The sequence below is a fragment of the Ascaphus truei genome, chromosome 1 (genome assembly GCF_040206685.1).
Source record: "Ascaphus truei isolate aAscTru1 chromosome 1, aAscTru1.hap1, whole genome shotgun sequence".
NCBI classification, from domain to species: domain Eukaryota; kingdom Metazoa; phylum Chordata; class Amphibia; order Anura; family Ascaphidae; genus Ascaphus; species Ascaphus truei.
This window is the reverse complement of record NC_134483.1, coordinates 329,504,727-329,576,815: the sequence shown is the minus strand read 5'-3', so window position 1 is coordinate 329,576,815 and position 72,089 is coordinate 329,504,727. Positions and strand designations below refer to the sequence as shown.

The window sequence follows — 72,089 nt, the reverse complement described above, 5'->3', positions numbered from 1 at the left end:
AAAGCGCACAACCCATAGCGTAAAAACGTACAGAATATTTAATAAAATAATGAAGAGGGAAACAGGCTCACTCACAAACAAAAAAGAATATCAGGCATGTAAGTAATGTATATCACCACCACGGGATCAGCACGGCAAGATCTCCTGCAGCATGAGATGTAACAGACACTGCCAGCTCGTGTCCCAATGTATCAGACCTCATGGATGGTGTTGAAACTCGTATTAGCAGGAGTCCTGAGTAGTCAGTCTCTCCAAACCAGACCGGCTAACAACCGCGCCAACTCTGGGGCTGTGTGCAGCACAACTTGCCACTCCAGCACTTGCCACTCCTTCCGACCCTTGTTGATGACGTAATGTCGGCGCTACTTCCTGACGCGTTTCGTCAGACACTCTGACTTTCTCAAAGGATCTTTTATCCATATCTGGATAATAGTTATTTTGCACATTACTGCACTGTATGTGTTTGGTAGTGATGGTGGGTGGTGTTGATTTATTTAAATGTAGGACATGTTTTATTTTTTTTACATACAGGGTTGGTATCTTAGGTCTGCGGGGACCTATGGAGACCACCTGAGGACCCCCTGACCCCCGGACGCCTATGGGTAGCACCTGCGGACCCACCCACGGGGGACACCTGTGGGGAAGAACCGGGTGCCCCACAGCTGTGGGAGCCCCACGGACCCACAGGGACCACCCGAGGTGCCCCAGACCCCTGTGGGAACCACCCAAGGGCCTCAGACACCTGTGGAGATGACCCATGGACCCCCAGACACCCGCCGGCCCACCCGTGGATCCCATTGTGGCCCATGGTGACCCGCGGGGACCACCCGGAGACTCCCAGACCCTTTGGGCACCCCCCTCTGGTGCATTGTGGGGCTTGCAGACACCCGTCTGGACTACCGGGGACTACCGTTGACCTGGGGTATTAACCCTGTATGTAAAATAATAAATCATGTTTTTATGGGGGGGCACAGAGGGTGGTTGGGTTATGTATTAATGTTTATTAAATATGGTAATGTTTATTGTGGGGCCTAGGAGGTGGGTAGTGGGGCTGTTCTGTGTAGTGTTTTTATTGTTGGTAGTTGAGGGGTGAGGGGGGTATTGTCCCCAAGTGTGGGTTGGTTGGCCTCCCTGGTGGGTAGTGGGTGAGGGTGGTTAGGCCTCACGCGTGGGTAGTGGGGGAGGGTGGTTAGGCCTCCTGGGTGAGTAGTGGGTGAGGGTGGGTTAGCCCCTTAATTACTCTAGCGGTTACTAACCGATAAGGTGATTAAGGGTTTAGGGGACATTATATTGTCTCTTTTTATTCTTCTGTATTTTTTCAGCAATGGAGAGCAGGGATGGGGTGAGGATGGGGATGGTCTTCATCGTGGGTGCCTGGCAGGGGTGAGTGCAAGATGTATTTATTTTATTTCTGCTGCTTCTTGTATTTGAAATGGGCAAATGCATTATTATCCATATGTGGATAATAGTAATTTTGCCCATTACTGTACTGTATGTGTTAGGGTGTGGGGGGTGGGGTGTATTTATTTTAAAGTATTTATGTATTTTTAATTTATTTTTTGGGGCACAGAATTTGTACTGCAGGCAAGTGGGGACCCCCGGACACCAGCTAGGACCACCCGAGGGCCAACACCGGCCTGTAGTATAATTCCTGTGCAGAAAAAAAACCTGTATGTTAAGGGGGTTTAGGGGTTGTTGGGGGCACAGGGGGTGGGTGGTGTATTTGATATAGTAATGTTTATTGAGGGCCTAGGAGGTGGGTAGTGGGGCGGTAGAGTGTATTGTTTTTATTGTGGGTAGCGGGTGTGGGTGAAGGGGGTATTTGTCCCTTGGTGGGTGTTTAGACCATGCGGGTGAGTAGTTGGAGGGGCTAACCCCTTCATTACCTTAGCGGTATTAACCGCTAAGGTAATGAAGGGGTTAACTCCACCCGCAGTCCCCTCGCAAGGCCTAAACACCCACCAAGGGACAAATACCCCCTTCACCCACCCCTGCTACCCACAATAAGCCTGGCACCAGTGGTTAACCCCTTCATTGCCTTAGCGGTTAGCTGCTAAGGTAATGAAGTGGCTGTAAATGCATTTTTTCTGCATCGGATGCATGCCGGGGGGGCTCCGGTGCTGGTATTAATGGTTATCAGCTCCAGAGACCCCCGGCATCAATCCGATGCAGGAAAGGGGCCTGTATGCTAGGCAATAATGGTGAAAAGCAGGGTTGCAGACCTGTCTAAGACATGTGAGTGTGCTCACAAGTGATATTTTAATTTGCTTTATGCTATACGGTGGAGGGTTTTTTGTCACTTTTTTTACCCACCATAACTTATCTAATGTGTGGGGGAAACCTACCCAAGCTTCAAATTGCAAAGCCAGTATAACTAGCCTCACACTGAAGAGACACAAAAGGTCAAAACAGCTGTCTGGAGAGCACTAGGGTGGGACAAGTGGGACAGCTCCATCCCTTACAACTGGCACATGCCTTGGTACTACAAGGACGTAAGGAAGTTTGGGAGGCAGAATCAACTGGCGGGAGTAAAACCAGATCTGTGGAAGCCGAAGGTCATTTACAAGATGACCAGGGCAAAGGACATCATAGAGTCGGTCCCAGGACTCCACTCCAACACTTTTAAAATGGTGTGGAGGAATTTGGCATCGAAAAGACTTCAGTCAAGCATAACGGCATTGCATGGCGGGCCATACACGGAGGACTCCCCGTGAGGGCCAACAAATTCGCCAGCAGACTTAGCCTCGTGAGGCACTGCCCAGGTGCAATCCAGTGGAGGAAACTGTTTTAAACCTCTTCTGGGACTGCCCCTTTGCGTGGGCCTTGATGCGAGCTCTGGTCGCTGAACTAAGGGACTGTATACCGAGGAAGTACATTACGTACTATTCGGTGTTCCATGGACTTTTCTCGGGAACACACACAGAGGACATAATCGAAACCGGTTGGCATCTAATGTGTTGTTTCAAGAACGTTTGACCAAGGGGAAGAAGAGGATGTCGGTACAGGACTGTCACAGCCTGCCAAAAGACTATTCCCTCATTGTAGGCCCTGAAGAGGAGTGTGGCGGTGACCGAGTTAACCAGGCTGATAATAAAGGTCAAGCCTGCTTGGTTACCCGACCCATGTTTTGGGGTCCTAGAGTGTCAGCTCTGAGGCCCGGGCATTGTGTATGCATTACTGTGACTGTGTGCAAAATATGAGACAAATGCCATTTTTGTGTTTTTACCTTTTCCAGAGGTGCGGGGACCGGGAGATTTTCAGGAGGTAAATTTCAGGGTGGGTTTGCCGGAGAAAGTTATTACAGATTGTGGCTAGTTATCGGGGTTCTCAAGTTATGAGTTACCCCAGAAATGTATCTGGGAATCAAGTGAGGTTCTCAGATACATGGAAGCCCAGAGCTCCAGGCAGACCCCCATCCTGAAACCGTTCTTGTGACTCAGCACTAGGACGTCCTGCTTCAGCACAGAGCAGGAAAAGGTAAAAATGAGGCACAGTTTCCTAATATGAGGCACAGAGTTTACTAATATAGAGGAAGTTTGTTTTATTAACATGGGGACACAAGTGGTTAATGTATATTCCCACACTCCAGGCAGGCATAAGACTGAGGGTGGTTTTATTAAAATAAGAGGTTTAGGTCTGTAGTGGTTTGAAATATGTAAAGTTGCTGTGTGTAAGAGATGAAGGTGAGTGTAAGGGGAGCCATTTAGGTTACACTCTATTTCCTGCATCAAAAAACTGTAACACATGGTACTAGCAGAATGTGTATATTTTACCATACATAAGACAGGCCACAATATATTATATTACATGGGTATAGTTTAATGTGTATATATGTTGATGCTCTGTGGATGAACTGTGGGATTTAGAAGTCATGGCTAGCAGGCTCGGTGCCTATGCGGCTGAAAGTTTATTGAAGGGGTAAGGAAAATGTTTAATTCATGCTAGAATAAAACGGTGTAAGTTAGATAAACAACCCATTTGCATAGGAAGCTTTAAAGAGACATTTGTCCAAGAGGTGTTAAAACCTTTTGTTGACACGTAGGGTGTGTAAGCTTGGGCTTTGAAATGCTTAGCAGGATTCGAAGGTGTTAACCTCTTGTTAGCAGGACAGACCAAATAATTTCTTAGCCCATCCATGATAATAAAGCCCCAATATCCTTAGATCAAAGGGTCCATGTGGTCAAGGCCAGACATAGTGGCATTTGAGCCATGGGGAGGGGGGGTTTCGAATAGTGAGTGGGCCAAATGGTGGTTCAGACACATGTTCTCTCACTACTCTGAAGACAAGTGACAGGTGGGGGAAGATGACAGTTTTGTTGCACATGGTCAGTCACTGTTCTGAAGCTTCTGCAAGGCTACCTGTGTTACTGGCGGAGCATGCCCATTGGCCAGGGAGAAAATTCCCACGCAGCGATTCGCTGCAGACTGAAAAGCTAGACTTTTGGAGTTTTTAAAGGTTGGAGTAGTCAGTCAGAAAGTTAGTTTCATCTAAGATTAATCAGATCCATCTAAGTGTTTCATGAGTCCATCAGTTCCATCTTGTGTGATTCACCTGAAATTCAGTCCCATTTGAGAAGTTCCAGCTCTGAGTAAATCGTCTACAGTTCTCAGAGGATAAGTGACCAAAATTCAACAGCAAGAGGCCACAGGAAGGAGAAGTAGCCTGGAATATTTTGCTGTGTGTTTGCAATTAGGAAAGATTAGTTTTGTTATCCCAGTTTCCAAAGTAAGTGTGTCTTTTTTCTGTATTTTTGTGTAACATAGTTGTGTACGTTCGTTAGGTGAATAAACTCAATTTATTTTTATCTCTCTGCTTGCTCAATCAATGATCCCGGTAATTAAAAGTCTTAATAAGCTTGATCTACCGTGACAAGGAGGACTAAAAATGACACACCTCTCTGTCTCCCCGGGAACACCAACTACGTCACTGTCGCCTGAAACCGGGAAACGAGAACGCCCAGTAAAGGTAGAGGGGCTTCTACTGGGTACCATTTCTCCCTGCCCCTCTTCCCCCAAAGAGCTACTGAAGAGAATCTTTCTCCCCATAACTCTTGTGTCCTAATGTCAAGGTAGAGGTTGAAGCCTTCATCGACTCCGGGTCTGGTGGCAACTTTTTGGATCACGACTATGCTTGCAATAATCAAATCCCGTTAGTCAAGAAGAAGTCGCCCATCGGCCTGGAGGCCATCAACGGCCGACCGCTCCAACCAGCCTTCATTATTTGGGAATCTATTCCCCTCACCATGACCACCGCGGATGGTCACACTGAAGTCATCATCTTCGATGTCTTCCACTCCCCTACTGTCCATGTCATTTTGGGACTGCCGTGGCTCCAGCTTCACAACGCGACGAAACGTGTTGGTGCGTTTGTGTTTTTCATCACCTTGTGAAAATTTCATAATAAATACCTTTAATTTTATTTTTGGAGTTGCCCCATATTATTCCTTTTCAAGGATTTCCATTGGATAAAGGCTGTGCTTCTTTGCTTCCTCTACGACTATTAGCCTGGGTTAAAGAAGTGCATAGCCAGTAATCCTACTCACAGGCAGCTGTTTCAACCTTTTGGATGTGAGTTTGCTTGCTGGCTATGCAAAGTGAAGCTGCTTCCTTTAGATTAGAATTATTGTTAGCACTTGCCTTAGAAAATAAACTAACTTTTTCCAATATGAAGCAAGTTTGCTTTTTATTCTTATGTGCTTGAGAAACGGCTGAATCAGTCTGCATTAAAAGTTCAAACCCTACCCAGAATCCTTCAGAGTGAATCTAGTCATCGCCAAACTATGCCAGGAATGCTAGGGAAATATCCAAACATTTACAAACTGCAGCAGGCTGCAAATGAGACATGAAATTGGGCAGATTCAGGGAACAGAATAAGAAAGAAATGTAACCACACATTTTACACACTTTCTTTCATTTCCGAATCATAAAAAAAGGTGGATGGGAGATACTTCACCTATCTATAATTTTCTCTATGTAAACAAAATATTTATTCCTAACATTTCTATTTAAAATCAATTCCACAATAAAATAGTAAAAGCAACAGTCCACGTTAATCGGCATATTATTTTATTTGTTTTGCATTTCATTCACTAACTTTAAGATCTCTTTGTATCTTTTCCAACACTGTTTTTATTTTTTAAATCAAATGGTTTGCTCAGGAGATGTAAGCATTTGAAATATTTAAGCGGTGGAGAATAAGGCCGCGCTTATAGTGACGGCAACGGCGTCGCGACGTCGGGCGAAATCGAATGCATTGCCGCCGCCGCCGCGTGCGCTTATAGTGCGAGCGACAATGCGACGGAGCCGGCAAAATTTGATTTTTCAAGGGCTGTCGCCTCGTGACGGCCCTTGAACCAATCATATGGCCGAAAACCCGCGACGCCGCCGCTCGGCGAAATATAACTTTCGCCAGTGGCGACGGCCACGGGTGACGTCACCCGTCGTGTCGCCGTTGCCATCACTATAGGCGCGGCCTAAAATGGAGTTCTCCCCTTAGACATTTACAGATTACAATGGTAACATCAGAAACTAGAGGTTAAAAAAAAATATTATTATTTTCTTTAAAGTGCAGGGGGCAAGACACAAAGATTATATGAGTCAAACGTATACATACTGGCTTCTGGGGGGGGATTACTGCTTTAAGTTAGCAATATTTGTAATTCTTTTTAAAACAATTTAATGTGTTTTTTTTTACTATCTGGTGCCCCTATACGACATGCTGCAGAGTTTCTTCCTGGTGCTCTAAAAGAGATCAGCTTTAATCAAACAAATGGGATCAAAATATTCACCAGCATGGTGAAGTGGCTTCACAGCATATTGGTGAAGGTAAGCCCCATTCATATAAATGGAGCTGAGCATTTTAACACGAAGAATACAGCTTCTCAGCATAATGTATAGGGGGCCTTGGTATCTAGTTGCCATGTAACGTCCCTGAGATACCGATTTCCCAAAACACTGTCCCAGGAATGGATTACATTAGCCGGCAAGGACTGACATAGAAACCACAGAAGAGAAATACATAAATCACCCATAATAAAACCATGACCTTGTTTGTCTGTCTTCTCCATTTGCCAAAGTAGTTTGGCTTCCTCCATCTCACAGATCTTGTGGTTTATAGAAAATCAATTTCTTTTGTACTTCTATCTCCATTGCAGATTTCAATCCACAGTCTCCACATTTTTACCAATTACTTGGTAAACATCTTCTAGTATAATAGGTTTTAAATGTGATGCTACATATTGTACATACTGTACTCCACCACTCTTCTATTTGCCCAATCAATCTGTAAAAAAAGGGAATAACCCTCTAAATTAACTGTCCAGTCATCAGTTTCATCCCCCCATGTTTCAGTGAAACCTTTACCATTGGATTCATTCATCACCTTCCCAAAAACCGTCCCATCCAATACCAAATACTACACTGACACCAATTTGGATAAAAACGGCCACAGCATTTATTAACATTTTCCAACCCTTTAACACATTAACATATTTAAGCCAATCATAAACCATATGCCCGCCACTGACATGACTGCAAAGTGGGCACGTTCACCAAATTAAACCAAAGGTTAGAGCAACACATGCCATAAGCTAATGTGTTGCTATTCCCTTCCCAGACCCCACCAGGGCCAAACCACATGTCCATTCCTTAACATTCCATTCCAGCTGGCAAGATAAACCGCCTTGTGACATAATCCTTTATAGAAATAAAAATACATAATAATAAAAAATACATAATATAAACGTACATTCATATTTATTCATACTTTTTTTATTATATAAACATATAATATATATAATTTTATATATGTAACAGTGTTTCCCCCACCCAATCGCAGATGCGGGCCATTACAGGGTGTATGGTGCATATACCTGCTGGCAACAGCAGGGCGGAATCGTCCGCCGATGGTAGTGGGGACATAGGAACAGGCTTCAGGGGTTCATACCACACATATCTCTTTCGCAGTGCAGCGCCTCCATCTGCCTTGGACTCCAGGAACTGAAGGTGATCTCCCACGGAGAACTATTTCCTCTCCCCCCAGTAAGGTCACGCACCAGGTAGGAGGTATATTGCAGACAGGAACAGGTTTATTATTACTCTCTGCAGTAACAGTTACTCAGCAGTCTTCTGCTGGATACAGTCTGTCAGTATTCACTGGATGATGGTCCCTGGACCGTCACTACAGGCCAAGGGCACCCGCAGCCGTCCTAGCTCTTCTCCACCTCCCTAGCGGAGGCAGAGGTATGGTACACACACCCTCTCCCTGGAGGGAAGAGCACATAGGAAGGCCCAAATCTCAGGCTCCCAGACGTGAGACCTGCCTTCCTCAGAGGGAAGGAACAACCTTCAACTTTAGGGCGGTCCTGCTCTTAAGTACAGCCAGAAGGCGGGCAACCGTTGTCCCAGCTACAACAGGGTGTACCACCCCCTGCTGTCACTCAAGTGCAGTACCAAAAGTGAAGGGGAAATCCTCATACCAACTACTGGAAACCTGATATTACCAGGGTTTACTGCCAGCCCATTGGGTAGAATAGTAGCCAGTGGGTACCCCGCTACATATATAATGTAATAATAATAATATCTATATAATATATATGTAGCCTGGTCCCCTATTACCACCTGGCCGAAGAGGGGGACAGCTATGGAGGGGCCCGGGTGCCACCAGAGCTGTGGGCGGACCCGGATTGTTTCCGGGAGATGCTCCGGGGCTCCGGTGCTCAGGAGCTCCGCGGCGTACCCGGCAAGCGAGGGCCGCCATGTTAGAAGTCACGCATGCACGATAGAAGCCTCACGCATGCGCAGTGGATGTTTGGATGCGGCGGCCATGTTAGGTGGCTCCGCAAAAGCGGCAGGGGACTACAAGTCCCAGGCTCCTCAAGGGCTAGCAGCAGATGATGCAGGAGAGCCAATAGGGCTTATGGAGCCACACAATGCAGGAGAAAGATACATTTGGCGCACTTAGGAGAGCACGCCAGTCGGGAGCAGGACAGCAAGGGGTGAGGTAAGGTCCAGGGAGAAGTGAGATTCAAAAAAACAAATTGGTAGAACAGCAGGAACCAAAAAAGCACCGATCAACTCACCAGAAATAGCAAAAATAAAAAAAGTTTATTAGATCACATACAGTAGTAAAAAAACAAAAAACAAAGTAACATAAAAACGAAACCTCCTACGCGTTTCAGGCTCTCCAGCCCTTTCTCAAGGTTAGTTGATCGGTGCTTTTTTGGTTCCTGCTGTTCTACCAATTTGTTTTTTTGAATCTTGCTATTTTGCGATTTGAGTGACACACTTCCGCAGCGTAGGTTCCGGCAATTCGCTACACATCACGGGAGAACGCCGAGAGGAGACGGGCACCTCCACGTGATTAGCCTGGAGCTTTCCCGGACGGTCTGAGGCTCTGGTCATTGCTACAGCTTCAGCACGCGGGATCTCAAAGGCTATACCAACAAGGACTCAGGTATTTACTTTGATATCTCTGGAAATCAAGAGATGCAGAAGCTAGTACTGAGAAATATATGCTACATGAGTTACTAGGGGCACGGTTTAAGGCTGGCTCCAGTTTCTCTAGCTATTCTCCCTTTGGTCCATCTTTCCCTTCCAGTTTAGTTCCTTACGTTATACTACATGCGATACCATTTGCCTATGATTTCTTACCTGAATTGCCACAGATTTAGAACCATCTCTGGACGTTCTATATATTTTGTATATTTTTGCTATTTTTGGAGCTGGGAGTAGTTACTTGTCCAGGGGGAAGTGCTCTGCTGGACTAGGCCAGATATCCCCTCAGGTCCCAGCTAGACCCCAACCACCATTTAGTTTGTGTGCTATAGGGAATGCCCCCAGATAGGGACACTCCCATTAGCACATTAGAGTCAGTGGGATAGCACCGGTGACGGACGCCATGCGGTGAGCTGCGGCCTGCAGTCTGGGACTAGACCACAGGCATCCTAATAGACATTTAAAGGGATACACGCCAGCGGGAGCTCCCTCCAGAGGTGGACGCCTGAGGACAAGAGCAAGAGAGGATTCAGCAGACCACGTTGCGGTTTGGTGTATCCCTCAGCAAAGTCGGCCTGGTCTGGCCTAATACCAGGAAGGTATCAAAAGTGCACCAACGGCCATTCACAATGGGTAGCGCTACTCCACACACGCTCTTTGGGTGGGCCTGGATCTGTGGACACAGGGGTGGTCAGGTGCCCAGGGCACCCTCATAACTTTGGGGAAGATCTCACCAGAGGTGGACATTGTGGTGCACAGGGGTGGTCTGACACTGTGTTATATTGTGTGTACTGTTATATAATAGGTTGTATGTCAGTAAAGATAAGTTCGTTATACCTGTATGTGTATATTTATTAGCTAACTGTATTGGGTCCTGTGAGGGGTTATCATGCTGCACTCGGATCCCTCTCAGGTGGAGGCACTGTAACGAGAGTAACCGCGATCACCCCAGGCTCCCAGTGTCAGAGGATCAGGCCTCCTGTACGCTAAACAGGTACTCAGCACGCGTAGTTCCCTTAGACATGGGGAAAGGGGGCTACATATATATAAATAAAATAAAAGGGGTGGGAGGGAAACCTATATTACAAAAGTTCATACAGTACAAAATGGTTGCTTTGACAATCTCCACACTAGCCTAACTGTCATTTTAGCTCCGCCCCTTATTTTAATTTGTCTAACAGGATTCGTACTCCACTCCATCACTATATCTCTCCAATAATGGCAAGGTATCCGTCACCTCTGTCATGATCCCTATTCGCAAGAGGTACATGGGTATTTTCTAGCATTTCACATTGCTCTTTTCTGGCTATTATTTAAAACTGCAATTTTTTATCTGCTTGGCTTCAAGTTGTTCCAGTCGGTGCTAGTCTTTTGGATAGCAACAAAACACAGAGGATGTTTGCACCACATCGCTACACTGCTTCCAGGGTTGCCACCTTCTGTTCAATGATAACCCAGAGACTTTAATTTATTTTTTTAAGGTTTTTATTTATATATTTAACTGTCTTACCTTCTCCGGCGCTGAATCTCCCCCTGCATGGTCCCATCAAGATGGCTCCGCAACGTCAAATGGCATCAGGTTTCCATGTCAACGGACGATGTCCATTGCCATGCAATGTCACATTGCATGACAACGGGACGCCCTGCGGCGCCACGTTACCATGACGTCCCATTATCATGGCAACATGACGCCATTTGACGTTGCGGAGCCATTTTGACGAGACAATGTACGGGGAGATTCCCGCACCCCTCCCCCTCAATAGAAAAGCAGTGCTAGCCAAGCGGGAGGCCCTACTGATGCTATTGGATTTTCTTGTTACCACTACCATTTTTATTTTAATATTGCCCTCATCGTTCTCAATTAGACAATGGTCCCTATTTGATATGCAGTGGAGCCACCTCCTCTTTGTCAGGGAAGTTTGAAACGTAATCATTAGGATGGCCCTTAAAGCAGAACTCCCCAGGCCTGTCACTGATTTTACGTGAGTCTCGCTGGTTTCTGATATAAATGCTCCCACAGACATCAATTAGGCCTCGGCCATGGTAAGCGCTTACTCGCTGAACCATGCTGACGCTCGCTCCCGCTCAGCACTGAGCCCCTACAGCCGCAATTAGAGCGGCTTTAGTAGGGGCTCGCCTACGCTTACCGTCTTACCAGAATTTAACATTTCCCCGCTTGCCGGCGCGCAGGGCTGGTCACGTGAGCGGTTCACCCAATGAGGGCGAACCAGCTCCGTGATGTCACTGGCCCACCCCCGGCCCGCCCCCTTGACGGCGCGCAGGGGAAGCAACCGCAAGGCCAGGGAAAGCACCCACTTTCCCTGAGCCTCAGCGCGCCTCAGCATGCCAGCGGGAACCCTGGCCAAGGCCTTAAGCCTGACTGATACAGAATCACAGATTTCACATACAAAATAAAAAAATATTTAGCCAATAGACATCTCTGAATCCCCTATACTTTAACGTTTGTCTAGTGTGGGTGGGAGGGGGGTATTGTGTGTGTGTGTGTTTTGTGTGTGTGTGTGTTTGTGTAGGGGGAGGGGGTATTATATGTGTAGCACACTTTCCCCCACCCCCTGGGAGATGTGTGGCTATGGTGTGTGTGTGGTGCGGTGCGGTGCGATACCTGTGGCTCACAGGAAACCTGATCCTCCGCTGCGGGGAACCTGGGGTGCACCTGAGTGATGCTCTGTAGCACCTCCACCTGTACGGATTCGATTATGTTGAATAACCCCGTTACAGGACACATACAGTAAGTAATACACACTTGGTATAAGATAACCGTTTTACTGCAGGCACCAAAAGATATGGTAACACACATAAATACAGTCCCACCAACCGGGCCAAGCAAGTACCCTCCAATACTTTGTTCCCCTCCCTGGAGTCATAGTCCCCAAAGTACTGAGGGCCCTTGGTCACCCAACCACCCTCGTTGCCACAAGTTGATTCCCCACCCAATGTGTGGTACAGCGCTGCCCACTAAAGTGTTTGTTGGTGCACGTGAGGAGTTGGGTACCTGCCGAGTGGTCCCCCACCCGGGCACGGTGCTGCTGCAAGATGGGATCCACAGATCCGGCAATGGTCCTCCGCAAAGCCCCTGCCTCTACGTTGGGTGGGTCCTGCGTGGATGGTACCCCCTTTGAGAGTCTCTGGATGAAGGGGGATCTGGTCTCAGATCACCCTGACCCAGGATGCAGCTACATGTCCCTATGTTCTGGTTCTACAGGGGCAGTGTCCCTATCTGTGGGCCTGTCCCTGCAGCAACCACAAACTACACAAAGGAGTCTAGGCCTAGCTGGGGCCTAAGGGGATATCTGGCCTAGTGCCAGTGCCACAGACACTTGCACATACCTCTTACCCTAATGGCTTACCAGCTCCGACTGGCATGGTCTCCAGCGCGCGAATTGTATCAATTCCCTGCTGCAGGGAATACTAGAGCCCTATTGGCTGCCGTGGGTCAGATGATCTAGCAGCCCCTGGGGCTGCTGGGAGGTGAAGTCCCTTGCGGTGGCTGCAACCAATGGCCGCTGCCATTATGCTTCTTCCGCGCATGCTCCGGATCTCGCACATGCACAATAACATTAAAGATGGCGGCGCCCTATTTCTCGTCCGTCGCGGGACACCGGCAACCCGGTCGCCGCAGCCCCTCACCACAGTCGTCCTACACTATCGCGCACCTCAATCTCTCTCCACGGGTCCTCCCGCCGCTCCGGACAGTGTAACATATAATATAACCTTACACAAGTTATATAATAAAAATGCAACTTCAAAAGTACAACTTAACACAATCAACGACTTTATACACAATTCTACAGTGCGACTTTATACACAATTGTACAGTGCATCGTGATGACAGACTGTATTTTGTTCCGAGACCACGCTGAGCCTCATAGTGGGGAGCCCCAAGATAATCATAGGTCATCCGATTGGGAGGATGCCTAACTCTTTTGCTCTGTCTGTGCTGTCCTTCAGCTACTCCCTCTGGGGAGTAATAAGCATAGTCCTGAGGCTCAGCCTTTCCCATTGAGGGTATAAATGTCTCTGTATAGTCTCTGTGTGGTCTGAAGCACGGGCTTCTGGGATCCAGAGGTTGGCTCGTTGGAGCCACCCTAGTAGGTGTTATGCATCGGGGCCCATTACCCGTAGCTCCTCCGGGAGATGCTCCGTGACTTTGAGATCCCCTTTGATCCCCTTTGATCCCCTTTGAGAGGGTCCCTCCATAGGATCCTCTATGGTTTCGTTGACGGTATCTTCACCATCTGTATGATCCTGGGTGGTCTCATGGTTGGTGTCATTGTTGGCCTCCATTGGTTCTGGCTCACCGTTCAGTGGTGTAGCCGGTATTTGTGGCTCGTCGTTACCCACTTGCACGATAAGGAGAAGATGATTACGATGCCAGACCCTTACCCGGCCATCCGTGTCTTTTATGCGGTAGACCGGGAGGCCTGGCATCTGTGACACGACCTCGAATACACCATCCCACCAATGGTTGGCTAGTTTGTGTTTACCAAGAATTCCAAGGTTGCGGAGAAGCACGGCATCTCCAGGACGGATTTCCCGGTGTCTGACCTTGTGGTCATATCGCCTCTTGTTGTTGGCGTTGAGTTGGGCGGTGGACGTCTCAGCCAGCTGGTAGGCCTGTTGCAGACTTTCCCGGAGGCTTTGCACGTATTTGAAGTGTGTCGCGTTGTGTATCCCGTCTGTTGACACCCGCAGGCGCACATCCACGGGTAGCCTGGCTTCGTGCCCAAACATAAGGAAGTAAGGGGAGAACCCAATGGATTTGTGGCTGGTACAGTTGTATCGCATGTACCAAAGTTTCCACGTGTCGGCTCCACTCTGTCTTCTGAGCGCCTTTCAACATGCCGAGCATATCCAGCAACGTCATGTTGAATCGCTCCGGCAGAGCGTCACCCTACGGAGTTGTCCGGGACTTGGTGATTTAAGAATCTTAAGCAGTTCCCGGATTAATTTGCTCTCAAAATCCCGGCCTTGGTCGGAATGAAGGCGGTTGGGCAGGCCATAATGCACGAAGTACCTTTCCCACAGGAACTTTGTCACCGTGATTGCCTTCTGGTCTTTGGTGGGGAAGGCTTGTGATATCGCATGTAATGGTCCGTGATGACCAACACGTTACAGATACCTTTTGGCGTCAGGTTCGATGCACAGGAAATCCATGTACACCAAGTCCATAGGGCCCGAGCTCTTCAGGTGAGCCATTGGTGCGGCTCGGGTAGGGAGAGTCTTGCGCTGGATGCCCCTTAAGCACTGATGACAGCGTAGTTCCACTAATTCTCGCATCCATGGCTAGAAGAATCGTCTCGGACCAACCCAAAGGTCTTCTCCAGACCGAGATGGCCATGGTCATCGTGCAAGGCTTTCAGAACCATATATTGTACGTTCCTGGGGAGAACCAGTTGCCGTCTATCCGGGTGGTTGTGGTATTGTACCACCCGATAGAGGTGTCCGTTGCCAATCTCAAATTGAGGATGGCGACTGTAGAGGGAGAGGGGGATTGGTCCGGTATTAAAGGGGTTGCATCCCATATGGCCACCCCCTGACCTCACTGGGGAGGCAAGGGGTTAACTGGACTGCGGTCCAGTAATGTGTTTTTACCCTGCTTCAGCACCCAAATGTGTATTCCCCTGTAACAATGTATTTTCCCCAATCCAGTGTCTGCACCAACACTCACACTGGGATCCGTTCGGGAGAAGGGTTAATAGTTAGGAAGGGATTATAGCCCTTTGTTCCATTTTCCCGCCTTTACAGGCTCCATTTTGCAGCTCTCCATAGGTCGCCATTGCAGCCCGTTTCAGTAGAAGACCTGCAGGTGGCGCCCGAGAGGAGGAGCGGCGGTTCCCCATTGTAAGTCAATGGAGCCATTCATTCCAATGGGGATTCTTCGACGCCGACCTCCAGGAACGGGTTGGCAGCCATCCAAACCGCAGACCGCAGAAGCGGATACAATATCTAAAAATGAGCTTTGATCACACTAGGTCAAGTTCAATCACAATTGGCGTGGGAAACTTAGGTTCTAGGGCACCCAGGAATAAAATTATTTTTGACCCTAGGAACCCCCACACTCGACCACCACCGGGTCCGAGGATTAAGGGTCGTGTAAAGGGTCGTGCTCGCCACGAGGGTCGCGCCATTGACTCTAATGGCGGAGGGAAGAGCCGCGAGTAAAAATGGCTAAGTCAGAATGAGCAGAAACCCAGAACCCAGAACTACGGTTCTGTTCAACCTAGAGGGCTGAGATTTGGCCACCATGTAGTCCTAGTTCCGGAAGGATTGCATGGCAAATACCGACCCTCTCGGTGCAACAAAACGGAGTCAGGGTAATTGTAAAGTTTGGGTTTCTGCCATTGACTTGCATGGCGGAAAAAAGCCTTGTGTTCCAAAAGGGTTTTTAAACTTGTGGGTCTCAGCGAGCTGAAACTTGGCCACCATGGAGAGTCCCCTCCAGCATGAGGGTCTGGCAAGTTTCAGCCTGCTCGGCCCAGCCGAACTAATTATTTTAATAAATATAGATATGGAAAAATGTACTGTATTTCAAAGCGGGGACAAAAACCCGCGTAAGTTACTGGTTCTGTTTAATGTAAATGCTCAAGGGGACGACCAATTGTCTACAACAGACCCCCATGATCAAAGGCTCAGCCACTCTGGCTGTATACATTAGGGCGGAGAAACGCAGGGCTTGAGTGGTCTGTAAGTGCTGTAATTCACACTTACAGACAAAGGGTTTCCTGACCAGATCCAGGTCTGATAGACATGTAGGCGCCCTGACTTTTGTGTGGGGCTAAAGAAATGAGACCCCAAGGGCCAGAAGTACGCATGTGCCAACTAGCTGGGGAGGCATGATCTATCAATGTTCCCATGTTAGCTGGCAAGGAGAGATTGGGTGCAGATAATTGTCCTCCAATGACTTGCACTCAATGCCAGGGTATAGGACTGGAATCACATATTACCCAGTGTCAGCCCTATGCTCAGAGTCTTCGATGATTTTACCAACTAGTTGATGCCTGATTGCTGTATGAATTGCCAATCCTGTACCTGATTGCTTCATTACCCAACCCTTAAGTAAGTGCTATTTCTTGTCTGCTATTTGAATTATCTTGTGTGTTCACCAATCTAGGGAATAAACTATCTTTATTATATCTAAGTCGTGTTCAATTCAACCCAGATATTTGGTGTGTATTATAACCTATCACTAGCTACCGTAACAGCGACCATGTCGCTGGGGGCACATTTCAGAATTGCAGACTTGTTTTTCTGGATGGTCTGGCAGATGATGCCAGCTACGGGTTCCCAGATCTGATATTGTACAATATCCTTCCACACTATGATCTTATCATGGGTGATGTTCATCCCCTCCGGATCACAGTAAGCGGTGGGGATGGCTTTGGATTGGCATCCTAAGGAATCCGTGACGCGTAACTCTGAGAAAGCCACTCTATCTTCTATGACAGCGGCCGTGTTACACATGGCTCCCATCCCTGGTCCCGGGATCTCCTCCCAGAGGTCATCGTCTGGAGTGGTGGTCAGGCCTGGTCTTCGGGATAGAGCATTTGCTCTGATATTCGGGGGCCAAGGTTTATATTTCAGCGTGAATTTGTAGTTTGATAACGCCACCAGCCATCGTGGCCGGTAGCATCCAGTTTGGCGGATGTTAGTATGTATGCGGATTGTTATCCATCCTCACTTCGAAAGTTACGCCATACAAGTAGTCATGGAGCTTGTCCACGATGGCCCACTTAAGGGCGAGGAACTCCAACTTGTGGACGGGGTAGTTCTGCTCACTGGGAGTCAGACGCGGCTGATGTAGGCCACGTGTCGAAGTCCCTCCGGGTATTTCTGGTACAGGACAGCACCTAGGCCATTGAGACTTGCGTCTACATGGAGAACATAGGGCTGTTCTGAGTCTGCATAAGCGAAAACAGGTGCCTCTGTTAAGCTCTTCTTCAGGCCCAGGAAGGCCTGCTCGCAGTTGGTCGTCCATTTATCATCTAACGGCTGTCTAGCAGAGGTGGCCTTTCGCCCTGTATCCTCAGGGTATATTTTGAGGAGATTATTAAGAGGCTTGGCCTTACTGGAATACCCCTCCACAAAGCAGCGATAGTAACCACAGAAGCCGAGGAAAGAGCGTACCTCCATGACGTTCTCAGGACGTGGCCAATTCACCACGGCCTCCACTTTGGCCGGATCTGTGGCAATCCCATTGGCTGATACAATGTGTCCCACGTAGGTTTGGCAGACCCGGCACTTGTCTAGGGGCAGCTTCAGGCCTTCTCGACCCAGACGGTCCAGCACCTTTAGCAGCCGTTCCTCATGTTCTTCCAAGGTCTTACCAAAAACGATAATATCGTCCAGGTAGACCAAGCATTCCCCCGGGTTCATGTCGCCGATGGTTTTCTCCATTAGACGCTGAAAGGTAGCGGGAGCTCCACAGATGCCTCACTGGGCGTCTTCCTCGGGCGTACTCTCCAGAGAAAAGAGGTGATCGGCCTCATCTCGGTCGGGTGTGTGTCAGAGCCTGTTTCAAAAGAGGAAGTGAATGTGACTTTCTAAATGGTTGCTGTAGCAGCCATAGGATAAGTACATTAAAAAAATCATTAAAAATGTCAGGAGTTCAAAATAAAAATGCAGACAGTGTTATCTAATACTAAAGAACTGCTTTATGTAAAAAAAATATATATATAGGATTTTGCATGTTTTGCTGCTCTAAGGGAAATCACATGGAGCCACTTTCAAAGTAGGTCAAATTTGGGGAGCTGCACTTCTAAACAAAGGAGAAAGAAGCAATGCATTAGCAAGGGGTGTATGGGAAATCAACTATGGCACAAATCATTGATTGATGGTTAGGCCGCGAATATAGTTGTGGCGTACGCGCGCGAAACATAAACTAGGCTGGAGGCGACAGGGAGGCGTGGCTGTGACGTCACGTGAGCAGTTCATCCTCATTGGCTAAACCGCTCACGTGAGGCTGCCGTCGTGCTGCAAAAACAATTTCAGTTGTCTCCTCTGTTATCTGTCGCTCCATAGCGCTTGATCACGCACGTAGTCGCGTGCACAATGTGCGCCTTCATTGGTCTACACTTATTTGTTCTGACGTCGCGCACCGCCACTATAATCACGGCCTTAAGCGCGCAAATTGAAGAGTTTATTTTGTGGCTATCAGAATTGGTACAAGATGTGTGGGAAATCTAGGCTCGGTGATATAGGGGAAAGCAGTGCCAGGTATAATGTGAGGAGAAGAAACAGCAGTAAAAGCATCAGGGTAGGAAGAAGCATGTGATGCTAGAGGAATGTACAATCAAGGAGAAGCTGGGGGTTAAGAAGCAGAAGGATTAATGTAAGGAGGAGGACAAGCTAGGAAAGAAGGAGGAAGTAGTGGGAGCAACGGGTTCACCATTAATCTATGAGTTAGATGCATATAGATGGATGGGGCAGACATACAAATTGGTACCACGGCAGTCCCTCTACTTGTGCTGGCTGGAGCTATTTCCAAGCAATCCCTGTAGAAGTCCCATAATCCCTATAGAAGTCCCATGCAGCTTATCACACACAACAACCTTTTCTTTTATTAGGTCAGCCTGGTTTTACAGGTCCCCAAAACATAAATAATAAACTTTATTTCGTAGAGCGCTTTTCTCCCAATGGGAATCGACATGTAGTGTATCTGCTAAATAGGTACAGTTGGAGGGGATGTGGTAGATAAACAGATATACAGTGAGAAGGTATATTGTAAGATGCTCTGGAGATATATGAGTGGTGTTCATATGAGATTTTGAGGGACTTGCACTGCATGGGGAGGGATTTATGATGGGAGGCAGGAGGTGTGGTGACTAAACCTCTAGCTCTTCCCTCCTGTTAGAAGGGGGAAGTATCTATATGGGGTGCGGTTTGCTTAGCTCATCTGGCTGCACTTTCCTATAGCTGCTAGCAGACCTCGGCTGATAAAAGAGGGAGGGTAAGCAGCAGTGACAGAGAAGTGTGATCAGAAGACTGAGCCTCTGTTACATCGCGTTACCTGAAGGATCACAGCACGGTAAGCGCCTCCTGGGCACATTGTACATTGTGCTATGTCTGTGTAACACAATGTAATTTGCCGCACCTTATAACAGCGATGCCTGCTCTGAAGCAGATGCACGGTGTATATGCTGCTGGCCAGGTTGTGTAGCTCTGGGCAGGGATGATGTGCTGTGGGTGTTGCCTTTGCTTGCTCAACAAGTTTGAGGAAGGCGCATTGCAAACAGGACTGGCAGAACTACATAGTGGCCTATGCACCACACTGTCTTTTGCTGCACATAATTCTATTTTTACATACGTACTAACCTGATGTATCTCAATCTGCTCTATCAGTTTTTTTTTTTGGGGGGGGGGGGAGTGTATAGAAATGGACTGCTATAGATGTAAGTGGTATGTACTAAGTAAAAGTCTGTATGCCAAAAAAAAGTGCAAAGTCCATTAAAAACATATGCCAAGCTCAACTTGGAGTAAACCCTAAAAAGTTTGTTTTATAGCGTTGGTGCAGGATAAAGTTGCTGTTAACCCAAAATGTCCAATGCTTCACACAGTACTGATGTTTCAGTGTGTGTATATAGGTTAACAAAATGTATTTTCACAATATGGCTATTAGTATCGTTACACTAATAATGGATATTTATTAAAGCTAGTTGTAAATCAAATTTCTGATTTTTAAATGTATCAATCAGGTATTCAATGCAATGTGGCAGCACTTATTTATATATTATATTTAGGAAGCCTTCATACATAAGCTGCACATTTTATAAAGGGTTGTTCTGTACTACCTCTCAGCACTGAAATGTTTGTCCCACCAAAAAAATGCATTCAAATCTGCTCTTGGTGCAGGGACCTGGCTGTGCAGCAAGTTGGGACTAAAAACTTCTCTAGTACGGGGAAGTGGCTTCACAGCATAGTGAAAATGGCCTTGGTATTCGAGCGATCATGCAAGAAAGAGTGGTGACGGGTCAGAACTGGTTGACCCATTATATGCCTGAAAGACCTGTTTCATGCAGGATACTGGTGTTTTTTAGCTGTGGTGAAAGGTAGTGGCTATTGACCATTAACACTGTCAGTAAGGGGCCTTTAGATCAAAGGTGCTCAAGTGCCCCCCCCCACAACAGGTCAGGTTAGGTTTTCAGGACATCCCAGCTCTAGCACAGGTGGCTCAGTCGAAGACCGCGCCTCTGATTGAGCCACCTGTGCTGAAGCAGTGACTGAGCCACCTGTGCTGAGGCAGGGATATCCTGAAAACCTAACCTGTTGGGGGACGGAGTTGCGCACCCTTGCGCTAGATCAGGAGTGTGAACTTTTTATCCTGCGCCCCCCTGCATGCTCTCCCCCACTGCTCGCGCCCCCCTCACCTTGTATTCCGCGTCAAAGGAGGCTGCAGGGTGACGTGAATCCGCGGCGCCATTTCACGCTGCGTTGCCATGGCAACGCATCACACCAGCCTTCTGAATCATCAAGGTAAGGGAAATTGCAGAGGCCTCACGTGATCCCCCGGCATTTAATTGAAATGCCTTGGGGAAGAGTGCGGGGCCTCAGCAATCGCCGTGCACCCCTGCTCCAGATAACCCCTTCATGTTCAAATCCAGGGAGAGCAGAGATGGCAGTCTCCAGAGGCAGAAATCGCCAAATTTGGTGTTGGGTTAAAAAAAAAAAGCATTTTGATGGAAAAGCGCTTATCTTCATTTTTATTTTTTATCCGTGCGTTTCCATTGAAGTCTGCTGAACTGTGAAAACATTATGTAGCCAGGGTCCCTCCGGTCCCCCTGTCTGCCGGTTTCTTTCCCCCTTGCGTGTGTGCTGCTGTGGGGGCGAGCGCGTTCCCGGGGGCTCCCTGTGGCAGCTGCGGCAGGACGCAACCATCTTTAATGTGCTCGCGCATGTGCGAAGGCTTGGACGTAAGCAGACCACTCGCGGCGGCCATGTTGAGGTTGGCGCGGGAGTTCGCGCCTGTGCAGTGCAATGCACAGAGGTTGGCAAGGGTAGCGGTGGCCATTACATGTGTGCAGGAGCTCTTGGAAGTTGCGCATGCTCAGTTAAGAGTAGTGGCGGCCATTACAGCTTCAGACATGCGCACGCGGCGCTAATAGAGAAGAGGTCCTGAGTGGACTACAACTCCCAGCAGCCTCTGGGGACTGCCCTATGATCCCTGTCACATGCAGTCAGACAGCCACCAAGGCTGACAGATTCTCATGCTGCATTTTGGATACATTGTTGTGTGCAGACAGGGAGTGTCAGTTAGGAGCTGGGACACAGAGAGGGGAAGGTGTGTTTGTGCAGGGAGGAAAGTAGCCTCCTGCACTAGGCCAGAAGTCTCCCCTTAGGCCCCAGCTAGACCTCACTCCCCTTCAGCTTGTGACTGCTTTAGGGAAGGCCCCTTAGGTAGGGACTTTGCCCTGTTAGCAGTCAGTTCAGTCAGTGACACCGCTGCAGTGCTGTGTGCTCTGACAAGAAGGGTCAGTGTACAAGGAATCATTCTCTGCAGAGCAGAGACAGACTGAGCGGTGAGCTTGCTCAGGAGACCCCCATCGCTGAGGCTTCGGCGCTGGAGACAGGCGGTCCTCTTCCACAGTTCTGCGGTACCCGGTTGCAGAAAACACCTGGCAGGTATTATCCAAGTCACCAAGTGCACCATCTATACACTTCATCTTAGTGGGCAGCGCTGTCCCACACGTGGGTGGGGTTGTGGGACTCTTGGGACTTTGGGTACAAGGACTTTGGAAATACTGTGTGGGGTTAAGGCCCTCCGAGGTGTGTGTGGATAGTTGTGCTTAGTAGTGTCACAGGGTGACACTGAAGTTATGCACTGTTGATGTCATATTGTTGATGTGTATTGTGTTATCTGCCCATATAGTAAACCTGTGTTATATATACCTTGGTGTATGTGGGTCCTGTGTAGGGGACATTCTACACTCCTAGAATAATGCACAGGTGGAGGCGCTGTAATTAGAAGGTCGTTCCAGAAGATTCACCCCAGGCTCTCACTAGCGGAGGCTCAGACCTCCTGTGAGCCTGACAGGTATACTGCACCACACCTGGTAACATATAGGTTCCCCCCTCACATACACTCTATATGCGATTGGGTGGGGGAATACCCGTTACAGTTATAAAAAGGCTCTGCCTGATATATCAAAGAGTATCAGTAAGAAATCTTTAGTTTGAAAATGTGGTGCATTTGTGTGGAATTACACCTTTTATGGATCTCAAGAACTACTCCCAAACCTCTCACTGACACATGCTCGGCAAATTTGACACAAATCACATTGAAGCAAATGGTTGTGAAATGAAATCAATGTGACTAGTGACCATAATTTCCATTAGTGATATTTGATACATACCTCCCCCCCCCCCCCCAAAGGTCCTAATGTGCCTCACTGCTCAGATTTTTGGAAATACAACCCTGCATAATCAAAATGGCCCAATAAATAGGGCCCTAATGTTTTTGTATCTACAATGTAATAGCCTAAACGCCATAGAGTAAAAATCGGTGTTTATATTTTTCTTATTGGCTGCCTTTTCTACCACGTGCTGCTAATATTTCTTTAGTAATTTTGTTTATCCACATAATATAGTTTTTTATTTTTAGATTTGTTTATTTTGCGTTAAGGTTGAGCTACAAAAGTCAGCTGGATCCTATAATTGGCAAAAGGATGAGCATAATATACTAATGCGCTTAATTACAATCCCATCCGATGTATAAGGTTTTAAGGGATCCCTTTCCTCATTTATTGGCTTTGAGGCATGGCATTTAATTATAGAGGGACACAAGCAGTGTATTTATCCATACAAGGACAAGACGTTTGAGATTACACTAACTGCCAGGCAGTACCTTCTGCATCAATTCCCCTGCCTATTATACAGGATTGGAACCGGGGTTTTTTGTTGCGTTGAACCTCGCTGTTTTGAGCTCCACAGTTCTTGAGATACTTTACTGATGAAGTTGCTTGTATTGCTTCTTGGTTTGTAAGAAGAGATTTAAATGGCCATCCAGTGGGAATCAACAACCGTTGCTGCAGGTTCCTATTGGCACAAGATTTTGCAACTAGTTGGTTTCCCCAGGAGGGAAATTAAAATTTAGCAACTTCACTGGTACGTATCTCGGGAACCAGAGGGTTAATGGAGTTGACAATAGCATGGTTCCCCACCCTGAATAGAGAAAAGATGGGACTTGCTGCTTTACATAACTTACCAACATATTAAGATCAGTCACATTTATTTTTTTATTTCTTAAAAAAAAAAAAATTTTTTTTACCTGATTTATTAATTACAAAACTTTTCTTTGGGTCATAACGTAGAAAAGTACAGTATGTAAATATGGGGGAAGTCGCAGAGCTATTACACATAGTGTATATCATAAGGGCCCCTGGGGGTGACACTTTTATTGACACACACTGAATGTCATTTGGGTAATGAAGGGGTTAATGGGACATAGAGCTGGATGGAAAAATCGTGGGCGTCTACAATTTTATCTTGGTGCTTCTGTAATGGCGCTGACTGACCTGCTGGTCACTGCCACAACTGGCAACAGCTCAACTTATCCTGCTTTGCTAGCTTGAGGGTAGGTTGCTCGGTTGCCAGCCGCGGCAATGCCTAAACACGCGCTCACCCCTACATCTTCTTCTCCAACATATACTTCAATATGCCGTCACACTGTCTTCCCTGTGCTAGAGAAGATTTTTGTTCTATTTGTTTGGAGCTGAACTCTCCCCCCAGCACTGGGCTGCAGCTTCACAGCTTATTGTCGAGGGGTCTCTGATCCTAACCAGCCTGAGCCCACACACCGTGTAACACTACCCTGGATGACGTTCAAGATTTCACGTACTAGTTGCCCGTGCAACTATGCTTATCCTTTTCGCCCGCGTTAGGCCTAGTTTTGTGTCCGATTCCGAAACAAAGCTATCCTCTAACTGTTACTAGTTAGGGAGAAAAGGCAGCGCTTCAGGCTCCGAGAGAGTTTAGTGAGGATGTGGGCAGAATAAACAGTTAGGTGTGGTAGCCTTGCATCATATCCTGGTGGGATGGTTAACACACAGGATGAGAGGAATGTGATGTTGCATTGGAAACACCAGTCAGTATTCTGTGATGTGGTCTTGTTGAGTCCTATTCATTTATATGGAAGGGATAATTTCTTCAGCACAAGGAACTAAAGCTCTGCCAACTTGCACACATTTGCTTTGCCTATTTCGCCAGAGAAGAATCTACCCTAAAGGTATGGGTCATATTTCAGACTCTGGAGACTTACTTGGCAAACTGCTTGTAAACCTTTTCACAAAGTTAGAAGTGGGTGAAAGGCCTGCATACAGGGAACGCTATTTCACAGGAGGTAGCAAAACTGAAACGCAAAGCTCTGTGAGACTATTGGTCGGTATCTACAAACTACAATATCTTTCAACTGGTTTTCCTTTAGAGTTCAGCCCTATGGGTGCTGGAGGGGCCACGGTGAGGCTGCGTGATCGTGGCGTCCCTTTAACCTGGAAATGGTAGCAGAGTTGTCCCCTTCCATGTCCCTGCATTACAGATGGAACGCAGATCTCCTCTGGAAAACAAGCACTCTGCACATGTCGTAGCCACTATGTTATGAGGATCCTGAATTGCCAGACCCCATGAACTACAGTAGTAGCTGCATCTTGGGGCACCCAAAGGGTTAAAGCAGCTGCCTCCCCCCCCCACCCCCAAAAGTCATAGCAGAAATAGATCAGCACAAAATGAACAATCAGTTTATAAGATTTTAAACTCCCCCCCCCCCCCCCCACCACAGTCTTGTTCATTTTCACCTGTTTATTACATCAGTGGTATCAGCTGTTACCATGGCAACAGCTATCTTAATGCGTGTGAATGGCAGTGGCCATTTTAACCTCCCATAGAGACCCTTTCAGCACCAGATCCTAACAGACTTTGTAGACCTTTTATATTCTATACCAGGTGTCTAAAGGATACTAAAAGGTCAACTACTGTACTTGCAAATTTGTATTCTCTTGCAAATGTATTCTCTATCTAGAAGGGGTTAAAAACTATTCAAATCCTCTTTATTTTAATTGAAATATTTTTTTTAAACTAATCTATCCCCTACAGCACTGACTCAACCCATCTCTTTTCTGTTTTGTAGAAGAATTATTTATTAATCCTAATCAATTTTGCATATTTCAGATACAATATGTTTCAGACCAGTATGGCATCAGCCTGGGTAAGTACAACAGAGACATTATTCAAACTGCATGGCTATTGATGCTACATTTCCACTGGCAAATAGATTTGTGTATAGTCCAGCTGTATGTTAACAGCGGTGCGCAAAGTGGGGGGGCGCTGGATTTGTCTGGGGATGGCACGGGTGGTTGCAGAGGCCCCACGCTCTTTCCCGAGGCATTTCAATTAAATGCTGGGTGGATCGCGTAAGGCCCCATGCAACGCTAAAACTTAACTGGACTCTGCCAGTGTCACTTTTGTCCATGGCAACGCGGCATCATGTGACGTCACACGCATGCCATGACGCTGCGGGTCACGTGACACTGTGGCGTCATTTGACGCTGCACGAGGTAAGGAGGGGCTTTTCGGCGATTTTCGTTAGGTGCGCAGACCGGCAATGCGCCATTCTATGCATGTGCAACAATGGCAAAACCCCCCATTTTTCACATGCGTGACCCTGGACCGGCCTGTTTTGCGCTGACATGGCGGCCCCCTTCTCGGTATCGGCGGATCGCCGAAAAGCTGGGTGCCGAGAAGCGGGGCCTTGCTGTACTTTAAGAATATATACAAATTGAAAGTAAATGTGTGTGTTTACTATAACAATCGGGGGGGTGGAAATACCCTTTTTTATTTAAGACTTTAAAAGGTTTAGATTGAGTGAAGAAGCAATTATTCAAAATGATTTTCTTACAAATAAATAATCCAATGCAGGATTGAAAAGCATTGTTCTACATAATGTAGAATCAAAAACTGGTTGGACTAGATTTTTAAGTGAGCATTTTATTAGTCTTCCTGGATGTATGCAAACTATTCACCTACACACACACACACACACACACACACACACACACACACACACACACACACACACACACACACACACACACACACACACACACACACACACACACACACACACACACACACACACACACACACACCTACACACACACACACACCTACACACACACACACACCTACACACACACCTACACACACACACACACCTACACACACCTACACACACCTACACACACACACACCTACACACACACCTACACACCTACACACCTACACACACACCCACACACCCACACACCTACACCCACACACACACACACCCACACACACACACCTACACACACACACCTACACACACACACCTACACACACACACCTACACACACACCTACACACACACACCTACACACACACACCTACACACACACACCTACACACACACACCTACACACACACACCTACACACACACACCTACACACACACACCTACACCTACACACACACCTACACACACACCTACACACACACCTACACACACACCTACACACACACCTACACACACACCTACACACACACCTACACACACACCTACACACACACCTACACACACACCTACACACACACACCTACACACCTACACACCTACACACCTACACACCTACACACCTACACACCTACACACCTACACACCTACACACCTACACACCTACACACCTACACACCTATACACACCTACACACCTATACACACACACACACCTACACACCTACCTACACACCTACACACCTACGCACTTACGCGTACCTGCGCACCTGCACACCTGCGCACCTACGCACCTGCACACCTACGCACCTGCACACCTACGCACACACACACCTACACACACACACCTACACACACACACCTACACACACACACCTACACACACCCCTTCACCTATGTAGAGCCAAAAAGGAGTAGTCTGTGCTTTGAGTATTGACCAGAAAAATAAGAAGGAGGGTGGGAAATGTTAACCTTGGGCTCCTCTGCTAGGAAACGGCTTGAGTTGCCTAAACGTGACCTATGACCTTTGAAGCTGTGATCTGACCAAGTGGTGGGACAAACAAGAATGTGAATATCATTTCTAATGATTGTGAAGAGAAGCCTAAAATAATTCTGCTACTAAAAGCACCGTTTCCAAGAGAGGAAATGGTGGACTCCACCTAAAAGTTTGTATGTGGCTGCAGCGTGCCAAAGAATCGGGAAAGGGAGGACAATAGAGGAGTGCAGTGTATATGTTCTGAGGGATTCTGTGTTGGTGAGCAGAATGTCTGGAATGTGATGGCAATGGAAATGTTTTGTGAAGGCTGTAATCACACACCGCTTTCTGAAAGGTTTCCTTTTTTGCAAAGCTTTTCAGAAGACCCTGCAACATTTAATAGCCACTAAATATATTTTGGGTTTTATAAAGCGCAGTCACTTTCCTTTTCACTGCATTCACTGGGATTTAAGTGTTTACATACATAGCAACTGGAAAAGAACCAAGGTCACAGAAGTTGAGCAATTTATAAAATGGTTGCTGGGAAGATTACAAATGCGTGCCACTGCCTTGTGTGCTTAATTATATAATTGTGTGTTCCCTCACTTTTTCCATGTAGAGCAAGTACTGTTCTAATATGTTACATAACATACAAATGCTATACCTAAAGCGGCATCAAACTAGGGTGTGTCTTTATTTATATAGCGCTTCACAGTAGTAATACACGTGACAATCATACAGTAAATACCAGATCATGGGAATAAGTGCTTCAGACATAAGTAACATTTAGGAGAAGAGTTTATGCTCTGAAGAGCTTACAATCTAATTGAAGATGTGTGGTATTGTTATGATAGTGTGATTCATATCACAGTAAAAGGGCAATCACTGTTGCTATGAATAGTTGCCTGGGTGCTTTGGGCTGAAGTCCGTGTCCTGTACTGTAGATGTCATGCACTGCCAGGTCTTCCTTTAAACAATTTAGGTTGTTCACCTTGTGGCAGTACCTGAAATTGGAACTCCCAAAAGCAGACCTTTTCCACATTTGGTACAATTGCCGTTAGCTGCATTCTATATCGATCCGGTATTTTGAATAAACACAAAGGATTGAGGAAGAGCTGTGAGCGCATCACTTCTGTATTTATTTATTTATCAAATATTTTACCAGGAAGTAATACATTGAGAGTTACCTCTCGTTTTCAAGTATGTCCTGGGCACAGAGTTAAGAAAAATAATACATGGTTACAAATACAGTTACATAAATGAACAGGGTATACATTATATACAAGACGTAGCATGCACAGTTAGAGATAATATATATTATGGGCGTATGTAACAGTTACAGACCAGATTAAAATGTGAGACAGCCTTAGATTTGAAAGAACTTAAACTGGTGGTGGATGTGAGAGTCTCTGGTAGGTTGTTCCAGTTTTGGAGTGCACGGTAAGAGAAGGAGGAACGGCCGGATACTTTGTTGAGCCTTGGGACCATGAACAGTCTTTTGGAGTCAGATCTCAGGTGATAGGTGCTGCATGTGGTAAGGGTGAAGAGCTTGTTCAGGTAGCTTGCCCAGAAAGAATTTAAAGGCAAGACAGGAAAGGTGAACTTTGCGCCTAGACTCTAGTGATGACCAATCTAGTTCTTTGAGCATTTCGCAGTGATGTGTGTTGTAGTTGCATTGGAGAACAAAACGACAAATTGAATTGTAGAGGGTGTCAAGTTTGCTAAGGTGGGTTTGAGGAGCCGAGCCATATACTATGTCTCCATAGTCAATAATTGGCATTAGCATCTGCTGTGCGATACGCTTTCTGACCAGGAGACTTAGGAAGGATTTGTTCCTGTAAAGTACCCCTAGTTTGGCATAGGTCTTGGTTGGCAGGGTATCAATGTGCATTCCGAATGTTAATTGGGAGTCAAACCATAAGCCCAGGTATTTAAAACTAGTGACAGGGGTTAGGGTGGTATTAGTGTTGGTTCTAATATGGAGCTCAGTCGCTGGAAGCTTTAAGAATTTAGTCTTGGTCCCAAATACCATTGTTACAGTCTTGTCAGTGTTTAAAAACAGGTTTTGTTTTGGGAAATCCAGCTTTCGAGTCTCAAAGTCAGACTGAAGTATGTGTTGAAGGTCAGAGAGACTATGGCTGTGTGCATATAGGATTGTGTCATCTGCATACATGTGTATTGGGGCTTCCTTACAAGCTGTGGGAAGATCATTAATGAACACTGAGAAGAGTAGGGGCCCCAGAACAGAGCCTTGCGGGACACCACAGGTGATATCCAGGCGTTTGGAGTTAGAGCCTGAGATGGACACATGTTGGGATCTTCCTGATAGGTAGGACTGAAACCAGTTTAAAGCATGCTTCCCTATTCCAGAGCTCTGGAGTTTATTAAGCAGGAAAGCATGATCAACTGTATCAAAAGCCTTTGCAAAATCTAGGAATACTGCACCAGTGAGTTGTCCCCGTTCCATTCCACACTGGATTTCATTGCAAACTTTTAGCAGGGTAGTTACGGTGGAGTGTTTGGGACGAAAGCCAGATTGGATTGGCTAGGGAAATTTGTCTTGGTGTAGTAGTCGTTTAATTGGGAGTGGACACATTTTTCCATGACTTTGGATAGAATTGGGAGAAGGGAGATTGGTCTGTAGTTTGAGACAGTGTTTTTGTTCCCACTTTTGAAGATTGGGCAACTGTGGCCGTTTTCCAGGTCTTGGGGATATGGCCTGCAGACAGGATAGAGTTGACTATGGAAAAAATTGGTTTGGCAATGGCTGGGGCACCAAGTCGTAGGAACCTAGATTGTAGCAAGTCAGGTCCGCATTGGCTGCTTAGTTTTAGTTTGAGGAGCGCTTGTGTAATCTCCTTCAGATACTGGGCCAAAATGAAAATTGTGGGCAGTGTTGGGAAGGGGTGGGGCTATGTGGGCACTCCCAGGATGAGATTCAGGTTTGTGGTTTGGGCTGCGTTTCGCTAATAAGTTAGTGGCACACCCCACAAAGTAATCATTGAATGCATTTGCAATGTCAGTGGGGTTTGTCAGAGTAATATCCCCCTTAGTGATATTACTTGGTTGTTGATGGTTAGGAGGCTGGAATATATTGTTGATAACCTTCCAGAGGTTAGCTGGGTTTGATGTAATTTTGGTGGAGATTGTCAGAGTAATATTGTGCTTTTGCGTGCCTTGTTTGCCTTGTGCACATGTTCCGCAGGCATCTGTAGTGATTGAGATCCTTGGTAGTGCCAGTTGATTTGTAGCTTTTCCACAAGGTATCCCTGAGCTGGTAGAGTGCAATAAGGTCCGTTGTAACCCATGGAAGATGGGCCCCCGTACCCTTATTTTGCATAGTGGAGCATGGGTATCGCAGAGTTTTAAGAACTCGGATTGGAAATAGTCGAGCGCAGAATCAGGGTTGGGAATTAAATCGATTCTGTGCCATGGGCAGTTGGTAAGGTCATCCAGAAACTGTTGTGGGTTAAAGTTTTTAAATGTTCTAGTGAGGAGAACTTTAGTGCTTGAATGGGGCGTTTTAATTTTCCTTACACAGTACACTATTGCATGGTCACTGAAAATGTCCGGAAGGATTCCAAAGGATTGGATTCTGCTGGGGTTTGAGGAGAGAATCCAGTCTAGCAAGGAATGGTTATGCGATTTCAGGTTTGTCCGTGTGGGTTGGGAAATGAGTTGTGATAGGTTAAGTGACTTGAGTTGTATCTGGATTTTATGGTTTTTAGGGTCAAGCAAGTTGAAGTTGAAATCCCCAAGAACTAGCAGCTCACTCTTCTCGTTCAGAGAGGAAATGGAGCCAAGTAACTGGGTGATATCAGCCAGGGATTTTAGGGGGGCGGAGATGCCAGCGAGCAAGATGGGCTTAGAAAAGGGGAGGCAGATTTTGCCAACTAGAATTTCAAAAGAGCGTGGGCTTGGGGGGCAATTTAACAGTGTAAATTGTAATGTGTCTGCAATATAAAATAACACCCCTCCTCCTCTCTTTGACCTATCTCTCCTAAAAATGGAGTATCCCTGAATGGCGATATTTGCATCAGGGGTTTTATGGGTTAGCCATGTTTCTGTAAGAACGATGGCTTTGGGTTTATGCATAAGGCACCATGCCCTTAGTTCGTCCAGTTTGGGCAGCAGGCTCCGAATATTTATATGGGCGACAGATAGCCCTTTTTGGAATTTAAAGGTGGAATTCTCAGGGGCATGGGACAGATTTGAAATGGGAGGACCTGGGTTTGGTTCAATATCACCTGCTAAAGAGAGTAATAGTATGAGCAGAAATTTGGGTAGTTGTTTGCAAGTTGTAGATTTGTGGCGTTTGCCATTAGTGAGCAGTGGTTGGTGTGCTGGTTTTTAGAGTTCTCCACCAACATTTCATAGATAGTGAAAGGATTTTGAGTTGTCCAGGGTGTATGGTGATGTTGGGTGTGGGCCAGGATGGAGGAGTTTGTAGTGTATAGAGGGAGTAACATCTCCATGAGGCCAGGAGAAAGAAAAAAGTTAAGATACATAGCAGGTTCATGATGCCAGAGGTAGGCAGTACTGCATGGAGCTGTTGTGAGTGTGTGCAGACTAAACATATTGCTATATGTATAAATTATATCTTCTCCGACAATAGAAATAAATTAAAAAAAAAAAAATCTACATCAACTATAATGAGGATGCCTCAAAGGGCTCTTTATTGATCCGATGTTTCAGTTCCCACTGGAACAGTCTTAAGGATGACCGGTTCTATTGGGAACAGACACATCGGATCAACAACGATTTGCCCATATATAGCTGTGGTGTGTTGTTGTTTTTTTTTTTTTTTTCTTTCTTTAGAGGCATTAATAATCTAGAACATGTTCATCTCCCAAAAGTAGCCACCACAAACCTATAAATACGTAATATATTTATTTTAGCAAATCGATTGCCTGTCCTCTTTGGGACTTTTAAAAAAAAAAAAAAAACATTTTTAACAGAAAGGAAGAAAGGATACTGCATTAAAACCTGGAGACCGTTTCAGAGCAGCACATTACTGTAGTCATTAGGCACTATCCTGCCTGACTCCACACAAAGCAGCTGTGTCATAATGACCAATGTGACTCATTGTGACTGAGATTTTTACATGTAATTGTAATTGACACCAAGCAATGGAGAATTGGTACAGTAAGCATCCACACAGATTCTGTGTAATATCTGACTACGAAGACCCTCGATTTGACATTTAATAAATAATTTCATGGTAAATGTAGTAAAAGCAAAGGGTAGCTGTGGGCCATGGGAACAAAGTGTTATATGAGCGTATGGAGTAAGTGATGTGCTTTTCTACCTGTCATTATACAATCTACACAGAATGGTGTGTATTTTTTTTTTTTTTTTAAACACTTTTGCCCTTTTATTAAAGTATGACCCCATTTGCTGTTTTTAGTCCAATAAATTGCTCAAATTTAATGTATAATTGAAATGACCTTCCATTTCTTTCACTGTTAAAATAGTATTGACCGTGCAGAGGACAAGTTGCTAGACTTTCCTTAGTGTAATGCGCATGTTGTGTGTTTGTTTTTTTTTGTTTTTTTTAACGACTTGGTGACAAATTAATGCACATTCACAGATGCACTTTTTATGGATCCAGAAAGCTTAAACTGCAAAAATCTACATAACACATTTTGACATTAGCTGGGGAATTTAATTAGCAAGTGCACTACAACAAATTGTTGATGGATTTTTATTTGCTGTTCTGTGAACCAAAGTACATTCTCTCCAAATTTGGAAATAAAATACAACATTTTCTGTGGTGGTGCTGTATCTGCACACTAGCACTTTATTGATTTAGGCTCCGATGTGGCGCAACAATGACTGTTACGATATGGTAAGTGAATATTCACTAGGAGAAAAGAAATGCAACAACTCTATCTGGCCTTTTTAAGGTCTGAAGACAAATGGTGTACGTCGGCTCTATTGTCAGGCAACCGGGCTTATTTATTTTCTCCATACAGGTTGGCAACAGAGGAACGCTTAAAGATTTTCCAGGCTTCAATGCAGGCAAAGATGCTGATGCTATTCGGAAGGCAATCAAAGGAATTGGTAACTTTTTATTACTGCCATTTAACTGTTGTTCATCTATAGTGTATAATTGACCAGCAGAGGTACGCAATTTTTTTGCCCTGCACTCCCCCCCCCCCCCGCCTGCTTTCCCCTTCTACTCATGACCCCCTTAACTCGAGCGTCAAATGACGCCGCAGGGTCATGTGACGTCACTGCATCATTGGATGCCGCGTTCCAATGGTGACTCTTCGCCCGAAGCAGTCTGAGTCAATGTAAGAGACTTGGACGCCACACGTGCTCTCCTGACATTTAATTTAAATACCTTGGAAGAGCACGGGGCCTCTAAGCGTCGCCCAGGGTTTCAGGGCACATGGGCATCATAAACGTTAAAAATGTGGTGATTGTCATGTCTCTCTATAGAATAGTTATAGCAATTCTGGGTCAATGTTTTGTTTTTTAAATGGAAACAAAATATTTTCTCTTAAATCTCAATGGGCTTGTTCTAGAATTCTATGGCTGTTCTTTTTTTAGCTCACGTTCTGACTGACACGGGGGAATCTATGGTGACAGCCTATCTAATTCAAACAGGATCTGTGAGTCTTTCTGGTATTTACTTACAGTAGGTGTTTCCATAATGTAGGCAGCACGAGACTGGATTAGTCTAACTTGCTTAAAGCAGCAAAACTTATTTTTTACTTCTAATCTCTTTTATTTTTTTGGAGGTCTGGCCTTTGGCCACAAAGTATCACGACCATTTGTTGCTGTGTTCCCAGCAACAGACTGTCTATTGCTGTAACAATGTGTTGCACTTGGTAATATAATGGTACATATCAACTGCAGCACAGTCAGAAGGCGGCCATTTTCTTAGTCACACAATAAGTATTTTTACAGATTTTATAACCGGAGCACCAAACTATTTCCAGTGTAGGTAAGCATGTAGAATTACATACAGTATTGTCTCTTGATTTACATATGCAAATAAGAAAAAAGGGGAATATAGTATTGCTGCTTTTTAAGAGTCAAAAATGAAATGTGAGATTTGCGGGGATTTTTTTTTTTTTTTTTTTTGTGCTCAAAACCACAGTGTGCAATATATCAGTCTGTAAAGCTGAAAGTATAACAAGCATTTTCCATGCACTTTTTTTGTAAAATGGGGACTTCCGTGCATTATCATACCCATCCAATTGTTTAAATTGTGGTAGGGGGTGGTTTTTCTATGTTACATCACTGTCAAAGGACACAACCAAACACCATTTAGTGTCAATGCTATAATTCCAACTTCTATGCCCCATAGTGAAACGAGTTCCCCGAGCTTGTTGGAGTCCTAAGCAGGTATGTAGTTTGCTTATGTCCTGGTGCCACATCTGATAACTGTTTCTGTTTTTCAGGAACTGATGAGGATTCTCTAGTCAACATTCTGACGCAGAGGTCAAATGCACAGAGACAGTCTATTGTAAAAGAATATCAGACAGCCTCCGGGAAGGTATATTTATGGCGTTGGATGTGTACAGTATTCTAAATTGGAGCTGTATTGCAGAGCTTTAGAAGACCTTTTGGTCCTGGAGATTGTTGCAGGCTGTGATGCCTTTTAGTGAACCGACAAGTGTATTCTTAACATAAGTAGTGTACTTGAGCATTCGGGACCCCCCATGCTTTATAATTGCCCTTACCCTCCAAAAAGCATAACTTTACAAAGGTGATACTGTATGACCAACATTTACATTACAACCAATTGGTGACCATTGCATTCATAATGGTGCAGACTACCACCACTAGAGGCATACCCCGCATTAACATACGCAATGTGTCCAGAGCATGTATGTAAAGCAAAAATGTACTTTTTTCCACTTATCGATGCATGGACTGTACTTCAATTGTCATGTGCATAACTGATAACGCATGTGTAACAGGCTCTATAGTCTCCCCGCTTGCGCACAGCTTCGGTACAGGCAGGGAGCCGGTATTGCTGGTCAGGAAGTGCTGACAGGCGCATGCGCGAGCTGCCGTTTGCCTATTGGGCGATATGTCCTTACTCGCGAGTGTACTTAAAGTGAGTGTCCTTAAACCGGGGTATAACTGTATTTGGTTCACCAATCTGCACCCTAAATAAGCTACGGGAAGCATACCGGAAATACGGATTCTCACATTCTTGGTGCTTTCTACTGCCCCAAAAATCTCAATGACTTGACTTACCTTTGCGTCCTTTTATTAGTGACAGGAAGACAACTCTGTCACTCAAAGGACTTGGCTGTGACTTCATTGGATGATAACTCGCTCATTATTTTACATTCACCTTTAAAGCAGCAATACTCTCCAATCCCATCATCGTTAAACTCCTACTTACTCAATTGAACACTGCTTCTATGAACCCATGCTACAAGTACATAATTTAAACAAGTAAAACTGCACAACAAAAATTGTACAGGAGAAGGAAAAAGTTGATCCATATAATTTGTGGTGTCAAAGACCTTGGGGAGCCCATATCCCTAAAAGTATAGACCATATGTACACAAGGGTATCCAGCACTCTATAGAAAGGAGGAAAATATTGAAATAACTCAATGTTTAAGAAAATATGACCTTTTACTTAAAGGGTTATTATATAGTGCTGATCATATAGAAAAGGAGTTATTGTATTTAAAAAAAAAAAAAGTTTACAATACAGAAAAATGAAAGCATCAGTGCTCATCTCCAATCTGGTAGGAGCTCAACAAGAACTGGTATGCTGAGAGAAACGGTAATATACAGCCAGAAACACAAAACAAAGACCTTTTAACTATAAGGGGAATTAAAAATATATATATATTTTATTTTAATGCAGGTAAGGGTGTGCAAAAGGTGGTAATGGACATGTATACATTTAATGTGAGGGGCAACATTTTTGGACTCGCCTGTTCCCCAAGATTAAATTAATGTAGGTAAAAGCTTGTAAAAGCCTATTACTGCAAGAAACGCCATTATAACTTCCCATCCAGATGCGCTGGTTCATTGCATGCTGAGAACTCCTTACTTCTGCAAAGTGCTGACCATCTAACCGGAGTATTGAGAGACAGACGGACATGGAAGTGCAGATTTTTATAGGACATGGTTGAGGATAGTTTGGTATGCAGTGGGTCATTTGGGTAATCAGAATTGCTGTATACACTAGTTGGATCTCATTTGCTGTCTTACCTGTGTTTTGTGTCACATGCATATGGGATTTTGAATGTTTCCTCTCTTTATTTAGAAACTCCAAGATGACTTAAAAGGTGATCTTTCTGGCAACTTTGCGCACATCATGGTGTCCCTCACACGGCCTCCAGCTGTTTTTGATGCTAAACAGCTAAAGCAGTCCATGGCAGTAAGTGGTAGATCTTGCCTCCACATCCCTGAGCTCACAGTTCACCTTTCACAGAGAAATGCGACCGTGACATACATTTTATAGTCCATGTTCATTGCTGCTAGGATTCATTGGCCATTATTGTTTAATTCATGCTATTCATACATGGTACTGGCCGTGTATGTGACACAATTCAGTATATATGCACACACAGTATATATGCACATAGTTCATGGTGATTTGTATTGGTAGCTCTGTCGACCTGTCCTTGAGTAGGACAGAAAAAAACTTCTACTGGTAAGAGGAGCCTTTTTTAGCAGTCCCTCCTCCTCCTTCTTTTTTTTTTTTTTCTCTCTTCTGTCCTCAGAGTAGGGGTTTTTTTTTGGGCCTCGCCCAGGACAACCAGTGTAGTTCAGCCGATGGAGTTCTCTCAGCATCTCTCTCCTCCACCGATGCTCTAGTGTTATGACGGCTATACGGAGGCCCCAGGAATGACCAGGGCGGACCTCGGATATACATCCAAGCACAGCAGGATACGGCTCTCACGAGGAGATGTGGTGGCGCCAAAGTGGGAGCATGTTGGAAGTGCAGCTGTAAGGTTGTGGAAACCTTGTGGTGTAAAACACATGCTGAGGCTGCTTGTGTGGTCTGAAGGAAGGCGTCTATGCTTCAAGTTATGGAGAGCAATACAGAAAAGGGGTCAATGCCAACTTTCTGGGTGAGTACTAGTTCAAGTTTTTTATTGCAAGAGGGAGGAGAAGATTTGTGGAACTTGATGATTGTTGTATGTATACAGTACCTCTGGATTACCTAAGGAGGGACCTTTTAAAGCAAAGAAAAGTATTAAGAAACAAGAGCTGTGCAGCATGTGACAAGTCTGCTTTAGAAGGGAAGACATTGAGGCTGGCCTTAAAACTGCAGCAATCCAGGCTCAAGATCAAATTAATAATTTTCTTCAATTAAAGATGGACTGTGGAAACAGTGTCACAATCAAGGGACCGTGAAAGAGGTCAAGGTCACAGACCAGTCTGGACAGAAGAGGTCCTCATCTGAGGAATCGGATATTCAGATAGTCTGAGGGAGAATGCCTATTCTCCTCCTTTGTATCAAACAAGTGTCGTCCTCCTGAAATTCTTCCTGGTCAGAGTTTGTGTCGCCACTGATTAAAGCAGTACGAGAGACATTGGAAATAGAAGATCCAGGAGAGGCTTTACAAAGACTTTTCAGAGAGACCGTGTTTTCTCTAAAGTATTTAAGGATATGATTGACTCAGAGTGGATAAAGCCACACAAAAAGATGGTTTTGTCCAGAAAATTGTATGTACCCCATGCATGCAAAGACGTGAGAAACTCCTCCAAAGGTGGATGCAGTGATTACCAAGATACTGTAGTAAGGAGAACGAATGCTTCCGGTTGACACCATTTCATTTATGTATGAACATTTTGCTCATTTGATGGGTGAAAATAAATGTCCAACCTTTCAATATATCAAATAGTCCATGGTCCGGTTCTTTTCTCAATTTATTCCGAGACCATAGAAAACATCTTTTGCAGCATCATTTCTGTCAGTTGCATCATTCAGATTCCTGGGATTCTCTGTAGGAAAATAAAATTTCCAATACACAGCCCTGCCTTTTCTGACTAACTACGTCCCCCTCCCCCGCCCTCCCTAGGACATTCACAAAGGTACTAATTACCCCTTTTGGCAGAAAGAGAAAACGGGGTGGAGATTTACCCTTACCTGGACAATCTGCTTATAAGAGCCAGGGAGACGGATTCACTTCAGAGACATTTCAAAGCAGTCTTACAGCTGCTAGACCCACGGCTAGCTTATCTGAACAAGAGCCAACTGACTCCAGAACGGGCAATAACATTCCTGGGGATGTTTCCAACAAAAGGGGCAGTTGGGCTACCACAGGAAAAGGTAAAAGATCTGCATAAACAGAAGAGATATCAGCCAGAGATTTGTGCCTTTTGGCAAGTTGACCACCACCCTTGGAAATTCCATACAAGACTCTTACAGCTCAACTTCCTTGATTGCTGGAATGGAAATACAAAGGATCAGACTGTAGCAAAACAGAAGCCAAGATGGTTGGAGCAACAAAAACCTGGAAATGTATTTCACCATTCACCACTCCTGGCTTTTACAACAGATGCAAGTATGTCTGGCTGCGGTGCTCGCCTAGGCGACAGTACAGCACAAGGGAATTGCTCAACCCAATACAAGACATACCACGCCAATGATCTGAATTTAAAAGCAATAGAGAGCCTTTAGGGTGTTTCAAGAGTGTGCAAGGTCAACATTGTCACGAGTGAACAGACAATATATCTAATAACCGGGCCAGATTGAACAAGATTAGGATATAGTAAACAGAATGAGTTTATTTCCTATGAGCAGAACAGACTACATCAAGCAAATAACATTACAGAAATATTTACACTTACTGGGGTTGGACAAGGAGATATTCAGCCGAATAGCAGCTCCTTAAGTTGTTACAATCACGACAAGCACAGGAATAAGGGGTGCAAGCAACTAGATAGACGCAGGCCCCCATTCCTAACATGGCAGTTCAGTTATTGATGAACAATTACCTTGTCTCAATCACAGGTTGACAGGTAACGCGAGAAGCAGGGTTTACCCAACCCCTCATTAATACACCCCTCCCTGGTTCATACTTGGCCAGCCCATTTATAAAAAAATAACAGGCCTGGGTGCCGTTCTGTCTAGCGAAAATGCTTATTGGACAGGGGCCTTTCATGTAGGGTGTTACATGTAACAGGTCACAATGGTTAGTGTCCATCTGTGACACTTGGCTGCATATGCAGTCACCTCCATTGATGTCCAGGTCTTTTCTCACCTCTGGCTAACCTCCACGGGGGGGTAAAGTACCCCATAATACTTTTCAAGTATCCTCCTTTGATTGTACAATTACATATCAAAGCTGTCATCTGGCAAGTTTTTTTGTCCTATGTCCAAAGTTATAGTAAAATCAGCGATAACTCATAACTATATTTCACATGTCATAAATCAGATTAACAATAGGTAGGCGACACGGGTTCTTGGCATAAGAAAGCATATCCAAATATCCCCTTTCTAGCATATATAAAGCCAAAGTTATAATTTTTTTACACTTTACCCATTGTCAGGGATACAATACAATTCCCCTCTCCCATGTTAATACATAACATAGCAATTAATTCTGCTGAAGCGGGGAAATGCAGATCCACATTTACACAATATGGTTAACCCTTTCCCTCCCGACGTGATTTATACACATACAGGAATATAACACAGACTGCTGGGGAAATAAATCTAAGACCTGGGGCCATTCTGCTGAAGCAGGGGGATGCAGATCAACATATACACAGATCCCATTAACCCCTCATACCCTGATCATGACAAACATGTCTTAATAAAATCAGTCATATCACACGCACACACTGCAAGTAACGGCAGCCATTATGTCTTGGGCTGAAGTTTTATAGATGTATCCCCCACAACAGACTAACTGCCTCGCCATTGAGTGGCAGTTGCTAAAGCAAAAAGGGCCTTTCAGAGAAGGCAATTGACAATGATTCATGCCAGAAAGGAGTCAACATTCAAGGTATATTACTGTATCTGGTTGAAACTCCTGTCATGGTGCAAGGAAACTGCATTAATACTCCTTCAGCAGTGCTAGTTTAATTCCTTCAGACAGGTTTTGGAAGGACTTGGCCTCAGTTACCTCAAAATCCAGTTGTCCACTTTAACAGCACTGTTGGAAAGATGTGGACAGTGACGCTCATGGGATCTGATGCTGGTACTACAGACTGGTTGAACCTGTCACTAACCATGCTAACATCAAAGACACTATTCCTCATCGCCATCACATCAACAAGAAGAGTGGGAGCGTTTCAGGCATTATCCTGTAAAGAGCCGTTCCTAATTATACATCAGGAAAAAATTGTCCTAAGGCTTGTCGACAATTTCCTACATAAGGTCTGGATTTCACCTAAATCAGGAGGTTGACCTGGCTTGTTCCTCACCAAAAAATCCCAATGAGAAACAGCTGGATGTAAAATGTATGAGACTATTTGGAGCGGGTGCAGGACTTTAGTAAGTCGGACTACTCAGACTTCCACAGGGTACCAGAAAGGGGCAAGCGGCATCGCAGGATACCATTGCTCATTGGATCACCATCTGTATCCATGATGCATACAGGGAAATGAGTTCCTGAAGGATTAAAAGTTCTTTCAACTAGAGCAATGGCTAAATCAGGGGCTCTCGGAGCACAAGCATCACCGCAGAATTGTGCGCATAAAAGGAATATCGGCAACAGGGTTTTTTATTTTATTTTTTTTGGTCCTCTTCTGAGTATCATGTTTTCCTTTTTCCCAGCCTCACCTTGACTGCTTGGGTATGTCCCATATGTATCGCTGCCATGAACTTTGAATGGGAAATTAGAAAATGTATTCCTTACTGTAATAATATATTTTATTTTCTCTGGAATAAGTTCATGGCGGTGATACACGTGGGTAGCTCTGGCCATCTGTTATGAGTAGGACAGAAAAAGCTTCTACAGGTGTGCTATAAAAGGCTCCACTCACCTGTAGTTGGTCTCGGTGAGGGAGATTTAGCTTGGGGAAATCCCAAGACTGACTACAGGTGAGAGGAGCCTTGTATACTGGAGCATACCTGTAGAAGCTTCTTTCTGTCCTAATCTAGTCTGATAGGCAGAGCTTCCTATATGCATCACCACCGTGAACTTATTACGGTAAGGAATACGCTTTCTATTTTCCCACCAAGAACGTGCACACCGATCTTGCAAAAAACATATGGATTATGGCAAATATGTAAAGGTACCAAATGAGTTGTGAGAAATACTCTTGATGGGCGCATCCTGAAATGTCAATGATTTCTTACAAGGTGTCAGTCTCTTTATAATTCTGTATTGTGCCTGGGTTGTTTTTTTATTTTTTATTATTTAGTCTCTTTTGCAGTTTGGGGTAACTATTGCCAATGGGTTTATTTGCACCCCATTCATTTATTTTCATCCCCCCCCAAACCTGATTTCGTTATGTACTACTAAATGTAAAACGTATGATTCACTTTTTGTTTTATTCAAGGGCTCTGGAACAACGGAGGCAACACTAATAGAAATTCTAGCTTCCAGGACGAGTAAGCAAATGAAAGAAGTAGGAGATGCTTATTACACAGGTACACAACTGTTTTTTTTTTCTGGAGCCAATGTGTAATTTTCCTATAGAATCAAATGTATGAAAGGCAATGGCAGGAAATCTCAATTCTGTTAAGAGAACAGCAGACACCACACATTAACAAAGCTAAAGTATCCTGATTAACAAAGCTAATCGGGATACTGGAGCAGATTGAAGGAGGTAAAGACTGGTTCTTGTATTAAGCGTACACTTACAGACTCTCTTGGTAGTGTGCCTGCATGTGAAAACTGCCATTCATTTCCCTTCTAGTATATAGTTGGATACACACTCAATCCTGTAAGTATTTTTCTGGACTGTGGAGCATGGAATATTTGTGAACTGGGTTTCTTGTTGCTATAAGCTCATTTCTGAGCAGTAAGTAAATGGTAAATAAAAAATCTATAGTATATTGATCTCGCACCCCCATACCTGTACACTAAGAATGTCATCCCATGTATTAATGGTCCTTCTGCACAGGTACACAAGGAAACCTCAAAGGGCCAGTTTATGAAGTGGCTGCATGGTGCCAAAGATGGATTTTTTTTTCATGTACTTGTGCATTGTGATATTGACCTGTAACAATTAACTACATGTAAGTTAGTTCCTATAATTTGTTGCAACTTTTTTCATTCCAAATGCTTTATTGCAAATTATTTTTTATTTTATCCTTCAACTAAGATGTTGGTAAAAGTCTTGCTAAATTATTGTGGTAGAAATTGACATGCCCTGAACAGCAGTTGACTTGTTTAAAAATAATTATGTAGGCAAAGAGGCTAATGTGGACATATCTGCTAAATACATACATCTCAGTACAAGTTGTAACGTACAGTGTTTATCCTACTAAAAAGGCATGAAGCTTTAAACCTGTTGTATGTCTACAGTATATAATTTTGTCCTGGCTGCTCTTTCTGCTTGTCATTTTGCGGCATTTGGCAACCTCCTTGTCCTTTCTGTTGCAGTATTTGGGAAAAGCCTTGGTGATGAAATCAGTTCTGAAACCTCTAGTGACTTCAGGAAAGCCTTGCTGTTCTTGGCCAATGTAAGATCTTCCATCTGCAGTGTCACAAAGAAGACCTCACTGTCATGTTTTGACTGAGATCCTGGGGAACTAAAGTATGCTCCATCACAAACGTGAAAAGCCGATGGCAAAATCTGTTTATTAAGCATTGGTGGTTAAAGGTGACTGCGGGAAGAGTTAAGCTTGTAATATAGTACGCGCTGGCGCGTGTACTGTGTGACGCGCGCATTTAGTGTCTATAGGGCAAGCGGAGACGTGCGTGGCTATGATATCACAGCATTATTCTGCACTGTGATTGGCTCACAGCATCACATGGCACGGCATTAGCGCGAAAATACAAATTTCTTGTATTTCCTCAGCTCTGCTGCACCAACACTCATGACCGTGCGTGCGTCTCAACTATAGCAACGGCAGGCTCACACAGGCCATTATCATTGACGTGCACTATATTACAGACCTTGGGGGTGAAGTTACTTGGCTCAACATTTATAATGTGATGCAGAACATGTTGGGCCTCTAACTTGTGTTCCTTTTTTTTTTTTTTTTAATATATATATATAAAATCAACCATGTTGGAGTGCACGTTAACCTCAATAAGCAAGTGGCAATGTGGTACTCATTACAGGCTGTTGCAGCCGAACATGTCTAATGGTCTAATACAATGTTTTGCTTACACACACAGTACTGTATCAAAGTATCCATGCTAACGTGTTACTGCTGTATCAGAAAATGTGGACCAAGTCTTACGATTAGCAGTGCTTGGTCAATGCTCATCTGAATGTCTTTAACCAAGTTATACTAAAATGGACTATCTGAATAAATAGCATTTTAAAGATGTAACTAGGATACTATGATAAAAGTTGAATGGGTTTTCTAGCACCTGCTAAGCAGTCCTAGCAAATAGTATAAATTGACTACTGTATAACAAATTATGACTTTTTTTTTGTTTATGCACACAAACACCATAAATCTCTGTATATCATCTAAAAAATAATACAAATATTTTTCTGCAGGCCAGACGTGATGACGGTACAAAAGTGGATGAACAACTTGCTAAAAAGGATGCTGAGGTAAGTGAAGCTACGTAGATATGTCTCCCCCGCAGCAGCAAGATACTGACCTCTGATAATGAGCTATAGATGTATATCCTGCTGTCCATCCTCACTAAGCATACTAATTACTTTCAATGTCTGCATTTACTACAAACCTATTTATCAAATGGTAATCTCCTGTATCCATGTTTTCTAATTGCGTTTAGCATGAAACCCATTTTATATTTGCAGCAGCCATTGATTTTTAAATGTGGCTTTTCGTCTGCACCGAATGGCGGCTTCAGACAAGTCTAAGGTGGTGCTACATTTGAATGAACCAATAAGAATTTTCTATAGATGTAATAAATTATACATCCTAATACATGTATGATGAACTTTCTTATTGGTCTATTAAATGATATTACAATCAACGGTCAATCTATACTTCCCCAGGACCAATGAAGCTAGTATAATTTGATTGTGTTGGAGCCATTGCTGCCCTCCACTTTAGTTATGAATGTGTCAGTGGCTTCTCTTTTTGATATTTCACCCCGTCTGACACAAGGGGGTAAGTTCTTGGGAGTGTGGTCGGGGGGTTGGGGGGGGGCACATTCTTGTGATATCGTGGGTTCTGTATCTATTTTTTTCCCCCATCACTTATGGGGGGAGAAGCAGGAAAGGGAGGCAGGTGTTACAGACCAGATTAAAATGTGAGACGGCTTTAGTTTTGAAAGAATTTAGACTGGTGGCGGCTGAGAGTTTCCGGTAGATTACCCCAGTATTGGGGTGCACGGTAAGAGGAGCGGCCGGATACTTTGAACCTTCGGACCATGAACAGTCTTGGAGTCAGATCTCAGATAAGTGCTGCTTGTGTTTGGTAGGGGTGAGGAGCTTTTTTAGATAGGCAGGTAGCTTGACCAGAGTATTCAAAGGCAAGACGGGAAAAATTTACTTTGCGCCTAGAGTCAAGTGATGACAAATCTAGTTCTTTGAGCATTTCGCAGTGATGTGTGCTTTAATTGTGTAACGGTTTTTCTGGCCCGGTCTGACCCACCCAATCTCACATTGGCCCCTGTGGTCTAACCGGTCCCCATTACAGTGTAGTATGGTCTGGTGGTGCACCTGTTGGCAACAGTACCCCTGAGCCTCCCGCATGATGGTGTGTGGGGAGAACCCGTCCAGACAGGCAGCTGAGGTAGTGTCTTGAGTCTCACCTAGTTCCAGTGCAGCGCCTCCACCTCATCAGGGTCCCTTCGGTCACTTGGGGATGGTCCTGACGAGGAACTCCTCTGTGGTGCTCCCCTCTGTACATTCACTCCACACATGTACACGAGAGGGTGTTCGAATAAGAGCATCTTTATTGATTGATGTGGGCTAGCTGCCCCACGCAGTAGAATCTCTAGCCACTCATCTTGAGTCAGTGCTTCCCTTGGTAAGGTGTAATTCTCCTTTAATAGGGATTCCCTATCCCCGCAGGGATCTCTTTCCCCTGTGCCAGGTCCCTGGACACAGTCTCCTTACAGCTACTATAACATAACCAGTAACTCAGACTAGGACTAGAACTTGAACTCCTCCTCCTCTTAGCTGAACTTGTACTAGAACTCCTTTTAGACACAGTGCTGTGCCTTATGTAACCTCTGGGGCTGACACAACTCTGACATCACCAACCAGGGAGTCAGAGTCTGTGACCACTCCCATCCTTACACAGGGCACCTCACCAGGGTGTGAGGGCAAACCTCCATAATTACTGCTGGCATGCCCACACTTACTAGGCCTTACTGCCAACAGGAGAGATGACTGTAGGCATTTTACATGACCGCTACAATTGCATTGGAGGACAAAGCAGCCTATTGAATTGTAGAGGGTATAGAGTTTCTTAAGGTGAGTTTGGGGGGCTGTTGTATAGTATGTCCCCATAGTCTCATTGGAATCTGCTGTGCCATGCGCCTTCTGACGAGGAGACGTAAGGAGGATTTGTTCCTAATAACAAATGACTGTCATCTGCATACATGTGTATTGAAACTCCCTTGCAAGCTGTAGGAAGACCATTGATGAACAGTGAGAGTAGGTGCCCTAGAACAGAGCCTTGCTGGACACTACAAATGATATCAAAGGGGTTGGAGTTAGAGCCTGCGATGGACACATTGGGATCTACCTGATGGGTATGAGTAAAACCAGTTTAAAGTATGCTTCCCTATTCCAGAGCACTGGCATTTGTTTAGCAGGATAACATGATCAACAGTATCAAAAGCCTTTGCAAAATTTAGGAATATTGCACCAGTAAGTGGTCCCAGTTCCATTCCACACTGGATCTCATTGCAAACTTTTAGGAGGGTAGTTGCCCTGGAGTGTTTGGGGCGAAAGCCAGATTGGAATTGGCTAGGGAAACTTGTCTTGGTATAGTAGTAATCTATATATTATAATAAAATACAGTATATTCTCTAAAGCACTCATAGTAAAGGTATAAAACAGGGTAACTAAATGTATGTACAGAGCCAGGAAAACATACTGAATGCTCACAAATCTGTAATACAATGGCCCTGAGCTTGCTGGGTAATGTGTTTTGTAAATCTCCATTTTCAACTGACATCAGTTGTTTGGAGGTTAGTGGCCTCTCCTCCCAGGGTTTAAGCTCACCCTCCCCACTTTCTAACTTAAATGAAAAAACCTTGCTTATGGACAAGACTCACTGCGGTTATTCTCCCTCCTACAGAGGTAATAGAGAAGGTTCACAGTTTAGTGTTAGGACTTGCAAATTTGCTTATGCATTGACGTTGGCCTGCAGGCTTATAACGCTTTGGCCAAAGGGTTTAACTAAATGACCCTTATCCACGAGCATATTATTATTGAAGTATTTAACTATATACTAATTACTGTATATTTTGTCAAATTGGATATAGCATTGGTCTTTTCTGTCATTTGTTGTAATACAAGCAAAAGCTAGTTTTACAAAGTCCATGTTAACCCTTTAACTGCTAACAGAATACTTTATTATTATTTTTTTTGTCGCGCTCCATTCTAGATTCTGTACTGCGCTGGGGAGAAGAAATGGGGCACAGATGAAGGCAAATTTATTGAAGTTCTCTGTTTAAGAAGTCTACCCCAACTCCGAATAAGTATGACAAGTTTTAATTTTTTTTTTTTAATTACTTGAACCCGACACAAACTAAAGAGCATGATCTGCACACTGTGTCTCTCTCCAATTGGGACTTTGTTGTGACGGGTCTGTTACTGTGAATCAAATATAATAAGATGTAATCCGTTATGGCTTCTTCTTGGCCATTTGTGCTCCCCCCACCCTGAGAAACCAGTAAGTGATACCTATAATTTTATCGGTAAGTATTCTGGGAACTTGGTGTCACCAAAGTTTGCAACAAATGCAGTTCAGATCTAGAGGATCCCCAGGTTTCCATCTTATAATAAGACAGAAATATTTTTTTTTTTATTGGACCAATAAAAAGGTATCATACTACGTACATTTACACTTTTTTTTTTTTTTTTAAATGGGTAGGGGTTAGGCATGATTGTTGCATAAGGGCTCTACTTACCCTTGGTTTCCCATGTATGAAATGCTTAATCCTTGCATGCACCTTGTGTTCTCCTAACATCATTTAGGAACTTGTTTTGAAAGAGGCTCAACACACAACAAATGTCGCCGTCCCTGCTGCTACATGCAATCCCCAGTTGTTTGTTTGTTTTTGTTTGTTTCTTTCTATTTTCCCCCCTTGTGTCAATGAAATGCGTCAGGTTTGGGTGGCATTGATTTTAATGTTCTTAAAAGACCTGCATCAAATTTAGGAATCGAGCTAACATTTTTATACGTAATTGCCTTTGACACAAATTGATGCACATGACAAATGTGCGGAGCAAATAGTTTCATGTCCATAGATACCCCTCTTACCTTGCAACATTTTCGTCCCTTTGGTGCAGGACACTGCAGTCTGCAGCATTGTTGGGCGACGCGCTGCCGGCCCCATTCTCCATATGGAAGGGCTTTAAAATAAAATAACCTAAACGTTCGTTGTACACGCATTATTCTAATGACTTTAACCCTTTCAGTGCCAACTAAAAGGTTAAATCCTTTTTTGAAGCGATCTATTTGAGTGATCCTCATTCTATTTTACAGCATTTGACGAGTACAAGAACATCAGCAAGAAAACCATTGAAGAGAGCATAGCCGGGGAAATATCTGGACATTTGGAGGATTTGCTGCTCTCCATAGGTACAGTAAGCACTCTGCTCCCCTCCAGTGGACATACAGAAATAAATATAAAAACAACCTATTAAACTTTCCATTGTCTTTAGTTCACTTGGTTCAGGACTCTCCTTTAGGCCCCCTAACCCACAGAGCAAGTTTAGGTTTGATTTTCAAAGCTCCAGACATATAACTTTTTATTTTTTTTATGTTTACATATTTTTATTTATATATTGCTAAACATGTATTTGTGGCGGTTAAAGAAATGGTTTACAAACTTCTTTGTACTGTGAACCGCTTTACTGTTAACAATCCATTGGATGATCACCATATTCCCAGCGGTGGATATAGATATAGATTTCCTGGTCACCAATGGGTTAAGTCCCACCCTCTTGCTGAGAGAAGACAAACTTCACCTGTAAGAGATCCTATAATTAGCCACAACTTTCAAGGTAGGTTATTTATTCACTTTTAACACTAGCGATTTTGCGGCTTACCTTGACTGCCTTTTTGAAGTGAAACTTCCTTAGTGGCACCTCATTCAAACTGGGGCAAAAATGAATTGTGGAGACAGAAATGAAACGGATGTGACGTCAGTGCTGGCAGTTGAGCCCGGGCTGTGTTCTGGCTCAGCCCGACCCCAACACTGACATGATCCCAACCGCTCAAAAAATCAGATATCGCCGGCGCCGCTCCTAATGGCCGCCGCTCCCCCCACACGGCCGCAGACATATGCGGCGGCAATAGCTGCCGGCGCCGCTCCTAACGGCCGCAATTCCCCCCACGTGCATTGCTAATGTACAGCGGCTCCCCGGGCTCTCTGTCCCAGCCGCGACATATGCGGCGGCGATAGCCGCCGGCGCCGCTCCTAACGGCCGCAACTTCCCCCAGGTGGAGATGGGCACGGGCGGTATCGCCGCCGCCGCTCCTAATGGCCGCAACTTCCCCCAGGTGGAGATGGGCACGGGCGGTATCGCCGCCGCCGCTCCTAACGGCCGCAACTTCCCCCAGGTGGAGATGGGCACGGGCGGCATCCGGGGCAGCGGGGACCGGGCCCGGCTCTCCTGCTACAACCTGTACCGGCTCCTGGGACCAGACCCGCTCTCTGTCCCAGCCACGCACTCTGCCGGGCTGGAGACTCCGACAGAGCCAAGCTCTGCGCCGCCCGCGCATGCGCAGAAGCGGCTGGCAGTGGCGCCATTCCCCCCACACGTCCGCTGCCGCGCATGCGCTGTTCCCCGCACCCGCTGACATGCCGCGCATGCGGTAGTCATGGCGACGCTCACGGACATGCCTGCCTCCTGCTGGTAGCTCATCTCCGGGCCGGTCACCGACCCCCTGCCCGGCGGGATGTCTGTCTGACATGGAGACCCTGCTGGATATCTGGGGGAGGCGGACGTGCCGGGATCCTGCCCGACCCGAGTCCCGGGATCCTGCTTCTCCCCCTGGACCCCCGTGCAGGGGAGGTGAGCAGGCGGAGGAGACTTAGGAGCTGAGGGGGCCGAGGAGGAAGACGAGGAGCCGCCCCACCCTGGGGAAGTGGGGGGGCCCGAGTCATTCCAGGACAACTTCACAGGAGGACTACAGGGAGGGCTCTTCCTGCTACACCGAGCACCCGATCAAGGTGGAGGAGGGGCCCAGCGTTGCCATCCGTCATTCATATATACTCGTACTCACCTCCTGTGTTACACACAGTCACACACACCCTGTGTCACACACACGCGCACTCAGACACACACTGCCACACGCACACACCCTGTGTCACTCAGTCATGTACACAGTCGCGCGCACGCTCGCAGTTGTGCGCACACTCAGTTGCACACGCACAGTCACACACGCACAGTCACACACGCACAGTCAGTCACACGCGCGCTCTCAGTCACACGCGCGCTCTCAGTCACACGCAGTCACACGCGCGCTCTCAGTCACACGCGCGCTCAGTCACACGCAGTCACACGCGCGCTCTCAGTCACACGCAGTCACACGCGCGCTCTCAGTCACACGCAGTCACACGCAGTCACACGCGCGCTCTCAGTCACACGCGCGCACTCAGTCACACGCGCGCACTCAGTCACACGCGCACACGAGGAATTCACACTTAGTGCAAATAGCTAATACAGGGGATGTGTGCCGAGCACGCGCATTCTAAGTCAAATTTATTTGTGTTTTGTCAATGAAATTGTATTTTGATTTTTAATTAAAACATCACCAACACAAATACAATTTCTGTGACAAAAGTCAAAGAAGTTTCACTTACTATGCGCGTGCACAGCACACACAGCTTTTTTTCTGTCCTAACCACGGTAGTCTCTCGCTGAGGACCCGATTCTCGCACACCGGCGGTTGCTTGACTCATGGGGGAAGCCTGGAACAAGATATGCTGCAAAGGCCACACAGGCAGCAGCGGAGGAAAATGCTGCCACGTGGGGACAGGGCATGTGCCTCCGCTCTGCAGGAACAGAGGCAAATTCAGCTGGCTGCTCTGAAGTGCCTGCTCAGGCAAGGACGTGCAGCATATGCCTGAACTTCAAAACGCGGGCTCAGAGGCCCAGTCTCGCTCGATCGGATGTCACTACACCATGTGACCAAACCAGGAAGTATGAGGCAGGGAGCGTTCTGTGCTGCCCTGAACGTCATAGGAGCAGCTGAAGTTTTTTAATTAATCTGAGCCTGAATTTAATCTCTACAATGGAGTCTGCCTCCTAAGGCCACATCCATAGTCCATGCGGCGCAAACAAAAGGCTGTACCTCAATGAGGAAGGCCATAGAGCGTGCGACCACATGCAAGATTCCCGGGCAGACACAATTATTTTGTCGCGCGACGGCCGGGTCACGTGAACGGTTCAGCCAATGAGGGCAAACCGCTCACGTGATGTCCCGGCACGCCTCCCCGTTGCATCTCCCCATCCCATAGATCACCTCTGGGGCAGGCGCCCGCCTACGATATCCGTGGCGTAAGCCTACTTTTCATAAGGCCGTGGTTTCCAACCTACGTCTTCTTCTTCTTCGTCCAAATTAACTGAGAATTGCAAGAAACCCTTTAGGGATGCCGGGGGGGAACCCAAGGGTTCCTAGGAACCCTGGTTGAAAAACACTGGCCTAAGGTAAGCCCAGTTGAATTAGTTACTGTTTTCTGTTCCTGAAGAGGATGACGGAATGGATGAGACATCTTTTTTGATCTTAATCTAGTTGAGCCACTAATAAAAGTGGCAAGAGATACAGTATACTGTATATATTTTCCAAGTTGACAAAGACTATCTTTCATGTCGGAAAGCTGATATGTTTGGAGGATGTCAAATTCAAAGACTTTTCCAATCCATAAGGTTATCAAGGAAATCATCAGAAATTAATCAATAGGAAATTTACACGGATGTATGATTTTTGAAGCCAAGTCGACAGAGGGATGGGATAACCCAACAAAGGTGGATGCAGCTATATGGCTGCAATAGCTTAGTAAATGACAGCAGTGATGTCAACAATGATGGGCTTCTCCATAAAGTACCTGTGCTGGGAGAGCCCTTAGAGGATTGGGCCATAAATACCCATATTTACCAAGGTGTGTTCTGGAGTAGCACTGCTTTAAATATACAAGTTTTGGCTCTTGTTGGTGCGCAAAATTACTATGATTTGTGCACCTCTTAATTAATCTGTGGGTAATGTGCTGTAAAACTAACTACAAACTCTGTATTTTTTTTCAGTCAAATGTGCAAGAAGCACTCCTGCTTTTTTTGCTGAAAGACTACACAAAGCTCTTAAGGTATTTTAACATTCATCTTCATAACCTTAAAAAGGGCACGCTTTTACAATGCATGTACATTTTAAAGCATTATTTCCTATTTTGGAGGGGTCTCTCCCTGAAAATGAGGCATAAGGCTATCTGAACATTTCACATTTAAAAAAAAAAAAAAATTTGATTGGCCAAAGGAAAAAATATAGGCAAACTGTACACTGAAGATTAATTTCAATGGGTAAGCAGAGGAAGTGAAGTAATCCACAAAGTATGAGAACCAATGTATTACTGGACAGCATGGACTGACCCTAATCTCCCTCCTCCCATTATATGGGTGCAAATAAATGTCCCACATTTCAATATATCTCAAATAGTCCACGGTCCGGTTCTTTTCTCAACTTATTCAGAGACGATATAAAATATATCTTTTACAGCATCATTTCAGTCCGGTGCATCATTCAGGCATATGGAATTTGGTGTTAGAGTGGAGAATTTCATGTGAAATTATTTAACCTTTATTCCAAACTGTTGCAACTCAGCAGACCTTAAACATACAAAGTTTAAAACCTCTACACCTGCCAGTCTTCAGACTGATTTTATCTTATCTTTGCAGATGCAGCTAATAACTTCCCAATATAATTTCGAACTTAAAACAGTACTAAATTACTTATCTTATCTAGTTAAATTCTGAATATATATTATATAGAGAATATAACATCGTTATTATTTAGGCCTGAAATTCCTGTTTCCCTCCTCCCCCTTCTCCTCCCTCCCTCCCTCCCCTCCTCCTCCCAGCATCTTTTCCCTTAACATATAGATTGGGCTGGACCACTGCCTGCCTTTCATTGGATACAGCTCAGAACATTCAGCCACTTGCAGTTTATAGATTAATGACGGAGTTGATAACTTTGCTGTAACTCACTGATAATTAATCAATATTTCTATTTTGTGTACTGTATATTGGTATAAAATAGTCCAGTAATAAGTGTGTTGGTTTTTTTTTTGTTAAATGATTTTTGCATAACATACATTTTGCATTGTTGGTGCATTCATAGGGGGTCCTCATTTGACTGTAAGCTCCTGTATCCCACATTGACAGAGGAACTACAGTACCGTACCTATTTTCATGTGCCCAATGTAGGTGGGTCTATGAAAAACGGCGCAAACATATTTAGTTGCTATACAGTACACACCAAATACAGGTGGTTTTTTTTATTTTTTTTTTTTGTATCTTTCGTGGTCGGATTCTTCAGACAATACTGTTTTTTTTTTTTTTTTTTTTTTAATTAAATAAAAAATATTTGAGTCCAATTTACATTTGATCTACTGTAGGTTGTGCGACTTTAGAACAACTGAAAAATAAAGGGCTTTTAAAAAATAGTCAAGTAACCTCTCGCGGATTAAAAGTGAACTGTAATAAGTGTATTCAGTAATGCGTCATTATTTTTCCTTTCTAGATTTAGGGGGAAGTGCACTAACTTGAGCAGCAAATCATTTTGTGCAGAGATGTTGTAAAACCTACAGGTAGAAAAGAGGTTGGAATAGAAGAACTTGGTGACCTGTAACTAAACACGTCGTTAAAACGCAGCATATGCTGTACTTCTAGTAACAACCTGTGCAACATTGCTGAATGTGCTTGTATTTGATTATTACAGGGGGCCGGCACAGATGAGTTTACTCTGACGAGAATAATGGTTTCTAGATCAGAAATTGATCTCTTGGATATCCGTACTGAGTATAAGAAGCTTGCGGGATACTCCTTGTATTCGTCTATCAAGGTAAGAACTTGTAATCAGATTGGAAAAGAGCTTGAGTAAGAGTCTCCCATTAACTGCAGATTCGTAAGGGGAGAATCGCTAACCTCCAATGTAGGTGATCGCTCCTATTCAAGTAGGTGGGATGTTAATGCAGGATTGTGGCGCAGTATAATATCATTTTATACATGGCTGTTTTTTATGAATGAGTTTTTAAAACTTCACCCTCTATGGGCACCCCCCAAATTGTAAACTGTACACGGGGACAAACTTGAGCAAAATACTTTGGCACAATGACACTGAGCGCACACAATAAATGTTTCTTTGCCTCACACTTGCTCTCAATCTCCCATACTGCTTGTCCATCCCAAGAACTTGTCTGTCAACAAGAGCAGACAAAACTGAATGTCTGCAATCTTTAACAGTTGTAATTTTATGGATTTGCAAATGCATTCCTGAAAGGATAACTGCAGAAAGAACAATACAAATAGGCAGTTGTGCTAGAACCGAATGATTCCTACCTAACGGAGGAGAGTTCTCCATTCCGAGGCTACACTGAAACGGTCAAAGCCGCTTATCAGCAATTCACAAAAGCGTTCCATATAGTCCTAAGACATATAAGGCTGAGTCCCCTGTGCCTCTGAGCACAGTGCTTGGCGAGGTTGCTTCTGGCTATTTCAATTTTTGTCCCCACTCACACGGAGCACACTTGCGAAATAGCAGGGACACCCGTCGCTCATGCTTGGAGAGTTGGTGACGTCACCGCTCTCCAAGCATGAGCGCGGTCAGTGGAACAGGGGACTCGGCCTTAGTATTTCTCTGGCATGGAAACCAGTGAAAGATTTCAGGATCACAATAAAACAAATTGGAATCCCGGTATGTGCATGAGTAGAGCATTTCTTCGTATAAAAAAAGACCTGCTCCCATTGATTGAGCCTACATCTTGAAATACTGTAAAGATTTCATAGTTTATAAACATTTAAAACAATTAAAAAATCATTCTACATTTTACCTCCATTTCCACCGAAGTGCACTATGTTTGGGGGAAAAAATATTATACATGTCCTTTTTAAAGTTAAATTAGTCTCCAGATCAGTCGCTGCATGGCCAGTTTATTTAAAGAGCCTTCTAAAATGTTTTCTTTTATAGATCAGAAAAGGGTTCAAATTATGTTTCTATGTAGAAATGAGATGAGCGAGTACAAATATTTGAATCCATAACCTTTCTTGAGACTGAAACATTTTAGGAACTGTTTCCCTTTCTGTTGAATCCCTCACGTAATCTATAGTTTCTCTCTTCCCCTCCCTCCCCCTCAAAGTACTACTTATTTTTCTTTTTCCGTGCAGTCCGATACCTCTGGGCATTACGAGGCAACGCTGCTAAAACTCTGCAGTGCTGATGATTAAAGAGAACATCGTAAACCCTGCAGAACAATGTGCGTTTTAAACCACATACTCGTATCTACCTTGTGTTTTGTGATGTTTGATCATACATGTAACTACAGCACCGTTTCTAAATAAACAAATATGCCAATTTATTGCGTCTTTTTTTTTTTGGTGTTTTGTTTCTAAATATGCTGGTCATAAAATGTTTTTGTTACAAAGCATTTTAAACTTTCCATTAAAGCCCCAATGCACTGAGAAGCTTGGAAGGACTTTAAGCAAAGTCTATAAAACTAGACAGAACATGCCTTCGCCACCACTGTTAATGCTGGTCTCTGAGTTGATTTTAAATGTCCACATTTTTTTTTAATGACACATATATTTTAAAGCTTGCACAGAATTGGGAGCGGAAAGATTTGCACAAACTTTTCACAACACTTGTATGTGCACTAAAACAGTGGTACAATAGAGAAAATAAAAATTAATGAGATCTGGATTTTTTTTCCCCCCCCTTTGGGAAGCAGACGTCTTAAATTTGATGTTGGTTTTATTTAAGACACGGTTTGCAAACCGGAATCAAGATTTGTTGTTTTGTTTCAACCCCCCCCCCCCCTTCATCTGTGGCTTGTGCTGCTCTAAAAGAAGAAACCAGATTGACCAACAGTGATTTTTTTCCGTGTCATCAATAACGTCACAAATCCAAGACTACCTAACTCGTGGAAAATAAGGATATCAAGAATTTCACTTTAGATTTCATCTTGTACAGCTGCATATGTGTAAATGTGCACTTTGGTAGTAAAAGTTTTTATTTTAACTAGTCTCAAAGGGAAATGTTATTGGATTTAGCTGCCGAAAAATCTGAATGACCAGATAATGGTTCATGTTGCCAACGTGAGAATTGACAATTCTAGTGTGAACTCGGTTCATTGGATATCCCTGTTCCACCATTGTAGTGATGTGTTGTTCTCCCCCCCCCCAATAATAATAATAAAAAGAGAGAATGTTGGTGTGTTTCTCCTTCCCCCCTATCCCCCTCCCCATCGTGTTAACATGGTGACGTGCTGCTAGATGCCGCAGGGACCAGGTAAGGGAAGTTGGAGGCCTTGCTCACCCACCTTGACATTTAATTTAAATGCCCTGGGGAAGAGCGCGGGGCCTCTAACCGCTGCGACCCGCAGTTTGCGCACCCCTGCTATAAAGAACTTACAGATTTTTGATGGGATCATCAATATTTTTCCATTTTTGTTTACTGAAGAGCATGTTGCCTGTATTTATCCAGTGTCCCGTACGGCGCACCACTCAGCACTTGATCTGCATACGGGACAAGGGTTAATACACAGCTCACTAGCTGGCCCACTTTAAACCTTTGCAAAGGTCCCGCAAATGAACAATATCGTCCCTCACTCCATCCCAATATACCATCTGTCATGAACCGCACATGTGAGCACGTGACTTGGATATGCAGCAATACACACGGCGACTCTAGTCAAATCCCCTTTCTCCTCTGCAAGGTTGCATATAGTAGATGAGGTTGAAACATGACATGCGTTCAACCCATGCTAAATTTAGATGACAGATACTTTTTCCTATATCTGTTCTTACAGTATATTCATCCAGAAGAATGCAAATAAAAAAAAACAACCCAGTGACATATGCAATGAAATCTCCCAAGAGGAAACATAAATTGCCATTCCTGGAGTCAGGAAGGAATCAGATTTCTCCCTGGATCAACATCCTTCCCATGTTTACTTATTTGGTATATCCCTGTATTCCTTTCTAAAAAGATGTCTAACCTTTTGCTGAACAAATCTATTGTATCTGCCATCACAGTCCCCATGGGTAATGAATTCCACATTTTAACTGCCCTTACTTAACTTGTGCTGCTGTGCCATCTGTCTTGCCTGCCACGGTGCTCACGCCTCCCCCCTCCCCACCTTGGAGCTGTGTCAAATTATGCGGTGGGGTCACGTCACACTGTGTTGCCATGGCGACATGTCACATAGCCGTATGAATCACGGTAAGTTGGGAGTTGCAGAGGCCTCACGCGTTCCCCAGCATTTCATTTAAATGCCTTAGGGAAGAGCAAAGGACCTTTGCAACCGCCGCCCTCCCACGCCCCCCAGGTTGTGCACCTCCGCTGTAAAGAACCCTTTTCTCAACCTTAAGGGATGCCCCCGAGTCCTTTTGTACTGCCATTGGGATGAATAGTTCTTTTGAAAGGTCCTTGTAGCGTCCCCGAATATATTTGTATATAGTTATCATATTCCCTCTTAGATGCCTCTTCTAATGTAAATCTCTTATTTAGCTAGCCTCTCCTCATAAGTTATTGTCCAGCCCCTTTATTAATTTGGTGGCTCTTCTCTGCACTCTAGTTCTTTGTCTAATGTCCTTTCTAAGGAGTAGTGCCCATAATTGTACTCCATATTCAAGGTGTGGTCTTACTAATGCTTTGTAAAGGGGCATAATTATCTTTACTTCCCTTCCATCCATTGCCTGTTTAATATAATATAAGATCTTGTTTGCCTTTGCAGCTACTGCATGACTTTGGGCACTATTGCTAAGCCTGCTGTCTACAAGCACTCCTAAATCCTTCTCCAAGAATTCACCCTATCAATCAATGTCACCCTCCCAATCAATCAGTTTAGTGTCAGTATTGTGTGTGTGTGTGTGTGTGTGTGTGTGTGTGTGTGTGTGTGTGTGTGTGTGTGTGTGTGTGTGTTAAGTATTGTTTTTTTTTTTTTTTTTTTTTTTTATACATTCAATGCTTTATTTCTATTGGACACAAGTCCAATCACAGACACCCTCTCAATCAATGTCACCCAGTCAATCACCCAACCAATCAAACAGTCTCCCAATCAATCAGTCACCCAATTTAGTGTCAGTATGTATGTATGTATGTATATACAGTATAACAGTACCGTGTTAGCCGAGCTTCAATAATCAAAAAATAAATAGATGATACCGTTCTGTGGCTAACGAATTGCTTTTATTTGTGCGAGCTTTCGAGATACATTGATCTCTTCTTCCGGCGATGTTACAATGAATGAAGCAAGCAAAAGCTATACTATAAACAGTGTCTATTGGAATGTTATCTGTGCTGGTCCTTCCCCCGGTGTGGATGTGTTTTATGCCTGGAGGTGTCAAAAGGTTCCTGAAAGCAAGTGATGAAAGAGTGTGTATGTGTATCAGTGTGAATAAAAATTCAATGGAGAGCCCACAGTATATACAGTGCTTTACAAAAGGTGTGTGTGGAGTGGGAGTGGATATAAATGGTGTGGGTGGTTGTGGAAATGTGAGAGTTAGTAGCACAACTAAAAGTGTGTGTGGATACTATGTGATCCCTATTGGTGTATAGGGATGGAAAAACAAGGAGTATAAGTATGTGTGAGAGACAGCTGTGTGTGCATACATATAGCACAGTATGTACAGACCTGGCCTATAGCGCTCATGGGAAGAGAGTTCACTTGAGTCAGTAATGACTCATAAAATTTCAATCTCTGTTTAGGCCACTGCTAAGTGTCCCGAACAGTTGCATAAATTTGTATTCATGCAACAGTCTCTCTTTCGGTGTTTTAAGATTACCTTTGAGTATGGCAACCCTCAGATCGTTCATCTTATGGCCAGAGTCAGAGAAATGTTCGCCAACAGGACTTTCTCTTGTTCCGCGTGTGATGCTGTGGCGGTGCAGGTTCATTCTCTTGTTTAGCCCCTGCCCTGTCTCACCTATGTAGTAGCAGCCCCCTGGGCATTTCATGCACATGATGAGGTACACGACATTGCTGGAGGAACAGGTGAACCATCCTCTGATTTTGTATTCCCGATTCCTGTGTAGTATTTGTATTGTGTCCGCTGTGTAGAGCATTGTGCAGGTTTTGCATATATATGGATACAAAAAAGACACAGCGCACAACGCTCATAGTGCATTACAAAATATTATTGACATATATAATAAATGGGTGAGTAATGTGCGTACATCAAATGCAATAATAACGAGCAGTTTCGGGATATTTTACCCAACGCCTCCGGAGACCAGAATAGGTGTCCTTGCAGGAGTGATGCTGCTGTCCTCGATATTGCAGGGTCCTATTGAAATTGGTGTACAACCTCTGCTGTTCCTTGCTCCCCTAAGCACAGGTAGGCTGGGAGATGCTGATTCCTGCAGTGCTTCAGCAGGGCAGTCTTTGGCATCAGCTGGGCACCAGCGCTCTCCTCCGTGTGAAGCGCTTCCTGGATCGTGACGTCCACTCAGTACTAGTCCCTGAAGAAGAAACGTTCCGTTTCGAAACGCGTAGGACAAGGTTTACCAGTGTTCTAGCCTCATACTAGCACCCCAGTGCGCGACTTTGACTGTTTGTGAGTGGCGCCGAAATCCCCGTGGTGACGTCACGATCCAGGAAGCGCTTCACATGGAGGAGAGCGCTGGCGCCCAGCTGATGCCAAAGACTGCCCTGCTGAAGCACTGCAGGAATCAGCATCTCCCAGCCTACCTGTGCTTAGGGGAGCAAGGAACAGCAGAGGTTGTACACCAATTTCAATAGGACCCTGCAATATCGAGGACAGCAGCATCACTCCTGCAAGGACACCTATTCTGGTCTCCGGAGGCGTTGGGTAAAATATCCCGAAACTGCTCGTTATTATTGCATTTGATGTACGCACATTACTCACCCATTTATTATATATGTCAATAATATTTTGTAATGCACTATGAGCGTTGTGCGCTGTGTCTTTTTTGTATCCATTTGCTAGCTCCAGGGGGATCCTGAGCCCCCCCATTCCATCACAGCTGCAGACGCTCAATCCTAGGTTAAGTTATTTATTTATTTATTTCACATATCCTTCACTTATCACGTCACAATTTAGTTTTGCGCACTATTACTTTTTTGTTCACTTTGCATATATATATAACAAACAAAAAGAGTAGCGCCAGTGATTATGTGATTAATGTACTATAGTGTGAACATATAAAAAATATAATATATATTAACTCGTGAACAAATTAAGTGATAACCACCACAAATGTGAATAAAATATTGTAAACAACTAATAATAACACAATGACCAAATGAACTAGTAAAAGAAAAGAATAGAGCAAAAATGCAATACTATTGTGTATATATAAAAATATAGAACCAGTCCCAATATGAAGTCCAGAGAATATATGTAGTTATATCCAATAGAAGGGGAACTTCAGGCTGCTCTCAAATGGATGAACCACATCCACTGGAACCTGTAGAAAAGAAAAGAGGAGAGAGCGCACGCCCCATAGCGTAAAAAAGTAACAATTTATTGGATTGGGGGTGGGAGAAGGGGAGGGATAAGAATCGCACTGACAAGATGTCAAATACAAATGCACAATTGTGAAATATCATATCACCACCAAGCTGCAATATCACCGCAATCCAAGGACGAAATCCACAGGGAAGATGATACTCCGTGCTTGCAGTCAATAAAGATTGTAGAACACCAGATGTAACCTTTTCGTTGGTGTTTAGCTGCTCGGCTAGGTGTCTCACACGGCTCAGAAGAACAAACGGTCTGTAAAAACATCCAGCGCGACCCAACCAGATCGCGCACTTCCATAGTGACGCAGTGTCGTGATGTAATTGCGTAGTGACGTCCCTGATGCGTTTCGTCGCAACAGCGACTTTCTCAAATGGGAATGGGTTGAGAGTTCACATGGCGGGATATATAAACCCTATTGTTGTTTAGCAACCATTAAGTTCAATCCTCATAGGTACAATCATTAGGGTTACCTTATGGCCAATGGAATTACAATGCTAAATATAATCGAAGGTCACAATATGAACAACAATCTAGATCTAAAACAGAAAGCTACATGAAATAGACATAGAAACCAAGAAGCTTTATATGAAGACAACTCATATGCAGTTAATGAACTTGTTACGCTCAAAAATTCAACACTTATATCTATTAAAAGCTCATATGGAAAAAATAGATAAAATATAAATAAAAACAATATATGTAATATTATTTTATAAAATAAAAATATATATATAAAAATATATACATAAAAAGGTATACATATGTCGGAATATATCAAATTCATGAATGAGTCTTTAACATAATAATAATCTATAATAGCAGACAGGGTTAGAGAGACCAGGAAACATACATGAATGTATAAATATTTCCCGGTAATATGACCAATGTGAATGTGAATATACACAGATCTACACCCATGACAGGGGTTCGTCTGAATCCACTGGATCCTCTAATCCCTCGGGACCCTTTGGCGTGATTAAGCCTCGCCTAATCTTACCCCACCTCATTTGCCACTCTTTAAGGTAAGCCTCATCATCAAATTCGCCCGTAGTCCACCAGTGATCTACCACCCCATCTCTTTCCAGAATGAATCGGGTGCGATCAAGCCATGCTACATAGCCCTCATACAACGGCGCCCACCATCTAGTTTCCCTGAGCTCTTCCTGACCTGACTCTAGGGATTCCTCTTCTTCGGGCCCCCCAGAAGATACCCCGAGGGTAACCTCAGATGGTGCCGCAATTCCCCGGTGCCGCGACTTGTTCCCAATTGTGACACTCAACGCACTAGGACAGTCACTAGACACCGACACCTGTCTGGAAATCCTCCTCCCACCGATCCATCATCGGACGTTCCCCAGTCCAGGCTCCCAGTCCGTTCCTCGGAAGTGACCCGGGAATCCCCTGACATCCCTAGACTAGAAGATGACCCAAACGTGAAAACGACTGGGACAGGGACTTTATCTAAGGCCTTGGGGCTAACATTGGGAGTGGACGGGGTTTGGGGATAGGGCCGGACAGTAGGCATCGGCAGGGCTACGACCTGCTCCTCAGCAATACCTGGCTCAGCTCCGCCACAAAGTCTCTTCGCTAGTGCTGGGACTTTTTACTCTCCGGATCGATCGCCCATTCCTCCTCGACGTAGGCGACCGGCTTCCGCTGCTCGACCGTAGAGGCGCGATCATTTCCCACTCGACCCCGCTCTGGTCATCAGGAACATTCTCCGTGCATGCACGTGCCTCGCCGCCATCTTGGGTTGGGTCCCAAATCGAGACCTCTTCCTCCACAAGGACATCCGGCAACGCCTTGCTCCTGCGCGATCCCGTCTGGGCCTGGCTCCGCTCTTCCTTGCTCACCACCCCCGGAGCCTGCGATAGACACGGCTTTTTAATTAGGAAAGGGGGTCATCCCTGCTCAACCTTAATATTCTCAGTATATAGTAGAAATGGCGGTGCAGGGGGAAGAACCAATTGTATTTGCAAAAAAGTGATCAGAGGATGATCACCAAAAAGATTCCCGTTATATTGCACTCAGCCTAATGTTTATTTTCTTATAGCTAAACAGTAGGTGTCCCACGATTGCATATATAATGCAAACACCAAGGAGATAAGTACAAGGAAAAATGAAAAATAATAAAATTTTATTAAACTCTTCTATCAAAAAACACTCTAATAAAATGTTAAAACTCTTGCCTCTGTTGTTTACACAGTATCTGCCAATTGTTCTATTAAGGTCAAATAGTATTCCTACCAAGAGGTCATGGGTATTAAATTGCCTCCATGTGCTAGTATATGCAGAGGTTTGGGAAGTAAAGACACCCTAATCATGGGTATATATCTCAATCTTTGTTAATCATGGCTTAAAGGTCTGAGACAAACTATGCATTTATTGGTATAGTGTGACAAATTTCAAACGTTCACAGTGTGTTTGCTTCTGTGATGAAATCTTAGCTGCAGTGGGTTCTGCACATTTGGCAACACTGTTGAAACTACACACATATGAATTGTATACAAAAATGCTACTCAATGACAGAGAGTGTGTCAGCATAGTTTCACTCTCATGATGCCTCTCAGTGTATAGAGATCACGGTCCGTCACCGTAAGTAGCAAGTTAAGTATGTGCATACAAGCAAACAGGCAGATATAGGGTCTGTCTCAAACACAGCACTACCTAGATTGGTAAAAGGCAACCTATACCTATGAATACCTCAGTGAGGTCATATACCATGACTAACAGATCTTATATGTATAATATGATTGCCCCTGACATAGCGCTGTCACAGCTGTTTAAGGACAACTCACGTGGATGAAATGCAGTGCAGTTGCAGTTCAAATCAACCGTGTGTAGGAAAGGGGGTTAATACCCTCTCAACATATATGCAATTTTTAGTACCTCATATATACATAACATGAATATCCCAAACAGAGCGCTGTCTTAGGCTTTTGCAGACAGCTCTCATAAATAAACTCTAGTTGCGGCTCAGAGACACAGCCAATCCGCTGTGTGTCTAACATGGGGTTAATACCCTCTAAGTATATGTGCACATACTGTATATCCCAGTGCCTCGGTTAAAATGTAACTAAGTTGCACATTTGTCTCATGGGTAAGTATAGAGCCATACAACCGTGATTCCTCTGCATCTAGCGTTTGCTCGGCACACTGTGTGTGGCAAGTTCCTCCAAACTGGCTGACGTCATCGGTAGTTGCGTCGCCTGACTGCCCGACAGCTGTTTCGTGCCGTGAACCGGCGCTTCTTCAAGGCGGGAGGAGTGTGCCTGCATTCTTCAAGATCTCACCTCTCCTGAGGGCGGGGCTTAGGGGTACAACTAGTATGTGTTCATTCCCCAATTCTATCTTGCCCAGAGGGATCGCGTAACAACCTCTTAAAGATATAGCACTCTAAATGTAATGCTATTTGATTCCAGTGAATAGTGCAGTTCCCACATCAGTGTTAGCTTATATGGTGAAAACATATGTGGGAAGACATTAATCATTTATTGCCGAGCAAACGCTAGATGCAGAGGAATCACGGTTGTATGGCCCCCTCCCCCCTCCTCACCACCTCCCCCCCTTCCCCCTCCTCACCACCTCCCCCCCTTCCCCCCTCCTCACCTCCTCCCCCCCCCACTTCCCACCTCCTCCCACCCCCGCACACCTCTCATTGGCCTGAGGCGGAGTGACGGGCCAAAGGACACACAGGGACACAAACACACACACACGTAGACACACACACACACACGTATACACACACACACACACGTATACACACACACACACACACGTATACACACACACGTATACACAAACACACACACGTATACACAAACACACACACACATAGACACACACGTACACACACACACACACGTACACACACACGTACACACACGCACGTAGACACACACATGTACACGTACACACACACACACACATGTACACGTAGACACGTACACACACATGTACACGTAGACACGTACACACACACACACACACATGTACACCTATACTCACACATGTACACGTACACACACACATGGAGACATACACTCACACACGTACACACACACGTATACATACACACAATGTATACACACACACATGTATACACACACGTATACACACACACACGTATACACAAACACACACACGTATACACAAACACACACACGTAGACACACACACACGTAGACACACACGTACACACACGTACACACACGCACGTAGACACACACATGTACACGTACACACACACACACATGTACACGTAGACACGTACACACACACACACACACACATGTACACCTATACTCACACACATGTACACGTACACACACACATGGAGACATACACTCACACACGTACACACACACGTATACATACACACAATGTATACACACACACACGTATACACACACACACGTGTGTATACACACACATGTATACACACACATGTTTATACACACACACGTGTATACACACACGTTTATACACACACGTGTATACACACACACGTGTATGCACACACACACATGTGTATACACACACAAACATGTTGTATATACACAATATATACATACACACATGTATACATACACACACACATGTATACACACACACACACACACATGTATACACACACACATGTATACACACACACGTACACATACACACACACACATGTATACACACACACACACACACACACACATACAATGTATACACACAAACATGTATACACACACACACACTATCCCCAGCACCACCACATCAGCACACCGGTATCCCATGCCTCCCCAGCACACTGGCATTCTCGGCTCCCCGCCATTCCCAGCCCCCATCAACACCATCAGCACCCACACATCGCCACCTTTGCACCTCCCCCATCGGCACACCCACATCCGCACCCCCACATCAGCACCAAACCCTCCCAAATCAGCACACCGATACAATCACCATCAGTACAGCCACAGCAGCACTACCACTGCACATGGGCCGTGTGGACCACTCCCCACCCAAATGCCACACCCACACCACAAACATCCCGGGCAACGCCGGGGCTCTCAGCTAGTTATACATATAAGATCTGTTAGTCATGGTATATGACCTCACTGAGGTATTCATAGGTATAGGTTGCCTTTTACCAATCTAGGTAGTGCTGTGTTTGAGACAGACCCTATATCTGCCTGTTTGCTTGTATGCACATACTTAACTTGCTACTTACGGTGACGGACCGTGATCTCTATACACTGAGAGGCATCATGAGAGTGAAACTATGCTGACACACTCTCTGTCATTGAGTAGCATTTTTGTATACAATTCATATGTGTGTAGTTTCAACAGTGTTGCCAAATGTGCAGAACCCACTGCAGCTAAGATTTCATCACAGAAGCAAACACACTGTGAACGTTTGAAATTTGTCACACTATACCAATAAATGCATAGTTTGTATCAGACCTTTAAGCCATGATTAACAAAGATTGAGATATATACCCATGATTAGGGTGTCTTTACTTCCCAAACCTCTGCATATACTAGCACATGGAGGCAATTTAATACCCATGACCTCTTGGTAGGAATACTATTTGACCTTAATAGAACAATTGGCAGATACTGTGTAAACAACAGAGGCAAGAGTTTTAACATTTTATTAGAGTGTTTTTTGATAGAAGAGTTTAATAAAATTTTATTATTTTTCATTTTTCCTTGTACTTATCTCCTTGGTGTTTGCATTATATATGCAATCGTGTGACATCTACTGTTTAGCTATAAGAAAATAAACATTAGGCTGAGTGCAATATAACGGGAATCTTTTTGGTGATCATCCTCTGATCACTTTTTTGCAAATAGACCCGGCTTTGCCTTACTATGCCGTAGGGTCGGGGTGGATCGACCTCCATCTGAACCGCTAGTCACCACGCCCGTGGAACTCCGCTGCTCGGGTTGTCGCGGTACTGGTGACACTCGACTCCGTGTCTCCACACCACGAGGGATGGCATCTCGCCAAGGCGTACCACTGGTATGGTACTCTGGCATCAGATCCAGCGCATCCGACAGCCTTGCGCACTCCTCGTCTGAGGACTCTAGCTTCGCATTCGGTCGGGGCATCCCGTTAGGTGATCGCCGATGTGCCCCCCTCTTGTCACCCCGTCGATGACTATGTTTTTCTTTCTTGGAAACCCGCCCTGGTCCCGGTTCTTCGGGACCCGTCGTTTCTCACCATAATGCGCCCGGAAGCTCTTCTGCCAACATAGGGACATCTTCCTTGGCTTCCACCGCTTGCACTGGCACAAAAGTCGGCATGGGCCACAGATACTGCAGTCCACAATGAGGGCATCGGGGCTCACTGCCCATGGCTCCGCCCGGCAGTCTGCACGACAGGCAGAGACACGCCACAGTCTCTACACCCTCTACCCGGAGGATCAGGAAGCCTCCTGGAGCCGAGTAGGGATGTGTTGTGATCAACGGACTCTGTTCCTTTTGATCGGGTACACCAGCCATATTCACTAGCGGGAGTACTCTCTTCAATGGCCTGTACTGGTCAATGGCTCTTCGCAACTGGAGTGCAGGGGCTGGTTTGGCAACCCCTCCTCCTACCTTCTCCATCCGCATCCGGTGGAACTGTAAACCACTCCCCCTGGTTGAAACTAGAGGGAGGTCTCTTATACTTGTAGGCAAACCCAGCACAGGGGCGGAGTGAGTCATAGTCCATGAGGGCGCGGCTCCAGCTTTCGCGCCATACTCCCCAACAGGGTGGGGTTTTCTCGTTGGTGCCACTCCTGGCCAACAATCAGCAAACTGCAAAGTTGCAAGACTTTCTGCAGCTGGCCCACACGGTGTCCCGGGAATGCGGGAACCGCCATCTTGGTTCGTACTGTCTCTTTGAATCACATTTGAGGTAGCGTTTGTTTGTTTGTGTATCGAATGATAAGCAAGTCCATTTTGTTCCTCCCATCTGACAATACTGTCGTCCTCGCTGTCCTCGGGGTTACTATCCCCAGGGCATAAGCAGGACAAACACGGCGCAGCCACAGCTTTCACGCCATTCCATAACAGGCTCACAAAAGTCTCTTCTGTAGCTTGTTCCTCATACTCGCACAGAACAGGTGCGATCTCTTCCTCGGCCTCCGTCCGCCATCCTGGACCTTCTGCGCCTAGCAGATCCTCCATTCTTGCAGTTCTCTCGCGGCCACTGAATATTGGATTCTTGTACATGGAGCTCCGCTCTGCGGGGCAGCTACCACATCGATACAATAAAAATGCCTTGTGCACCACCTTGTGTACCTAACGTAGATCTGACTGGTGTTGCACTACTTCAGGCTAGGTTCACTCTCTCGGTGTCTACTGTATCTCCTTCCTCCCAGTCTGTGCTACTCTTGGTAAGTGGTCTGGAATGGAGACTAGAGTACTCTGGCTCTTCCATGCAGTACTTGGGCGTCTACCTACTGTTGGCTAGCCTAGCGCGGACCCTTCCAGAATTCCTGCCCTAAGTTACCAGTTTATCCCTTCCAGCATCCCCCACCAGCGCTACCTCAAGGCGACTAGAACAGCAATAGCCCCCCTCTCCAGACCCACTAACCCCTTGTAGGATCCCAGGTCGTCTGTGCAGTCTGCAGCTCCAGCAGCTCCCCGACTACCCCTGGCTCCGTCCCACACAGCACAAAGTGTTTCCTAGTGTGCCTAGCAAAAGCCTGTTCTCTTGACAGGTCTCTCAGCAGCGCCTCCAAATGTAACGTGTATTCCCTCCTTGTTGACCCACCCAATCTCACATTGGCCCGTGTGGTCTAACCGGTCCCCATTACGTGATCGTGTATGGTGGTGCACCTGCAGGTAACAGGACTCCTGAGTCTCCCGCATGATGGTATTAGGGGATGTCATCAGGGACAGGTAGCTGAGGTAGTGGGTACGAGTCCTACCTATACCATGTGCAGCGCCTCCACCTCATCAGGATCTGTGCTTCCGCAGGGAGATGGTCCTGGTGAGGAACTCCTTCTTGGTGGTCTCATCCACTGTTGAGTAATCTCACACTCACACAGTGGGGGTATCTTTAAACAGGGCATCTTTATTGACGTACTCGATGTAGTAGACTGCCCCACGCAGCTCTCAGCTCTAGCCGCACATTTCTCCGTGCTGTCCCTTTGCCAGGTACGCCCTCCCAATTGGAGTGGGATCCCCTCTCCCCGTAGGGAGATCACCCCTGTGCCAGGTCCCTGGACACAGTGTGGCCTTGACAGGCTTGATTTGGAAACCCGTGCCACTAGTTACAGCACTAGTGGGCACCAAGCTATCCTGCAATCCCTTTCACAGGAGCCAAACACATCAGCAACAACAACCTTAACTTGACAGTGTTGTGCCTTATATACCTCAGGGGGGCAGGCACATCCCTGAGGTCACTATCCAGGGACTCAAAGCATGCATCCATACATAGGGCACCTCACCAGGGTGTGAGGGAAAACCTCCATAACTACTGCTGGCATTCCTGTACTTACCAGGGTTTACTGCCAACAGAGAAGATGTCTGCAGTCCATTATTATGCATGGCTACATGAAGAATAATGTATTATGTATAATATAAACTCAATAAGTGGCAGAAGAAGAAGAACAAAAAGGATCAGCATATAAATGGGTTAAGTATTAGTAACAAGGAGGGATGTAGGAAGAAGGAGCTAGACCAGAGTACTTGTGTCCAAGAACTCATTAAGTCCACCAGGAGACCGTGCCTAACTGGTGGATCCAGAATGTCTCCTGGCGACAAAGGATCTTAAAGCGATCGCCACCCAGAGCAAAAGGTGAAATGCATTCAAGACCCATAATGGTTAGAGTTTTGGGATACCGATTGTGTACCAGTTTAAAATGTCTGGATACACTGTGGGAATTGATACCATTTACTACATTTCTCCTATGCTCCAGGAAGCAAGTGCTCAGAGGGCGTGTCGTACGACCCACGTATTGTAGGTCACAGCCACATTGTAACACATACACTATATGAGTACTTAAACAATTTATGTGGCCCCTCACTTGGCAAACAATACCCCTAGGAATGAAGACAAAACTGGATTTAATACTAAGGTGTTTGCAAGTGATACATTGACCCCTGCCGCACCTGTGATTTCCACGAGGGACCGCAGGGGCGGCAGTGGCAGATGCACCAGTTAACCTGAGTTTGCTAGGAGCAACTATACTTTTAATATTCCTGGCCTTTCTATAGGTGATGGGAATCCTGTCTGGAAGAAAAGCCCCCAAATGAGGGTCACATATTAAGATTTTCCAATGGTCATTCAAGATGTTACAAATAGACCTATAAGATTGATTATAAGTAGTTATAAATCTTACAGACGAAGGATTAACATCAGCCACAGGTGTAGGTGTAGTATAGTTCAAACAAAGGTGTCTCACACGGCTCAGAAGAACAAACGGTCTGTAAAAACATCCAGCGCGACCCGACCAGATCGCGCGCTTCCATAGTGACGCAGTGTCGTGACGCAATTGCGTAGTGACGTCCCTGACGCGTTTCGGCGCAACAGCGACTTTCTCAAAGGGGAATGGGTTGAGATTTCACATGGAGGGATATATAAACCCTATTTTTGCTTAGCAACCATAAAGTTCAATCCTCATAGGTGCAATCATTAAGGAGGCAGTTCTTTCTAACATTTTGAGTTCTTTTGATGTTAATACATTGGGTTTAAAATTTACTTTTGAGATCAGTCCTGTATCTATTATTTTCTTGGACCTTTATCTTACTTCAGATTCCGATCTAAATATTGTTACTTCTATTCATTTCAAACCGGTATCGGTTAATAATTACATACATGCATCCAGCAATCACCATGAACAATGGATTAATAATATTCCTTTAGGGCAGTTCCATCGCCTTAAGAGGAATTGCAGTAGAGAGTGTGAGTTTCTGCATCAATCAGATATATTAAGTGATAAGTTCATTTCAAAAGGTTATGATGCTAAACTCATCACTGACTCATTTAATAAAGTTCAGGCCTTAGATAGATCACAACTATTGAAAAACACTAAAACCAAAACGAAAACTGTTTTTCAATAGTTGTGATCTATCTAAGGCCTGAACTTTATTAAATGAGTCAGTGATGAGTTTAGCATCATAACCTTTTGAAATGAACTTATCACTTAATATATCTGATTGATGCAGAAACTCACACTCTCTACTGCAATTCCTCTTAAGGCGATGGAACTGCCCTAAAGGAATATTATTAATCCATTGTTCATGGTGATTGCTGGATGCATGTATGTAATTATTAACCGATACCGGTTTGAAATGAATAGAAGTAACAATATTTAGATCGGAATCTGAAGTAAGATAAAGGTCCAAGAAAATAATAGATACAGGACTGATCTCAAAAGTAAATTTTAAACCCAATGTATTAACATCAAAAGAACTCAAAATGTTAGAAAGAACTGCCTCCTTAATGATTGCACCTATGAGGATTGAACTTTATGGTTGCTAAGCAAAAATAGGGTTTATATATCCCTCCATGTGAAATCTCAACCCATTCCCCTTTGAGAAAGTCGCTGTTGCGCCGAAACGCGTCAGGGACGTCACTACGCAATTGCGTCACGACACTGCGTCACTATGGAAGCGCGCGATCTGGTCGGGTCGCGCTGGATGTTTTTACAGACCGTTTGTTCTTCTGAGCCGTGTGAGACACCTTTGTTTGAACTATACTACACCTACACCTGTGGCTGATGTTAATCCTTCGTCTGTAAGATTTATAACTACTTATAATCAATCTTATAGGTCTATTTGTAACATCTTGAATGACCATTGGAAAATCTTAATATGTGACCCTCATTTGGGGGCTTTTCTTCCAGACAGGATTCCCATCACCTATAGAAAGGCCAGGAATATTAAAAGTATAGTTGCTCCTAGCAAACTCAGGTCAACTGGTGCATCTGCCACTGCCGCCCCTGCGGTCCCTCGTGGAAATCATAGGTGCGGCAGGGGTCGATGTATCACTTGCAAACACCTTAGTATTAAATCCAGTTTTGTCTCCATTCCTAGGGGTATTGTTTACCAAGTGAGGGGCCACATAAATTGTTTAAGTACTCACATAGTGTATGTGTTACAATGTGGCTGTGACCTACAATACGTGGGTCGTACGACACGCCCTCTGAACACTCGCTTCCTGGAGCATAGGAGAAATGTAGTAAATGGTATCAATTCCCACAGTGTATCCAGACATTTTAAACTGGTACACAATCGGGATCCCAAAACTCTAACCATTATGGGTCTTGAATGCATTTCTCCTTTTGCTCTTGGTGGCGATCGCTTTAAGATCCTTTGTTGCCAGGAGACATTCTGGATCCACCAGTTAGGCACGTTGTCTCCTGGTGGACTTAATGAGTTCTTGGACACAAGTACCCTGGTCTTGCTCCTTCTTCCTACATCCCTCCTTGTTACTAATACTTAACCCATTTATATGCTGTTCCTTTTTGTTCTTCTTCTTCTGCCTCTTATTGAGTTTATACTATACATAATACATTATTCTTCATAACGTTTTATGTGTCCATCATTATTAAATAGATAGATCTGTGTATATTCACATTCACATTGGTCATATTACCGGGAAATATTTATACATTCATGTATGTTTCCTGGTCTCTCTAACCCTG

At 44.8% G+C, this 72,089-nt stretch overlaps 1 protein-coding gene across 3 annotated transcripts; it reads left to right on the top strand.

Annotated features, from left to right (window-relative positions):
• Positions 1 to 19,371: 19,371 nt before the first annotated feature.
• On the top strand, positions 19,372 to 55,328 carry ANXA3 (annexin A3). Of its 3 annotated transcripts, XM_075606908.1 has the most exons (14): positions 19,372 to 19,540; positions 25,672 to 25,708; positions 33,323 to 33,374; positions 33,502 to 33,589; positions 34,939 to 35,033; positions 36,776 to 36,889; positions 41,974 to 42,064; positions 43,023 to 43,102; positions 44,095 to 44,151; positions 47,135 to 47,228; positions 48,239 to 48,334; positions 52,006 to 52,064; positions 53,693 to 53,815; positions 55,138 to 55,328. In XM_075606908.1, the coding sequence occupies exons 3-14, from the start codon at positions 33,345 to 33,347 to the stop codon at positions 55,195 to 55,197; spliced, it is 987 nt and encodes a 328-aa protein (XP_075463023.1). In that variant the 5' UTR covers positions 19,372 to 19,540; positions 25,672 to 25,708; positions 33,323 to 33,344; the 3' UTR covers positions 55,198 to 55,328. The 3 variants fall into 3 exon arrangements, with proteins under 3 accessions (XP_075463023.1, XP_075463011.1, XP_075463019.1); XM_075606896.1 differs by lacking the exon at positions 33,323 to 33,374 and having other exon boundaries at positions 19,373 to 19,540; XM_075606904.1 differs by lacking the exons at positions 19,372 to 19,540; positions 33,323 to 33,374 and adding an exon at positions 24,712 to 24,733.
• The last annotated feature ends 16,761 nt before the right edge of the window (positions 55,329 to 72,089 follow it).

What these genes read in the sequence shown, in the direction of transcription:
- ANXA3 (XM_075606908.1), top strand. Translation starts at nt 33,345, where the DNA reads ATGTGGCGCAACAATGACTGTTACGATATG. An exon ending in GGATTTGCTGCTCTCCATAG is followed by an intron (nt 48,335 to 52,005) that starts GTACAGTAAGCA and finishes ATTTTTTTTCAG; the next exon opens with TCAAATGTGCAAGAAGCACT. An exon ending in CCTTGTATTCGTCTATCAAG is followed by an intron (nt 53,816 to 55,137) that starts GTAAGAACTTGT and finishes TTTTCCGTGCAG; the next exon opens with TCCGATACCTCTGGGCATTA.